General features: G+C 34.6%; 3 protein-coding genes, 1 long non-coding RNA gene, 1 other non-coding gene and 1 pseudogene across 8 annotated transcripts; 2 read left to right on the top strand and 4 right to left on the bottom strand.

The window, feature by feature from the left end:
- Positions 1-24243: 24243 nt before the first annotated feature.
- Positions 24244-27399, bottom strand: LOC112127343. Its single transcript, XR_002910520.1, has 3 exons — positions 27312-27399; positions 27080-27134; positions 24244-24342 (listed from the first exon to the last, which is right to left on the bottom strand). It is a non-coding gene; the product is annotated as an uncharacterized LOC112127343 (long non-coding RNA).
- Positions 27197-27283, bottom strand: LOC112127345. Its single transcript, XR_002910521.1, has one exon. It is a non-coding gene; the product is annotated as a small nucleolar RNA snR60/Z15/Z230/Z193/J17 (small nucleolar RNA).
- A 2960-nt stretch (positions 27400-30359) lies between the features above and the next one.
- LOC106667664 lies at positions 30360-31337 on the bottom strand (annotated as a pseudogene).
- Positions 31338-35434: 4097 nt separating this feature from the next.
- On the top strand, positions 35435-50877 carry LOC106667707 (death-associated protein kinase 1-like). 4 transcript variants are annotated; one of them, XM_014395823.2, is made up of 22 exons: positions 35435-35959; positions 39829-40041; positions 40104-40242; positions 40302-40504; positions 40562-40717; positions 40829-40880; positions 43349-43465; positions 43522-43719; positions 43778-43975; positions 44030-44184; positions 44590-44710; positions 44780-44984; positions 45043-45158; positions 45216-45689; positions 45763-45864; positions 46417-46605; positions 46667-46867; positions 46942-47118; positions 47175-47399; positions 47459-47671; positions 47730-47964; positions 50602-50877. In XM_014395823.2, the coding sequence occupies exons 1-22, from the start codon at positions 35871-35873 to the stop codon at positions 50742-50744; spliced, it is 3921 nt and encodes a 1306-aa protein (XP_014251309.1). In that variant the 5' UTR covers positions 35435-35870; the 3' UTR covers positions 50745-50877. The 4 variants fall into 4 exon arrangements, with proteins under 4 accessions (XP_014251309.1, XP_014251310.1, XP_024083909.1 ...); XM_014395824.2 differs by lacking the exon at positions 45763-45864 and having other exon boundaries at positions 35443-35959; positions 50602-50744; XM_024228141.1 differs by lacking the exons at positions 35435-35959; positions 39829-40041; positions 40104-40242; ... (1 more) ...; positions 40562-40717; positions 40829-40880 and adding an exon at positions 41177-41330.
- Positions 50878-52396: 1519 nt separating this feature from the next.
- On the bottom strand, positions 52397-52907 carry LOC106667709. The gene is made up of 3 exons (XM_014395826.2): positions 52800-52907; positions 52616-52742; positions 52397-52558 (listed from the first exon to the last, which is right to left on the bottom strand). The coding sequence occupies exons 1-3, from the start codon at positions 52874-52876 to the stop codon at positions 52457-52459; spliced, it is 306 nt and encodes a 101-aa protein (XP_014251312.1). The 5' UTR covers positions 52877-52907; the 3' UTR covers positions 52397-52456.
- Positions 52761-53681, top strand: LOC106667708. Its single transcript, XM_014395825.1, has 3 exons — positions 52761-53178; positions 53235-53410; positions 53468-53681. The coding sequence occupies exons 1-3, from the start codon at positions 53034-53036 to the stop codon at positions 53621-53623; spliced, it is 477 nt and encodes a 158-aa protein (XP_014251311.1). The 5' UTR covers positions 52761-53033; the 3' UTR covers positions 53624-53681.
- The last annotated feature ends 18408 nt before the right edge of the window (positions 53682-72089 follow it).

Below are 72089 nucleotides of genomic sequence, written 5' to 3'. Positions count from 1 at the left end.
GCAGTATTTACGGATTCCTGAAAACGAGTAAAACGATGAGTAAAACCGTTGAAGTAGACGAAATCCTGGCGGTCTAAATATGTTAAATGTTTAAGATTCACATGCCCCAACAGTTTAACCATTTATATTATGGCAATCAATATCATTTTTTGTTGTCTTGCAACTGCTCTAATTTGACGAAACACGAACATGCAAAATTGTTTTAATTTAAAAGAACTGAAAACTTTGTCGTCTTGAATTGAAATATTTCTTTTTTAACTAAACCCAAATGGACAATCAAATGTTCACACAATCGATAAGAGATTTTTATTTAATTTTTAATTTATTCGATGCAGTTACAGTATATTGTAGGTTAGTTTTGCGTTGTGGTTTTGTTGTGTGGCCTGTAGATAACGACGGGTCTAATTAGGGTAATCTTTGAACCCAAGGCGCACTATCTTGCAGTTCCAAACTCATATGTTTTGTACGTAACGGCAGCTAGTAGCGTTCGAATCATAGTTTTTTTAAGTTTAAAAAATTCAAAACTAAGTTGATTGAATTTTTCTTTGAATTGTTCAGTTGGTTAATATGACAAATCCATTACAGTTCGTGTTCCGATTGATTAATTAACATTTTTCAATTAATTACATACAAGGTATTGGTCGAGATAAAAAAGTCAGTGTCACGAGCGGGATTCGAACCCTCAATGTTCGGCTATACGCCGCTGCTCTACCACTTGAGCTATCGTGACTTCGATCCGCTCGGACACTAACGTCCCATCTCAATCCATTGAAAAATGGCAAAAAGGAAGGAAAATTCAAACATGGGGTTGAGATGGGAATTAGTGTCCGAGTGGATCGAGGTCACGATAGCTCAAGTGGTAGAGCATCGGCATATCTAGCCGAAGGTCGTGAGTTCGAATCCCGCTCGTGACACTGACTTTTTTATCTCAACTAAAAACCTTAATTAATTGAAAGATATTAATTGGTCAAGCGGACCCAGAAAACTAGTGAATTGCAATTAAAATTCAAACATACAACATTTCTAAAATAAACACTGTGAAACTATAATTTAATAATTGCATTATTTTATGTTCAAATTATACGATATTTGTTTGTAAAACATAAACAGTCTGTTGATATATAGTAGATTTTAAAGATGAAATTAGTAGTGGTACATTAACCATGGAGAGTTTGTTTTTGTGTTGTGCGTCACCTTGGTTGACAATATGATGAACATGGGTTTTCGTGAATGCATGCCTGAAGTATTTGTGATGAAATGATCGTTGTTATTGCCTGTAAACAAATAGTGATGTAATATATGGGCATAAGAATATTTTTATGTGGGTTTATTTAAGCGCATGAAGGACCTCAGGATTTTTTTTTTAATAAATAAATTATCCTACACACCGTTGTAATTAACTCATTGTTCCATTCATCCCATTTTACCATACCATTTATTTTATTTTTTATCTGTGATATTAAATAGTTAATTAGTTGTGAAACAAGATAAAATGATTGACCAAATGGATTTGTTCAACGTGAACGCAATTTGTTATTTAAAGGTGTTCAACTCAAGGAAGGAAATGATCGGGAGATTTACATTGTTGAATTCTGCAGACTGTTGCTGTCTGTGGAACTCGATCCAAATAACATCCACGCTTACCGCATTGGGAGTCGAACCAAGGAAGGTCCTCTTTTAGTGACTTTTGACCGATCTAAGGAAAAAATAAAAGTTTTGAAAAATTCAATGGCCCTCAAGGGAACAGGTTTCTACATACAACAAGACCTCCCATTCAATATGAGGCGGAACAGAGCAAAACTCCTCGCCCTCAGGAAGGCTATCATCAAGGTGTACAGTAGCGGCGTAACAAGCCGAGGGTCGTGGGTTCGAATCCCGCTCGTGACACTGACTTTTTTATCTCAACTAAAAAACTTAATTAACTGAATAATGTGTAAATATTGACTGAAAATCTGTAAGTTTTAAAAATAACTTGTTTGTTGCAAAGCTGAGTAACTAAAACAATTATGTATTTGTATATCCGTTGAAAAATGAAACATGGAAAGCTGGGCAGAGTTTCAATACACAACATTCATTGGTCCACATACCCAATCACACCATTATTGATAATATATTCCTTTGCTCTGTACAATAGATTAATTCCCTTAATACAAGATTTTATTTCATGTTCTCAGTAGGGAACTGCATATTTATAAAAATTAATTAAGCCTTTTTTTCCTTAGCCGTTAAATAAATAGCTATGGTCTATATGTATGTTTTTGCATATCACTTTTTGTATGTCGCCCACAGCTGAGGACAAGAATCCATACAATCCGCAAAGAATCAAGCCCATGTAATGAAACTAATAGTTCCCACAATGTTTCACTACCTACTTATTCTTGAAGAAAAGACCAATGTTTAAAATGTGCCATTATTAATGAAGGAAACACTACATACTTGCACAGCTCGATACTAGGTTTGTTACTTCAGAATTAATATATTTTCCTTGTTAGAAAAAGAAAAGGAATATGAATGATGCATGATATGCCCCTTTAAAAGTTTACATCTGGCTTTGTGACACACGGCTTAGCTGGAAAATTTAACTTCTGTTGTCGACTTACGTTAAATCACCCATCAGATAATGTAACTCAAGGCTCTTATTTCAGCATCTATTTAACAAATATGAATTCTAGTTCCTTTATTAATACAATTATTTTGACAAGAAAAATATTTTATGAACTTGGTAAACTTCTGGTACATTACACTAGTTGGTGGTTATTATTTATTTACTCAGTATTTGGGAGAAACCGTTTGGATGGAAGAGGACCAGAATCTTGAGTAATTACTTCATCTTCTCTCTATGTTACTTACCAAATTTCTAGGCGAATCCATCCAATTATCATTTATGTGCTCTCTCTTTTCTTGGTAGAACTACAATCGGCAGCGTAACTCTTTTTACCGTACATCCTTTTACCATATATCTATTTCAAATTTTTTTTGGATACCTCACGAATGGAATGGTACCTCGAAACAATTCAAAAGTATTATTATTTAATTATTGAACCCAGATGCTAGTAATGCATTGGTCGTTTTTCTATATCTCTAGTTTTGACAATATTTTTATTTCACCAAATGTTTGAACGTGAGATAAAGAAAATTGCAGGCAATTTCTCAATTATTATTTTCTGAAAATGGCTAATTCGCGAATAATGTTATTTAACTTTTACCTTGTTCTGTGTTTATATTTCGTTTCCGTGTGTTTCTCTTACCAGAGTAATAATGTTACATAATTCTGATAATATTAATTTCCGAGGATTGTGCCTTTATGAAATGTGTAGATCAAATATACGGCCATCTGCTATTGTAATTATTAAAATAAAATATTTTCAATTAATTAACCTTTATATAAGGTGTGGTGATTAGTGACCTATGATTATTCGTAAATCATGAGATGCGGTCTGGTGTGATGTAGGTTTCAGAAAAATATTTTCTTTATCGTGCCAACGTTTCGAACTTTATTGAGATCACCTTCAGGACGTAGGATTTACAAACATTGTTTAAATTTAACAAATACATGTAGGATATGGAAAAAAGTGAATTTATACAATGCAAAAAAAATATTTTTATATTCACTCAAAGTATTTCTACTCACTCAAAGTGTTTGGTTTATGCGTAATTGTGCCATTCTTGCGTCGTGTTGAGAGTACCAGTGAGATATTGCTGTTTTTTGTTTATGTACGTTGGATTTTGAAGGGGAGGGGAAGGAAGTCAGGATATAAAGACATTTAAATTTGAGGAGTCGGTTTCTTTGAGGTGAAAAGAGCCGACTCTGGAAAAAAAAAACATGGGTAATGGGTTGGTCAGATTTTCCTTTCAGGAATATATGGATGGGGATAATTAGGAAAAGGAAAGGCACGATAAAGAAAATGTCTCTCTGAAACCTACGTCACACCAGACGGCATATCACGATTTCCGAATAATATATTTATATAAGGTATTGGTTGAAATGAACACGTTAGGGTCACAAGCGGGTTTCGAACCCACGACCTTCGGCTAAATACGCCGCTGCTCTACCACTTGAGCTATCGTGATTTCCAAGTTGGCGCCATGTCAGAAGTTGGTGTCCGAGTAGATCGAAGTCACGATAGCGCAAGTGGTAGAGCAGCGGTATTTGGCCGAAAGTCGTGGTTCGAATCCCGCTCGTGACACTAACTTTTTCATTTCGACCAATACCTTATAAAGATTAATTAATTGAAAGAAGTTATTTGTTCAATCGGAACATGAAATCTAATGGATTTAACAAGTAAGAATGAAGTATACCTTCACTAAAGCTCTCCGTGGCCATTTCATTTTTCGCCGAGAATCGAATAGATTACACGACATTTGGAAAATGGCAAAAAAGAAGGTGTTGGTGGATGTTGGTGTCCAAGTGGATCGAAGTCGCGATAGCTCATGTGGTAGAGCAGCGGCGTATTTAGCCGAAGGTAGTGGGTTCGAATCTTGCTCGTGATACTAACTTTTTCATTTCAACCTACACCTTACATAAATATTAATTAATTGAAAATCGATTTAATAAATTATTTTGCTCATATTGCTGCCTGGAAAAAATTTATAAATCCTCTGATACAAATTCTTATAATATTTTGTACATTGTAACGAAATTCTCGTTTAAATTGTTGTTTGTTCTAGCAGGAGGTGACATTTTCAGAATGTTTCACAGATTGCTCTGGTACAAAAATAATCATCTTATAAGAAAGCCCAAATTTATTTGAGCTAATCCAATTTGTACTAGAAAGTAGCTGCTGTAGTATTTTTTGTGTGTTTATGCCGGATTGTAAGAATCGCAAGGGGTGGCGGCCGGCGGTAATAAGCCACCCTTCAGTTTACCGCTTAAGTGATTTATTAGAATCTTACGTCTCACTTAGAGAAGCGAAGCAGGGGGTCGGGAAGGACTAGTAAAGTTTGCAATAGCAGATAACTGCCGAGGGTTAAACAAAAGTGTAGCCCCACCCAACTTAATTGCACACCATCCCATCAAAATATTAACCACTCAAAAAGTGGATTAAACTTTGAGGTAATTTACACAGCGCTCTTCCTCTCCATTTTGTAAAATGTTGGGAGGCGGCGGAGCGAAAGATCTTAAAATAAGTTTTTTATTCAGTCCCTCGGAGGGAGGCGACTCTACTCTTGTTTTATTATTACTATAAAAACCTACCTTACACTTATCTACAAATAACTTTCCAACAAAGAGGTGGATAAAATTGATTGAAATTGTTTCGCAAAGGCGAATGAAAACTTTTATCCTTCAAATGAAATAATTTTATCAGCGAATCATTTCCATAACCCAAATGAAGGATAAAATTAAAAACTTTTGTTTTGTATTTGCATAATGTTAAATTGATGTGGGAAACATTTTACCCATACGTTTGAATTTCGACAGTTATAAATTTTCTAAGAATTATTATTTGTATTAAAAACATTTATTCTATATGAATTTCTACCAGCCCAATTTACCCATGGAAAAATAGATATACTGATATTTTTGAGTGTATTATTTTGTGTAGTTGGATCTTTCATAACTCTAGAGTTGTCTTGGTGATTGCAACATCTAGACTATAATGAAACAAATTTTATCGGAGCCATTTGTGTTGCAACAAGTAAATGAAAGAAATTCAAAAGATGTTATCTTCGACGAGAGGAGGCTAACACTACGTCAACAACAGGTTCGCAACAGCAGAGGTCATATACACTCAGGGCGCCGGTGTTTTTGAAAAAAAAAAACAATTGTAAGTATGTCGGGTTCGAAAGCAGGGCCGCTTGGATTCGATCCCGGGACCTTCACCTTACAGTGATGAGCGCCATGTCAACGCCTAACCGTTGCGGCCACCGACGCCCCCAATGGGCCCATCTACACTCGCTGGTTTTAGTGTGGCTCAAATGCATTTCTCATTTGCGCCATCCTCAGTAAGCAACCTCTCCTCGACTAAACAGTTCACTAGAGATGACCGAAAGCCGAAACGCTTTTGAATGACCCCCACGAGTATAATCGTGCCCAATAAGTGACCCATTACCAGTTCAACAAGAATAATAATTAGTTAGGATTGGACTGGATTTATAAAATCTCAAATCTGTACGTTTTTGTTATAATAAACTTTTTAAAAAAACTTTAAAAACATTGGCATGTATTGAGAGCATCAAAAGATCTTCAATTCAAAGTCATTTCTTTCAATTTTTAGATGTTAAGTTGGTGAACTTTTCTTTCGATATTTCTTTATAAATTTAGATATATATTAATTTAGAAAAAGTATTAGGGTGCGGTATGACACCGAAGTGATGCTTCACTCTCCCAAATTGCAAAAATTACTTGACTGTACTAACGCAATTTATTTTGTATGCAAAATATTTCTTTATCGGATTTCTTTTAACATGAAATGCTTTACTTCTTTTTGCGTTTATTGGTCAGTTGAGTTTATGAGTAATATTGAAAAAAATAAACATTTTTTACATTTTTCAATTAATTAATATTTATGAAAGGTATTGGTCAGTGTCACGAGCGGGATTCGAACCCACATCCGTTACTCTACCACTTGAGCTATCGTGACGTCGATCCGCTCGGACACCAACTTCCCATCTCAACCTCACCTCTCGAATTTTCCCTCCATTTTGCCATTTTTCAAAAAAAATTTACTATCTCATCTTATCTAAAAGTTACCGTTTCTAAATTATCTAACATATTGGCATTAACGCCATAATAATTACTGGAACTATAAATTTTTTAAATTACACTGACAGGCAAAAAATTCTCTGCATTGAAATTCCCACCCACACCATCATTGAGCTATATTGAAAAGGTTGGCTCTGGAAAAAATTACAGTCTTCGTACCTTTCATTTCGCCTTCTCCACAATCTTTCACGCCTATCTGGAGATCGTGGAGCAAATCTACTCTCATCTGTTACATTTAATCTTCTTCGAGCAGTGCGTTCAGAAATTTAGACACCTCGTACTTCCTGGAGCTGACGAATCGCTTGAACAACAGTAAGGTGGCGGTTTCGCAAAATTTTCAAAATCAAAAGACGGTCATCCTGCGGTTCTGATACCCTAGGGCCTTCTATGGTACGACCCAGTTTCTCGAGAACGTCTAAAGGCGCAATAGCCGCATTCCTGATGGAACGTCCATCATTAATAAGAGCCACACCACTCGCAACATCCTCAGCACTACGTGGCATTTTTAAGTTTAAAAATTGAAATTAAGAAAACAAAGATGAAAGCTAAACAGTTAATTGCTTCAGAATTCAAATGAGATTGAATATTTTAAATTCCGTAAAAATTAAACATTGAAAAATACTTTAACCTTTTATTGGATTAAGGATGAAATGGGTTTACGACTTATTGATATTCTCAATTAATTTTCTTTTATCGATACAATGCAAAAAAATCAGGTGGGTGTAATTTTTTGTCTGGCGGTGTATTTTCTGTACAAAATTTATGCATTTAACAATGTGGATTGTTGGTTGATTGGTTCAGGGTTGTGTTAGGAGGTCACAGGTCTGTCTTACGCGGCATGGAGGATTGTTAGGGTGGGATGTTGAATAGAGGGACTTATGCGTCTTTGGTGAGGAAGGAGAGCTTGGAGTGGATTTTTCAGCTTGTAGTCGTTTTATCGTCTCGATCTATTACTGACTCTCTGCTTTTATATGAAAACTAAGTCGATATCCTAAAATGCTAGCTAGACTATCATTTGTACCCATCCACCCTCTGAGTTGTAGCCCACTTGATGTGGAACTACAACGACGACAGGTGGTACAATGTGGTTAAGGCTCGGGGCCAAGAAAGTCACACATCGTGTCCTCATCCACGTCCCTCTCTCAATCCAGGTTCCTTCATTGTTTCCTGTGACCGCTCCCAACCTTTGGTTACAAAATAATGGTGAAGCCCTAATGGCTTGGCAACCTCCCTAAAGCACAAGCTGTACTCGTGTCGGCCTCGGATCGGCATGGGGCGGCGGGTGCCTTATCAGAGGTACACGAAGGTTAGGGTACCACATCCTATCTGCATAGACGGGGGAGGATGCATAACCATCTGTACTAGAAGTAGTACAGAAATGTTCCAAAGTCCAGCCCCTGTTACACTGGGAATGGATTCGTAGTGGTTCGTGGTGACGCCTCTGGCGGGAACTTAGAGGAGAGGCTGTCTTCTATCTGTGACCTTCGCACGACACTTGCGTATGGCCATCGTTATACACCCAGTCTCACGGGATACGAAGAATCGGAACATCGAAGTGTATAGCGGTGAGGACGATCAGACTTCGCTGACAGGGTCCCTCGAATGCGTGAGTAGTGCGGATGGGAATGGGTATTGAATCGGTTCCTCCTTTTCGAGTATGCTTTGCACGGAGGTGTAGGCTGAGCTCGATTGGCGGCTTTTACCGTAGACAGTCTCTTCTAGAGGGTGGTTAGCAATTCCACTTTAAACAAAACCGCGGCCGGAGCGGATCCGGTAGTTTCTACGCTGGGCAAGCCCCAATATTCTGGGAGATAGAGTGGCTTTCTCTATCTAGAGAGTGCGCGGGAAACCAGGCCGATATATTTCGGCTTAGGTAGCCCTTTGCGCGCGGAATACGTTCGATGCGGACGCGACCACTTGGAATGGGCAAGCGGAGAGCGGGGTTGTCTTGGCCCCTCGGGGCTGAGCTGCCTCTCCACCAAAGCTGCGCCAGTAGCACACTTCTGTCGTATGCAGAGGTGTGTCAGCTCTCATCTTGAGAAGCAAAACGTCATAAGGCCAGAAGGCTGATACCATATTTTATTGGGAAATAATAATTTATGTCCATGAGTGCGCGGGCTCGAGCTCCTGATAGAGGGTGTATGCGCGTGGAGTGAGTGCACAAATAAGAACGTTGTGTGACACCTGGTCGAAACGATATTAAATGTATTTAATTAAATGGAAGAGTTTGGAGTCATTGCAACGTCGTGCAGTTTCAGTTTTATTGAGGATGCAACGGAACTCATTTAATGAGCCTTTACCTGCAAGAAATTCACCCGCCTCAGGGTAATAGTTAAATTCTTAAATTAATATAGTACTCATTTCACCCCTCTCAGCAATGAGCCGAGCCAACTTTTCCAGTGGGAAAAAATGCTTGTTAACGTTTAGATAGGATTAACCGCGCCCTCTCTAAGAGTAGCAATTAATAAAAAAAAATATCAAGGGGAATAAAAATAATGATAACCACCCTGACCAGCTATAAAATGAAATTATCGTGTAATTTTTGGACCTACTAAATTTACTAAATACTTATGCTATTTTCTTGATGGTTGTTTTTATTTAAGGAAATTTATAATTTTTCTGTAAAGTGTGGTGGAGATAAAAAATTAGGACTCAAACCCACGATCTCCGGCTACATCACAACCAAATTTATATGAAAAATCAAAAATCAATTTAAATAATTACTTTGGCTAAAAAAAGACCAACCAAAATACATATCATTTATATTTAATATTGTTTCAATATTATCCAAATTACATGTGTTTATTTTTAGCCTAGTTTTGTTCATATTTCTGTATTATATATAATGAATAATCCAATCTATGTGGTTTTTTCATTATATATATTGAAAAGTCCAAGCAATGTTTATAGATATTGGATAAGCCGTAGCTAATTGCAGTTAAATTATAAAATAAATTATTCAGAAATCGTGAGATGCGGTCTGGTGTGATGTAGGTTTCAGAAAAACATTTTCTTTATCGTGCCAACGTTTCGATCTTTATTGAGATCATCTTCAGGGCTCAAAGTGTTTGTCTTCTGTGTAATTGTGCCATTCTTGCGTGACGTGTATAGAGTGCCATTCAGTGTATTTCTGATCCACTTGTGTATAAACATTATATAAAATTAGTAAATTTTAATACTCATAGTTCGAATAAAAATCTGGTTATGTTCTTGGCATTTTTGGGGAACTGCAACAATTTTGTAATATAATTGTGCTAACTGAAACATGGAACGTAAATTATCTCAATTTTGAAATTGGCGGCTACAAAATACATGTCCTCTAGAAATAATGTTAATAAAGCTGAGGGAATTTCAATTCAGTAATTGAGAGTCACGATTATGTCATGACTGACATGTGAAATAGAATCCTGTTAAAGTTTATGTTTAAAGGTAACATTATCACTCTTACTGGCATTTATAGTTCGTGTGATAGATATGTAAATGAATTCTTACACGTTTTTGAAAAATATTTAGAAGAAACAAAGGAATCAAATATGCATATTAAAATTAATTTAAACGAATACATGCCCCATCATGGTTATAATTGTGCTATAAATAAACATACTAGAGTCTGAGGTTTGTCGCAAAGTACCATTGATGATATATTTTTGAAAGACTTCAATATTTGATAATAAAAAGATTTATAATTCATATTGGCATTACTGACCATTTTCTTGTAATTGTTACAATTAATTTAATAAGTAAAATGAAGTACACCTTCAGTAAAGCTCTCCGTGGCCATTCCATTTGTCGCCGAGAATCAAATATACTACACGACATTTGAAAAATGGCAAAAAGGAGGGAAAATTCAAAAGGTGGGGTTGAGATGGGATGTTTCCGAGTGGAACGAAGTCACGATAGCTCAAGTGGTGGAGCAGCAGCAGAGTTGGGCAAAATCTAACTAATTCAATCCTGATTAAGAATTTTGATTGAAGTTTAATCATGATTGAATTAATCATGAGTAAATTAATCCTTGTATGATTTAGTCATCCCTCATGATTGAATTAATCATGACTAAATCATACAATGATTAATTTACTCATGATTAATTCAATCATGATTTAACTTCAATCAAAATTCTTAATCATGATTGAATTAGCTAGATTTTGCCCAACTCTGGCTACAATGACCAATTTACTAAAATCCAATAGACTCCGAATAAAAATTTTGAAATGAGAGTCGTGCTCAAGGCCAACCTTAAAAATGTGTTATCATAAACGAAAACCAAAGTTACATAATTATTCTACATATCTATTTTGTTACAATTACAATTACAAGACCCCTAGATGGTATATTTTCCAGATAATATAGAAATCTCTCCTTTCAAGCGGAATAAATTTTAATTCAAAGAAATATTTTTGTCCATTGATCGGATATGTAAACATATTTACTTTTAAAATTTACTTTTCAAAGAGTAGCTTGTTCTAGGATTATTTTATTTTATTATTATTATCATTATTTTTTGGCTTTTCATAACGACATAGTTTTACTTATAATTCGAAGATTGGTTTTTGTTAAATAAGGTGTTGAAAGATGTTCGTTTTGATGAAATAAATTTCTGTTAGAAATTTTTATAAAAGTGATGAAGTTGTGTATTTTTCATTTTTTGAGCACCCATTTGAACATGATTTATAGAAATTTAGTCATGACTAACTACATTGTGACTAATGACTAAATTAGTCACTTATACCAATCATGATTAACGGTCTGAGTGATCAATCATTAATCATTAGACATGACTAACTTTTGCCCAACACTGAGCAGCGGCATATCTACCCGAAGATCGAGGGTTCGAATCCCGCTCGTGACACTGACTTTTTTATTTTAACTAAAAACCTTAATTAATTCTAAAAATTACATTTTAGTTGTAGTGTAAAATTATATTGTCATACAAATATATTTATTTATTTATTTATTTATTTATTGTTATAAAAAGCTTAAATTGTAGTCTGAGATATAAAAAGTACCAACTGAATCCTAGACGTGATCGCCAAAGTAGGCCGGAAAACGGAAATATTGTGGCGTTCTGTTTACAATCAGAGCAAATGAACTACGGAAGCCAGTACACGATTGAAAATATCTCCGGTAATTTTTGTTAAATTGTTGTATTACATTAGAATGTATTCTTGGATGCCGTCTCCGCGGGGGGGGGGGCGAACCATTCATCATTGTGTCGGATCAATTCAATCACCGCCGCTCCCCATACCCAGCCTCAATTGATTAATCACTCATTGAATTCTCGCATAGAAAATTTAGTTTGTCCCTTGTTATCTACTCTCAATACAGAGGAAAAAGGATCGTCAAACAAGTTGGATTCGATGCGGAAAAGAAATGATTTTTGATTGTCCTTTCTATCTTTTTTTCGAAGCGGGACAGTTTAGAACAAGCGCAACCCAACAATGGGTGTCCCATAAAACCTCCATATAATTCCGCTTTCCGTTATCATATTTTTGCCTTTTCACGTCTATATCTCAACACTTTTATTTGTAAACAAAATAGAAATAATGTCTTTTGCAATTTCCCACCTGATTGCATGTATAGGTAACAATAGTTGTTGTCTATATATTACTTTATCAGTGAACAAAAAAAAGCGCATACAATTTTTAATAGCATTTATTTTAAACAGATATATTTGTGTTTATAAAAAACGAAACAGTTAATAACGAAAATAAATTTTAACCACACAAAATCTTTTTGCTAAAAAATATCATTATTTTAAGAACGCACACATACACACGTGTGCGTATAATTTTTTTCATAAAAAAGGTTGTATAAAAAACTTCAAAAACAAACTTATGATCAATTAATTAAGGTTTTCAGTTGAGATAAAAAGTCAGTGTCACAAGCTGGATTCGAACCCACGACCTTCGTCTAGATACGCCGCTGCTCTACCACTTGAGCTATCGTGACTTCGAATTTTCCTTATGATCAATATTGTGCCTTAGGCCCCAGCTCTTGTTTAGCGTTTATTAATTTATTTTTCATTTTAAATATTATGCAAAGTATGGTTGAGTTGAAAAATTTAGTTTCACGAGCAGGAATCGAACCAACCTCTTCCGGATCAGAGTACGGTGAGAGGGGTTCGAAGGCGGTGGGTTTGCGGACTGCTCGTCACACCATTTTTTTTTTTTTTCTTTTCAGTTCAACCGTACTTTGCATAATAATTAAACTCATTACGTTCGTTAATTGAACCCCAAATAATAGATTATTTTTCATTGCTGTCTGCGCTTAACTATTTGTTTTGACTGCTTAATCCTTTTGTTCTCCTCTTGTAATACTTCGATTTCCTTTTTCTCGACTCGTTACAAAAGGTGAACCTAGATGTTTGGAAAAGCCAGTAAATTTAAAAATTTTTCTCCATTTGTCAAGCCATCGTCGGTGAGCAAAGCTTACACCTTCTCTGCAGCCAATTTTCTCAAGAAAATGTATGCCTACATTTTATGTCCATGTTCCTCAGAATTCCGATGAGTGACACCGTAGCTGGTGTTTATCATTTGAATGCCCCAGCGAATAATTTTTATTTTTTCATCTTTCAATACATCTCGGTTACACTCATTTAATTTTCTAAAGACTCACAGTTAAATAAATTTTCAACACGCTTGTTTGAGCTAAATATTGTTGAACTAAATATAATTTAAAAGTTTATGGTTTTTAAGGCTGCAATGAACGTAAGTACAGTTCTTCTTTTACAACGTTTGTTTCATTGTGGCTTCTTCCGTAAACGTATAAAAACAATCGGTATGAAAATATAATCCAGGTTGAAATCATCCTTCCAAGTGGGTTAACAAAACAATCAGGGTCAAAACAAATATCATGCTATTTGCGGGTGGAATTGTGATTAACCTGGGGACAAATAACAATGTATAATTCGGTTTACTTAATGAGGTAGGAAGTGGGTCGGCTTGGCTGCAATTCGTCGCGTTACAATCAATTGCTGTTGAAGGGTATTTACTCAAGTAGGTGAGTTGACACAAACCTAACTAATATTTGGCCGCTTTTGTTTGTGTCCACTGCAATTTGACAATGGAAAGAGAATAAAAGGCATACTCTTCCATCTTTCAAATCTACCCTAACTTAACAATTATATATTTTATGGATAATAACTGCCTGGCTATATTAGATCATGATTTTTTAAATATTCTTTAAAACAGGCCAAGAATCAATTGCTACTGGCAGATGTGGAAGAGATTTTTAACGTTTGAAGTTACGGATTGTATTCCCACAGACATATCCACAAAGTATACCGACTCGAATAAAACCGAAGAGACTCAAAAATACCTTAGTGACCTATATGCGAGATTTCCAGACGGCCATCTAATATACACCGACGGGTCACTCCTAAATGGACGAGTAGGGTGTGTATTTTACGATCCCGTGCAGAATTACAGCGAAAAGTTTTCACTCCCAAAGAACCTATCCAAATATAGTGCAGAATTGATTGCTATAAGGGAAGCTATGAAGTATGCGAATGACAAGCAATTCCCAAATTCGTCATACGTACAGATTGTCATAGCTTTCAAAATCTTCGTAATGACAAAAAGTTGTTTATAGTTGACTACATTATCATCGAGATCCTTGAACTTTCAGCAATGATCAGGTCTAAAGGGCATAAAGTAGTAATCACCTGGATCAAAGGCCATACAGGGTTCATGCACAGTGATGTCTTAGATCGGCTAGCCAAAGATGCCACCACAACGGACCACAATCTAAATGTAGCTGTACCCAGAAAAGATCTGCTTGCTATATTAAGTTGCAGCAGGGGGGCCGCGGTAGCCGAGCGTTTAAGGCGTCAGATTCTCGGCTAGTAGATCTGCGGTCGTGGGTTCGATCCCCACCGCCGCCTCTGGACTTTTTCTGACGCCTATGGGGACCGGTGGCCGCAATTGAAGGAAATTGACACGGCACTCATCAATGGAAGGGGCGGGATCGGATCTCAGTGACCCTGAATTTGGTCCCAACCCCCTTCAAAAATGAGTTTCTTCGATGGAAGAACACCGGTACAACGGGGGCTCAAGTTCACATTTGTGATGTGAGCCCTCCCCCCAAAATATGGAGCAAGGGATAAAGTACAATAAGCTGTACAGCTCAGCTGCAGTGCTCAGGAGGGAACTCCTCCACAGTCCAGTTTGGCAAACCAAATACCTTTCAAACAATAAAGGTATATTCTACAAAAATATGTTTCCGTTAGTAGGACAAGAGCCTTGCTTCAGCAAACAAACAAATATAAACAACGCCTTTTGCAAAACGATGGTAAGGTTACGATCCAATCACGGACTCTGCAAGGGATACCTCAACAGACTGAATATAATTCCATCACCGTACTGTGAAGACTGGAACATACGAGGATCTGTGCTCTCAGTTATCGGGTTCGTGGTCCCCCACCCGATAACTGAGAGCATTGAAGTAGCTGGTCGATAAACTACATCGCTGAATACGAAGATCTTGAACACATTATCATGCACTGCAGGAAACACGGGAATGTATGCAGAAATATGTTCGATAGACTTTTTCATGCCAAAAAAATAAATCTACAACCGCCTTATTTATACGGTACTTTGTTATCGTCAACCGAATTGGCTGTATATCGTGAGTTGTACTGTTTCCTTAGAAATAGTAATGGTACTGTGTGATTGTATAAAAGTGTATAAAAATATCTTAATATCTCGTTCTCAATAATAATAATAATAATATGTTAGGGCGTGAAATGACCTTAGCCGTTAAAACGCCCTTAAAAATTCATAATAATAATGCAATAATGTAAAAATATGGCTGTATAAAAATTTTGGAGTCAAATAAATAAATTTAAAGAAAAGGTAAGAATTCCGGTAGAGCCTGTATTACATATTCTATTATGGCTAAGGGTTAATTTTTGTACATGAGAGAGATATAATTAATAATTTGTTATTTCAATAAACAAATTAAATATTTTCTACAACCAAAATACATTTCGCTAAGAAAATAAATTGAATTTCATTTTAAAAATTAAATCCTTAATTTACTAATTTCGTGGTCCGCTTGACCAATTAATATAAGACAATTAATTAAGGTTTTTAGTTGAGATGAAAAAAAGCTAATGGCACGAGAGGGATTCGAACCCACAACCTTCGGCTAGATACGCTGCTGCTCTACCACCTGAGCTATCGTGACCTCGATCCACTCGGACATCAACTCCCCATCTCAACCCCACCTTATGAGTTTTCCCTCCTTTCGCCATTTTTCAAATGTCGTGTAATCGGTTTGGATTCTCGACGACAATTGAAATGGCGACGGAGAGCTTTAGTGAAGTGTACTTCATTTTTAGATCATTAATTCACTAATTTCGTGGTCCGCTTGACCAATTAATATAAGACAATTAATTAAGGTTTTTAGTTGAGATGAAAAATGGCGAAAGGAGGGAAAACTCATAAGGTGGGGTTGAGATGGGGAGTTGATGTCCGAGTGGATCGAGGTCACGATAGCTCAGGTGGGAGAGCAGCAGCTTATCTAGCCGAAGGTCGTGGGTTCGAATCCCTCTCGTGCCATTAGCTTTTTTTCATCTCAACTAAAAACATTAATTAATTGTCTTAAAAATTAAAGTGTGAAATAAGAAAAACAAACAATGTTATTGTAAAACTAAAGATTTACTCAATACCTAATATTATGTTGATAGCCAATAATACTATAATGAATATGGTTTATATCAAAGCAACTTTAAGAAAGTATGAAGTACTCTTGCAGAAGAGCTAAGGTAACACAATATGGATATTCACGATGTTCCTAAGATGTTAACTCATGTTAACTCGAATAGAGAAATGTCCAGTAAGAACGTGAATGCCTACTTCGTTTCTTAGCATGTCAAACGTTAATTTTTCTGCAATAAAGCTCTAACAGTTCTTGAAGGCTTGTTGTGTTTGTTTTGGATTTCTTTTGTGTTAAATTGGAGGTGCCAGAAGTTAATAAAAAAGGAAAATTAATCAACTTTCAACTCTTTCATTCAAAACGTTATCTATGCACTCGAAAGTACTAACAAATGACACTCAATTCAATTCGTGCCGACATACCTAACCTATCCTAACGTCTAACAACCTATAACTTTATAGGATAGGGGATCTATTATGAATGAGAGTATAAGGACAGGTCAGAATTAATAAAAGAAATGTATTGGTCTGATTTATTTAATGCTTATTTAAGAATAAAAATACTGTAAACAAAAAAACAGCTGTTAAATTCATGGCTACCATGTTGGTTACCTACGCCCTAACGGATAGAAATGTGACTACATTTTCGATCTCACACCTAACCTTGGCTCTGGCCAGGATCGAGCAATGTTAACTAGCCGATTCTTACAAATCTACGTCATCATTTTTCTCGTTCTAACAGGACCTAACAGACTTAACAGGATTAATACAAAGATCGTGAATACCCCTATTCATGTCTATAGTTATAGACATAGAAAAAGGGTAGAAATAAATGAGTATAGAATATCATGTCAGATAGTCAAGCAACCATCAAAGCACTATGTTCAAACAACACTAGCTCAACGGTTGTGCTGAAATACAAAACAAAACTGGCATTAGGTATCCAAAATAAAGACACCTCTGTTGGTCCCAAAACACGTTGGGGTAGGGGTCAACGAGGGAGCGGACAGTTTTGCATATTCCGCTGAAAGGTCCTCAGGCCTTCTGTTACATAGGGATTCGCGCTATGAATGAGTATCTTAGAAAAAATGAAACTACGAACCAGTGGAATTCACTCATCCACTAAACAATTCAAGAGCCTACTAGCAAGTTTCAGAAGGAAAGCGACAACAGAGTGTATCAAAGGAAGCAGGACAATACTTCAAATCCTTACAGTATTTTTTTACAGACGTCTGCAGAGTGAATGGGCACCTGAACAAGATTGATATAACCTAACACGGCACATGTAAGGTCTATAAACAATGTAACCGCAGAAGAAATTCAACCACTGAAACCTGTCCTACTAGCCAAGTAATTTGATGAACTAGGACTCAACGTTGTGCCAAAGGTAAAGAACAGGAGATACAACAAACCTCAAAGGTCGAGTATATAACGAAAATTACATCTTACATTAATGGATATTTCTTGTTGCTAATTATTGTGTCTTAATTTGTGCTTCAAATGTCTAATGTTGAAAACACTTTAGAGTTAGGTTCATATCGCTGGCAAGGTTGCTTTAATTATACGAGTTCGAGTGTATAATGCTTTTTATACAGTCGTATTAGTATAAACACAAGTTACTGAATTGCATCGAAACAAATTTAGTTGAGAAAAGTTGGATTGAATACCCGGAGCCAAAATGACCTGACGCCTTAACTTTTCAGTTCTAATGAAATGTTACGAGTAACGTTTCGTAAATTGAACAATGTTTGTCAAAATAATTTCTTTATTGTTCAATTTAAGAATTAAATAGTTCGTTTTGCGTAAATTAATAAACGGGATATTAACAGTTTATGTTACGATAGTTAAGTTTTGCAAAATTATTAATTATTCATTTATATCCTGGATGAAAAAACAAACAAAAAACATGGACCTTTATTCAATCCCCCTTCAAATTTCCAGTAATTTCAAATAATTCCTATTAAGATTTGATTTTCGGTAAACATTCGACCGAATTTCACATTTGAGAATTAATTGTATCTGCTTACATTTCCCTATGTTTTCGTTAAACGGTTCCGTCTGCTAGGTCGATTTTCGAACAGTATTTATCTCATGTTTAATCTCTGTTTCACCTCCTGGGACTGTTTTATCCCTGGCTCAAGGTAATCCTGATTTAAGGGGGTGGTTTTCAAGTAGGGTGGGGCCGAGCAATAAACCCGATCGTTTGTCAACCGCCCGCTTCACAATTAACAGCGTAAATTCACCCTTGCATCAACAAGACGTGGTTGGAGTTTATATTTAAATGAAGAGCCCCCCCCCCCCAACGGCGGCTAATTAAAAAAGCTTGCTGTGATTTCTTTATTTCTCGGGTTATTAGGGCCCTTTCTTTTGTTTTTAACTGGATTGCCTTTTTATCTAAATGGCACTGGACAAATATAGAGATCAATTTTCTTCTATGAAACTGCGCTATGCAAAATACATTAATTAATTTCATCTTTACTTAATCTGATAAGCAAATTTTCCTTATTTTTTTTACCATTACCTTCTACATCCTGTAACCAAATTTTATCAAATTTTGTATACTTTTATAAATGTAAAATGTGTAATGTAAATGGTGGTGATTATGATGTAATTCAAAAAATATTTCTTATAAATTCACTAGTTTTCGTGTTCGCTTGACCAATTAATATCTTTCAATTAATTAAGATTTTTAGTTGAGATAAAAAAGTCAGTGTCACGAGCGGGATTCGAACCCACGATCTTCGGCTAGATACGCCGCTGCTCTACCACTTGAGCTATGTGACCTCAATTCAATCAGACACTAACTTCCCATCTCAACCCCAACATTTGAATTGTCCCTCCTTTTTGCCATTTTTCAAATGTCGTGTAATCTATTTGATTCTCGGCGATAAATGAAATGGCCACGGAGAGCTTTAGTGAAGGTATACTTCATTTTAAACTTATTAAATTCACTAGTTTTCGTGGTCCGCTTGACCAATTAATATCTTTCAATTAATTAAGGTTTTTAGTTGAGATAAAAATATCTATATAAATATAGATAGAATATCTATTGAAATAGTGGTGTGTACGTGACGACCTGCTAGTGGCAGAATAGAATGAATAGATCCCGGTGATTTTCCGTGAACCGTGTTCAGTTTGCAGAAGGCTTTCATTTATGAATTGAGCCAAGGGATATGTTGTCGCTAATTGGTTTTGAAAGGATACGCGAAGTAAAACCGCTGTTTAAGCTGTATTAGGCTAGATAATTGAGGCTTTTGCATGTGCCACAAGTAGAGCTATAGAATTAGCTCTAATTACGATCAACCTTCACTAAACAGCGCAACAAAATGTTTAGAAATAATCAAAATTTTAATAAAACTAACGTGAACGCACTGCATCTTTTCACACAAAGCCTTGTGTCAATGAAGCTGAAGTATACAATTCTTCGGTAAACATTTACTACTTTCCGATACCGATGATCCTGTACCCACAAAGCTTCCCACAAAACATCAGCATTAAAACTAATTACATGTAAAACTGGATTCATCGTCAAAACTTTCGTTGTACAAAACGTTTTACTAACACGTAATCCAGGTACGTCACACAACTTTAGAAGAAACTTTCAATTAATTAAGGTTTTTAGTTGAGATAAAAAAACCATTGTCACGAGCGGGATTCGAACCCACGATTTTCGGCTAGATACGCCGCTACTCTACCACTTGAGCTATCGTGACCTCGACCCACTCGGACACTAACTTCCCTTTTTTATCTCAACTAAAACCTTAATTAATTGAAAGATATTAAATGGTCAATCGGACCATGAAAACTGTGAATTTAATCATTTTAAATGAAGTATACCTTCACTAAAGCTCTCCGTGGCCATTTCATTTGTCGCCGAGAATCAAATATACTAAACGACATTTGAAAATGGCAAAAAGGATGGAAAATTCAAAAGGTGGGGTTGAGATGGGAAGTTAGTGTCCGAGTGGATCGAGGTCACGATAGCTCAAGTGGTAGGGCAGCGGCGTATCTAGCCGAAGATCGTGGGTTCGAATCCCGCTCGTGCCATTGACTTTTTTATCTCAATTAAAAACCTTAATTAATTGAAAAATATTAATTGGTCAAGCAGAACACGAAAACTAGTGATTTTAGAAGAAACATTTTTTGCTGAATTACATCTCAACTGAAAACCTTAATTAATTGATAGACAGTAATAATTATTTTAATTAAATGTATTTTTTATCTGAGAACTTGCTTGAACGGAAAAAGCGGGATTTGAAACCAAGACCGTAGGCTCAATAGGCCGCTGCTCTAACCATTTGTATACAATTTATATACTCCTACCATACTGATTTCATCAATAATGATAACTTAAAAATATTTAAAGAGAGTACGATATTGTTCAGCTACAACTAAAGGTAAAGAAAGTAATCTTGAAAGAGATATTTTCAAGCTGCTTTTCCTGACGACGCACACGTTATATAGGCGTTACAATACGTCAGTGTACCGTTTGTAAATTTCCTTGAGAAGATGAATCACAAATATCTTGTCAATACCGACCTTGAATTATTAATCAAATGCGTCAATAGAACTTTCTGTTTTTCATTTCCTGAGACATATTATAATTCCGTTAATGTATAATATGCGAATCGTTTCGATGTATGTCAACAGTTTAGTACTACTCCCTAGTGTACACCGTTTATTCGGAGTCGGAGCGGTGGTGGATGCAGTTGTCGGCGCCTGGGTAGAGTAACGATCCCTTTTTAGTCACACTGAATGATTTTACTCTACTGAATAAAATTATCTAAACGTAAGGAAATTTCAGGCTAGTAGATCCCGCGGTCGTGGGTTTGGTCCCCATCGACGCCTCTGAACTTTTTTCCGACGCACGGGGTGGCCGCAATTGAAAGAAATTGATCTGGCACTCATCAATGGAAGGAGCGTGATCAGATCACAGTGACCCTCAATTTGGTCCCAACTCTCTTCAAACATGAGTTTCTTCGATGGAAAAACACCGGCACGCCGGGGGCTCAAATTCACACTCGGGCGAGCCCCCAAAAATGGAACAAGTACAATAGCTGAACAGCTGCATTACTCAGGGGAAACTCTTCCAATTCCTGGTATCCATTGTTTAGGGAAAAAAATTCACTTCAACACTCCTTTTTTTATTTGGTGGAAGAAACCGTTTTGAATATAGCAAAAGTTACGAAAGATCGAATTAAGGGACAAAATTCCAACTCCGCTTTCCGCTAGAGCCTCCTGGTAAACGCTGGTCCTTGACGCCAATGGGAAGTTTGACCAAAGACCGAATGGATCAGTAGGTTAAAGGGGCTGTGGTATTACAAAAACCTGGGTGTAAAGTAAAATTTTTGCATTTTTGCGAAAAAAAGAACGATTTTTACTTATTTTTTCCTTGTCCATCGTTATACCCTCTTTGTTATATGAATTAATGTACCTTTCTTTACTTAAATCATCATCTGATACATCGGCAGGATATCCTGATGCTTCTTGTTTCATCTGAAGAAATTTATTAACAAATTTTGAAAAAAAGGCCATCTTTCTTATCTTTATCATATTTTAACGTTTTGTATCTCCAAATTTCATGTATTTTTACAATCTTGTATCAAAATTTTACAACCTCTTTTAATTCATCTGATACCCATGTACCATACACACTTCGTTGTTCGTCCGTGTACAATAATTTGTTGTCAGTTCTTCTGCACACTTATTAAATTATATAAACGTAAGTTTTCCATGTCTTTTGGTAGGTAATACAGAGTGGGAGGAAGAACTATGCATTTAACAAACCCATCTATTTAATTTAAATCATAATCATTTCCGGTTATACGGCGACACTCGTTTTCTCCAATAAATACTTCCGGGTGCCCAATTGGATATTTCCATATTTACATCTTACGTTATTACATTTACGTTTGTACGGATAGAGGGAACAGACATCGACGTAATTAATCTTTTCACCTGGTAAGGCCCTGTAATTTGGTGTTACCTGTTCTGCCACCGTAAAATCCATCTCTGGGGTTCAAGGGTTCAAAATCAAAAAATGAATCATTTAAAAAAAAATTCGTTCGGGTACCGTCGCTCGTTAGGGCGTTCCGAGGGGGCAGCGAGCTACTCCACTCTAAGCCCGTCAAGCCTTTTTGGGGTAAGATGTGTCAGGTTGCCCGGGCTCGACGGGTGAACACCCTTTTCTTATTTGCTGCTAGTTCAGGCCAAGGAGGTTTGGAGAAAAGACACAAGAATTCGGACCAAACAATCAAGTTCCTTTATTGTTGTGACTAACAATTCCCAATATGTACAAATAAAAAGTGTATAATTCAGAGACAACCCTATTACTGGACAATTATTTCTAGATACTTATAACTAGTGATCTTATTTTCTATGACTCTTACTACTAGGGGCTTAATTACTGGGATAGCCGTATTAAAAGTAGCCGAAACCGCCCAACTGTTCTCAAAATCTCCCGCCAACCAATTGACAAAAGTTGTACTTACAGGGCTGAGAGACGAGCATTGATTCCGTTGGTTCAGGGATGCGGATTCGGTGAACTGCGGTGTCTATTCTGCTGCTCCAGTTCACCCTCTGACTCCGTTTCTGCAGCCTCACTCGTCGTTTCCACGGGATACTCTGTCTAACTCAATTGCGGACTCCCGGACTACCGACTCTACCCGTGCTCTCTCGGACTCAACCCGAATTCTCTTTTTTTTTCTCCTCCAGGCGTCTCTCTCTTGACGTTCCTCTGGGCATCTCTCTCGACGTTCCTCCCAGCGTCTCTCTCGACGCTATTCTCTGGGCGTCTCTCCCGACGTTCCTCCGGGCGTCTCTCCCGACGTTCCTCCCAGCGTCTCTCTCGACGCTATTCTCCGGGCGTCTCTCCCGACGTTCCTGGGCGTCTCTCCCGACGTTCCTCCGGGCGTCTCTCCCGACGTTCCTACGGTCCGCCGGGGCCGCCCTGACCGAGGCGGCCCGACCGTGACAGCACTCCGCTTACCGCCTCTCTCTTCAATTCCTGGCCGTCTCCATGGAATTCTCTACTCTCTACTTCTCTCTAATACTCTCCTCTCTCTACTCTCCACTACTCACTAATTCTCTACTGATCGTCCCTCTTTTATCAATCCGTCCAGGGAGAAGGTGGGGAACAGTTGTATTTCGAAAACACTGCTATGCTTCCGGGTGACCCGACTGCCCTTGTCCTCTCAGGTCATTGAGCTATTCCGGATGAGTCCGGGCATTAGCTAACCCTGAGGGTTGAGCAGTAAAGCACACTCGTCAGCACGACAGCCAATTTTTCTAGGGCGATTGCCCCGGGATCGGCCCACATTTCTTAATCGAAACATCCAGCTGTTATTATTTGGCCAGCTTTGTTTAGCTGCGTCTGGAATTTTCGAGAAAGACGGGGTCGGTTCCCGCGATTCTAGGCCACTTCCGGCTACTCAATACGCTTTCCCAATAATTAGCTAACATATTTCTTACGTATAACCTTATTTTTTATTTTTTTTTAACATATTTTTTTTTATATATTTTTATATTTTATATATATTTTATAACATTTTTTTTAACATATTTCTTACGTATAACCTTATTTTTTATTTNGGCGACGGTGGGGATCGAACCCACGACCGCGGGATCTACTAGCCGAGAGTCTGACGCCTTAACCACTCGGCTACCGCGGCCCCCAACCTTATATTTACAATATACTTAATTTCTATAAAACTCTGTTTAAGATTCCCAACATGGAATCTTCACATTATAGATTACAAATAAAATTATTGCTTTTCATTTAAGCATTTGGAATTTTTATTTTTAAATAATTGATGAGATAATAAAATTGTTAACTGTAATATTTTTACAAGGAACAATATATTAATTAACAAAACAGGTCCTTTTTATAAACTCATTTTTAATCAACTAATTTTTGTAATATAATCTTGAAAAAAAAATAGTTGGTCCAGAAAGAAGTTTTCATCGGCTACCTTGGTCCTGTTTCTAGAAACAAATACCGGCGGCTCCAATTATTCAATGTTTACGAGACGGTAGCAAAACAAGGAGTAAATTGAATATGTCTTGCCCCGCGGTATCTATTAACGGTTGAACCATTCCCAATTTAACTTCAGAACTAGTTAATATCGGTAAACATAGGTTAATTAATACAGTTCATAGCATGCCGATCCGCGGAATTAGGAAAGTGCGAGAAGATATTTCGGAATAACTTACGACTTTACGATTTCAATATATGTAATAATTAAAATGGAGTGATATTTTAAACGTGGTTTTTTTGTTTTTCTTGAAAAAACCGTAAAAAACGTGTCCAACGAACCGTTTACATCGAAAAAGACAATTTTTTTTTCGATTTTTTGCATATTTCTTGAAAAAAAAAACGTGTCCTACGAGCCTTTTACATCGAAAAAGACAATAAAATTTTTTCGATTTTATTTTGTCGGGATTTTTCTTGAAAAAAAACGTGTCCTACGAGCCTTTTACATCGAAAAAGACAATAAATTTTTTTTACAAGTTTAAAAGACAATAAAATTTTTTCGATTTTATTTTGTCGGGATTTTTCTTGAAAAAAAACGTGTCCTACGAGCCTTTTACATCGAAAAAGACAATAAATTTTTTTTACAAGTTTTTGGGTTTTTTTGCGTTTTTCTTCAAAAAAACTTAAAACGATGTGTCCTACAGGCCTTTTACATCGAAAAAGACAATAAAATTTTTTTCGATTTTTTGCATTTTTCTTGAAAAAAAAAAAAACGTAAAACAACGTCCTACGAGCCTTTTACATCAAAAAAGAAAATGCACATTTTTTCGATTTTTTGGGGTTTTTCTTGAAAAAAAAAAATGTAAAAAAACGTACCCTACGAGCATTTTACATTGAAAAAAGAATAAAAATTTTTTCGATTTTTTGCGTTTTTCTTGAAAAAAAAAACAAAAAACGTGTCCTACGAGCCTTTTACATAGAAAAAGACAATACAATTTTTTTTGAATTTTTTTTGCCTTTTTCTTGGAAAAAAACGTAATCCGAGACTATAACATTACACTTATACATTTAATTTTTCAGAAATCGTGAGATGTATGTATGTGAGATACGACATATACTTCTGCAATTCATATCGAGAGACGTGTTTGTGTAAACCCTTCAACCTGACGAAGAGCTAAAGGGCTCGAAATCCGGATTCTTCCGAAACAACTTAATGTGAGTAGGAACCACCTTTTTTAAAAAGGATCGTTAGATGCGGTCTGATGTGATGTAGGTTTCAGAAAAACATTTTCTTTATCGTGCCAACGTTTCGATCTTTATTGAGATCATCTTCAGGGCCTGGGATTTACAAACATTGTTTACATTTAACCAATACACTTAGGATGTGAAAAAGTGAATTTATACAATGCAAAATATATTTTTTTTTAATTTATTTTTATATTCAAAGTGTTTGTCGAAAAGGAAAGCTAAATTTAAATTGTTGGACAATTAGACTATGTGAAAAATATTTGATGTGTGGAATGTAATGTGATGATATAACTATATTGAATTTGATTAATGATATTGGCGTAGCTGCTTCTGAGTTTACATGTGTCTGTTCTGTAATTGATGCTGTCTTTATCTCTGTTCATGTAAACCATTTCTAAAAAGTTACGTTTACGTTTGTTTTGTTCTGTGTGTAATATTTTTGGATTGTTAAAATCGAAATTGTGTTGTGTTCAAAATGGTGGGTAGAGAGTGCTGTAGGATTTTGCTTGGTTTTTTTGCAATCATAGATATGTTGCTTTACTCTCTTATCCAGATATTGCGATGTAAGACCGATGTAAGTTGCCGGACAGTGTTTAAACAGTTGATTTTGTATATTACATCAGATTTATTTGTTATTGGTGTGGGATCTTTCATTTTGGAAAAAAGTGTTTGAATTGTTTTATAATTTGTGAAAGCTATTTTGAAGTTATCGGACGAGAGAAATGTGTTTAATTTATGTGATAGGCCTTGAATAAATGGCATGGAAATGTATGCCGGTTTGTTTGTATTTGATAGACTTAATGTAGTATTACACTGAAGTCGTAGTTGTTGATTATTCTGTTAATTATGTGATTAGGGTAGAGATTGTTATGGAGGATCTGTTTGTATATCTTTGTGTTCTTGTGGTGAAATGATTCAAAGCTTAGGGTAATCATTCTGTGAAGTAACCCTTGGGCCGTTTTTAATGTTGAATGAAGAGGATGGTGTGATGTAGAGTTCAGGTAGCAATCTGTGTTTCTTGGGTTTTGATACCAATCTGTGATTAATGTGCCATCTGGTTGTTTTATTATGAGTGTATCTAAAATGGTATTTTTTTGTTGTTTCAATTTCATGTGTAAATTGTAGGCGTGGGTGAAAGCTATTAAATGTATCTAATGTATTTTGAATTTGATCTGTGGGAACTGTTGTCAATATATCATCTACGTATTTAGTGATGAAGGGTAATGTGGAAGAAAGTTGTGGTATGACTGTATTTAATAGATGGGTCATGATTATGTCTGCCAGTATCGGGCCTAGGTTGCTACCCATGGCTATGCCAAATAGTTGTTTGTAAAATTCATTGTTATATGTAAAATATCCGTTAATACAGCAGTGTCGGATCATTGTAACGAACGTGTGTTCTTTGATAGAGTTGTGTGTGGTATTATGTTGGGGCATTTAAATGAACTATGAAATCATCATTAAATAATGGAAATATTTTTAAAATTAAAATATACATACCATCATCATCATGATTTTGCCAACCAGCATGGCATCTCTAGAAAAGAAGTTGCACCTAGAAAAAAAGCATAATTATAATAAAACGTTCATGATGTTTTACAATATTGAAAGCTATATTTTTGTTTTCAGTTAGGGGCGAAAGACATTTGCCTGTAATTTAATCACATTTGATCATATGAACTATGAAATCATCATTAAATAATGGAAATATTTTTAAAATTAAAACACATACCATCGTCATCAAAACAATTTAAATACAAAGTGAACAATATTTTAAGCTTTGTGTTTATTACAATGATAATTTTAACAAACGTTTTAGTGAGATATCTTTCTGCATTTCATTTGTGAACGTGTTGAAACAGAAATTAAATAATAATTCGTACTGTTGTAGAGCATGAGCACGTGGCCGACAAATAAGGTTATTACCAACAGTGGACACTACCGAGTAGTGAGTACCGAGTACCGACAGATTACCTTCTGGCTTCTAGGCTTATAGTCTTATAGTTGATTACTTGCTCATTTGTATGTTGTTGAGTGTCTTTTCTCAAGGCTGAAAGAAATAGTAGTTTTTTCTCTACAAATACTACTAATTGAAATAAAATATTCGAAATTATTTATTTTTTATTTATATGATATATTGGTTGTAATATTTTTATAATTGTCCTCATACAAATACTATTTGTATGTCTTGGTCAAAAACGTACATCAAAACAAGAAAAAACCTGTAGAAAATATTAATTAAAATGAGATATATAACAAAAATAATATTATGTCATAATATGTAAAACATGAAACATTTTTACTGTTCAAAATTAGTTATCTAGTATTCTTGGTTATCATGACAAATTTTTTAAGAAACAGAAATTGGTCAGGATTTTTTTTTTTTTTAATAAATATCAATTTCAAATTCTTATACTTTCTTATAAACTTCAGTTTGTTATATTTCCTTTAGAAATAGTAAGATCTTTTTTTCTATGTTTTTACAATAACAATTGTTTTACACAGAAAAACATCAAAATGATTTTTTTTTTTTTTTTTTTTTTAAGGCAAAAAACCAGCAAGAGCTATCATTGCCTTTATGTAGCTATGTGTGCTTATTTGTACAATGGTGTGTGAGTGTGTGTATGTGGATTCGTATGTGTGTCAGTTCTGGGAAGCGTGTACAGCCAGCTGAATTTTGTTGCTTATGTTATTCGTGTGTTAATGTAATGTTCTTGTTATATATAGTTGTATAGTTTTATTTTTTTAAGATACCCGATGACTTTGTCAACCATTTGCTGCTTATCCTGTAGGAGTTGTTTAAGTGGGAGGTGTAAGGAAGATGTGTAAAACCGTTGGCAGTTCCTTGTGGGGCACAAGATGTGTTCGATGGTTAGGCGTTCACCACATAGGCAGACAGGAGGGTCAGTACCTTCCATCAAGAACCCGTGTGTTATTCTTGTGTGTCCAATTCTGAGTCGGCAGATGATATCCTCTTCCCTCCTATTCGTTTGATAGGAAGTTTCCCGGGGCGAATGCTGTCTTTTATCTTTTTTAGTTTATCTCCAATATTCATCCATTCGGATTCCCATTTTTTTAATATCTCTCTTCTGAAGGTTGAAACGAGATCCTTTGCACACGCGGGCTTCAGATCCAGGTAAGCGCAGGGCTGTTTTAGCGGCAACGTCTGCCCGTTCGTTGTTTTTTATTCCTATGTGACTTGGAATCCATACAAAGGAATTGGAAATTCCCCTTAAGTATAGTTCATACACTGTCTCCCACACCCTGTTAACTAGGGGGTTTTCGACATTATAACTTTTAATGGTTTACAGGGCACTGTAGCAGTCACAAAAAAGAACAACTGTATTATGGTTCAATTGGACATCTGTAAGCGCTCTGGATATGGCCATAAGTTCGGCATTGAATATACTGTACATCGAGGGTAGTGTCAGGCTATATTGTCGGTTTCCGACAACAAATCCACATCCTACTTTATTGGCCATCTTCGACCCGTCTGTATAAATCTTAAGCGAGTCCCTATTTTTAGCCACTATTTCTAGGTATCTTTGTTTTAGTTCACATTTGCTGGTCGATTTTTTTGGATATTTGGATAAGGTAAAGTCAAATTTTATGTATTTTGTAAAGGGGTTATTGTTTAAGAATATGAAATTATTAGTTATACCATTTGTTTTTGTTTATCTTGCCAGTTAAAAAATATATATATTAAGTTTATTGTTTAGATCATAATATGTGTAAATAAGTATATTTTAAACAATCTGATCTGGAATGTCTGTTCTACAGAGCACAAACATAGCCACTGACAAAACAACTTTTTAAAAGACTGGAGACCACTTAATGATCTATGATGGAGCATGACAAGAATAAAGTGGAAATGGACTGGTCACTGAATGAGAGACATTGACAAACGGACAAAAAAGAGCCACCAATTGGAAACTGCTTCTATATTGAAGGACTAGAGGACATACCAGGAAGCAGTGGGATGCTGATATTGCAGACTTAGTGGAAGGAACTACTTGGAGCAAAAGAAGTTTTTGAAAAATATAGGAGAGGCCTTCACCTAACATCAGGGCCTCATTTCAAAAAGACAATCGTCTTAATTGTTTAAATTCATTTTCAATGCGCACTCTTAATTCTTAAAGTAAAGTAATAATAATTGGAAAATAATAAATGGCTGTTATTATTATCGCAATGTATGTATGTACCAATGTGCAGATTTGAGCTCTGAATCCAAAATCCAAACATGATTTATTAACATGTCAAGCTGATTTTAAAAAATTAAATCTTGCATAAATGGGTTTGGCTATTTTTACAAATAGAACCCATCACTCATGGAAACTTAAACTATACTTCATAAGAATAAGACAAATGAAATAAACATGTGATTATGTTATAGAAAAATATTTTATTTCTTGTATAAAACCTCAAACAGTATATTTATGGCTATGAGTTTTGTTTGATCTTCATCGCTTTGTTTTATTCAGCCAACTGAGAAAAAATAACACCCAAATGTTTGTTTGCACTTTAATTTTTCATCATAAGCCGTAGCTTAAGTATAAGACAAGTAGGTTTTCTCCCCATAACATTCAAATGTCTTTAAAAATAGTACATTTCAGTTGTGATGTCCCAGTTCTTTTGTGTTATCAAGAAAACTTCTTTTCTTTTAATATCAATGAAAAGGGAATTTATGATTTTACCTTGTTGTGTAGTAATTTCGGTATCATTTATCACATTTCGCCATCAACTTTTTTGTTTGTAGCAATACTCTAAATCGTTTTAGGATTTATTGTGGTACTTTAAATGGTAGAGGAAACAAAATGGTCATTTGATGAGAAGAACTGATTTCTGTTAGAGTCTGAAGGTATCGAAGGTGCATAGCAGTTTTGTTGGAGGTGAAGAGTTTTGAAGCTTCTTTCAGAGCTTTGGAAGCCTTCAATTCTCCCTGTGCCCCAATCACCTTTGCCTTCGCCTCTCTTGTCGATTGTGCTTCAATCGCCATAGAGGCCTGCAGATCAGAAGGAAGACTTATATCTTTCAGCAGGATAGATATGATGCTTATGCCCCAGTTACTCGAAACTGTCTTCAGCATTAGTTCAATCTCATGGCACAATTTCTCCCTTTGCAATAGAATTTCAGACAGGTCTTTGTCGCTGAGGATGGTCCTCATCGTAGTGGCCGATAACTGGACTGTGGCTGAAATGTAATTGTCCACCTTGACGACTGCCTTGAAAGCATCGACAACTCTGAAAAATGCAACCCCATCAATATTGACGGTACAAGAATCTTTTGTGATGACATCTTGCGATGGAATATCATAGGAAACCGTTCTCAAATCGACAACTACAAAGTCGTCGATAAAAGGCAGCACTATGAATGCCCCTGGCCCTTTTGTCTTGTGCCCCTTGACTTTTCCCAATCTAAACAAAATCCCTCTTTCGAATTCATTCACAATCTTTATCACAACAATTATCGAAAGCGGTAACGTTACTATAACAAGAATCGAAATTGCCACTATAATCAACAGTTCTGTAACAGTTTTCTTCTCATCATTAAATCTCTTAGGAGTATTAGACGTTTCAGGCAACTCATCAAATGGCTGTAGATTTTGGAACTCAAATATTTCCTCTTCTAATCTTTGTTGAACTGTTTCGTTCAATTCCTCTTGTTCATTTTCAGGGTTTAAAACCTTAGAATTGGTTTGTCGTAGTCCTGTTTGACGTTCAATTTGTGCTGGATAAACTCTATATAGGTAGCTTCCCATTGTAACTATAAAGAAAACTAACTCTTTAATATTGTTATACAGATAGCAGTACAATGGCTTCATTGATTTTCATTTTTAATTGATGTGAAATTCTAATTTTTCCCTTTTTTTCTTGAATGTCCATTTTCTTCTCTGTGAAGACCACTTTTTTAAACATACCATCCATATTTTGTTGCAATTAAATTTAATTGTACAGTTTAAAAAAAATAATAATCAGAATAAAAAATTATAAAACCAGTTACAAAGTAACACTAAAAAAAGGTAAATATAAAATATATGTATGGAATTGTAAACATTAATTGTTACCCAAACTGAAACATAAGATGTTATTCCAATTGTTCAAAATTTTTAAAAGAAAATTTTGGAATTATTAGAAACAGTTAAACACTAAAAAGCGTATTATGTTTACTTTTTTTGGTTTTAAATCAGTTGAAAATAAATAAATTTAAAAAATTTGTAGTTTCAATTTTTAACTATTTATTTTGTAAAAAATATGGTTTGATCTATTGAGTGACATTGTAATTTTTTACCATATGTTTCAAATAATACAGCTTAAAAATTATTATTTAATCTTTGTTCTAACTAACATAAATATACTTTTATTATGATAATAGATGTTTAATTAAATAAAGTGTAGAAATTTTATCCATATAAACTATTGTCAAACAAACTTAGTTTTGTGAGATATTATTTTGAAGTACAACGCAATCCTGAAGTTTGATAATTTAAAATCATTCTAATCTACCTCTTTCTGCTTCAATTTAGCAGACCTGTATGTAAAATGAAAATAACATTTATAATTATACATTGATATGTTCATTACATTCAAGAACTCGTAACAGATTTAGTTTTTTAAATGTATTTATGGATGATCTGAAAGTCCCTAACCCTTCATGAGCAATTCAATCGTTGATCTTGTAATAGAAATTTTCCTGAGTCTATTTATCAGCTCTCCGTGATCATCTTGGTCAGCTTATCTAATAAATTCAGATAATTATTAATATTAACTGAAGGAGCTTTGTATCATTAACATGGTGCTCATCACTTAACACAATTTATTTTGTATTTATTTAAAGGGCAGCAAGCCCTTTTATATTATAAATAATAAGATCACTTTATTAGATTCAGGGGTTTTATTCTTATAAGAAGAAGAACTCTTATTGTTATATTTGTTTGGAATGGCCTGTCAAAATTTTCTCTTAATTTAATTTTTGTAGCCGCCTTATTTATTTTTCTCCTTTTTATGATTTTATGACGTCTTTCTCTAAGGTCAGGTTTTATTTGAATTCGCCCTAAGAGTCTGTTCGCACATTTGTATGCCATCCTCTGGATATACTGAAACAGTGGCAATCCCAGCCCATTTGCATAGTTGAAATTGGGCAAGTATGCATTGTTCCTGTAAAATAAAGAGATGATTTTTTTTTGGATTTTTTTAAAACTGATTTTGTGCCTTCTTTTACAAGGATTTCGGCCACCATAAAACGGTTCTATATGTGACCAGAGGTCTAACAATTGCTGTATACAGCCAGAAGGCTATTTTTGGATTATATCTATTTTTTATTACAAACTCTTTGGGTCACACTTTCTATGATCTTCACTTGATGTTATTCTACTAGAGTTACTCTGAGATACTTTGTTCCCCTAGAGAGTAACATTTTTATTTTTTAGAGAGGTTGGTTTTAGATTAAGCTTCCTTCTCTTTATGGAAAGTTTGCATTTGCTATTAAAAAAACAAACAAAAAATCATTTTATTTGCACTTTATTATTACTACTAGGTCATCAACATAAACAATGGTAGATAGTATCCCTTATCATTGTAAACAATTATTAATTTAAACTATGATGTTCATCAAACTAGAGGCAGCAATTATCTCAGTTATTGAACATTAATCAACAGTAATTCAGACATTCAGACTAATAGAAAGAAATTTTGTCAGTTATGAGACTGTGCATGTTTGTGAGCAGTCAGATTATCGTTGACATATTGTACAAATAATTCAAACAGTAAGCATATTTTTTATCTTGTGAATGTTTGGAATTTTGACAATGATATGACCATCCCTGATTTGAATGTGGCCAGCCTGATTTGATAATTCAGCAAACATATAGGTAGCAATTTTTCATCATCGATAGTAATCTGTTCATGACAGATTTAAGAAATCAGACAGCAGTTATAAATTGAGATTTTTCAATAAAGTAACAAAAAGAAATTTTAGCAGTTGTTGTTTGCTAGTTTGGTATTATCTGGGCATTGTCGGCAATTTCTGGTTTTCTCGCTGATTTTCTCAGATACTATAAGAAGCTAGAAAATTTAGTTTTTCCAGATATTAGTAGTTTGTGAGACTATGCATGTATGTGAGCAATCTGATTATTTTTGACAATATTGTATAAACAACTCATACAGTAGATATATATATTTTTAGCTTGTCCATACTTAGGAATTTGACAATAATCTGATCATCCCTGATGACGGTGGGCAGCTTGATTTGATAATTCAGCAAACATAGATGGCAATTTTTTTTTCTACGGTTAATAATTAATAGAAATCTCATTCAAATTCAAATTTCAAAACAAAATGAGTTTGTTGGTTGTCTAGTTCCTGCAAAGAAACTCAATAAATACCAATCTGTTGATGATAGATTTAAGAAATCAGGGAGCAGTTATAAATTGTGATTTTTTTCAACAAACTAACAGAAAGAAATTTTGTCAGTTGTGGTTTGCTGGTTCTCAGCAAGTTCTAGTCTGCATTTTTTTGTTGATTTTCTCAGATGCTCGGGGAAGCTAGAAAATTTAGTTTTTGCAGGTATTAGTAGTTTATGAGACTATGCATGTTTGTGCTCAATCAGATTATTATTGACAATATTGTATAGATATTGTTCAATTAATTAAGGTTTTTAGTTGAGATAAAAAAGGCAGTTCACGAGCGGGATTCGAACCCACAATCTTCAGCTAGTTACGCCGCTATTCTACCACTGAGAACTCAGTGGTAGAGTGGCAGCATATCAAGCAGAAGGTCGTGGGTTCGAATCCCACTAGTGAGACTGACTTTTTTATCTCAACTAAAAACCTTAATTAATTGAATGATATTAATTGTTCAAGCGGACCACGAAAAATAGTGAATTGTATAAATAACTCATACATAGACATATAATTTTAGTGTGTCAATATTTGGGAATTTGACAATAATCTGATCATCCCTGATGATGGTGGGCAGCCTGATTTGATAATTCAGCAAACATAGAGGGAAATTTTTTTTTCTCTACCGTTAATAATTAATACAAATCTCATTTAAATTCAAGATTCAAAAGAAAATGAGTTTGTTGATTGTCATGAGTTTGTCTTGTTGCAAAGAAACTCAAGAAATACCAATCTGTTGATGATAGATTTAAGAAATCAGAGAGCAATTATAAATTGTGATTTTTTTTTGACAAACTAACAGAAAGAAATCTTGGCAGTTGTGGTTTGCTAGTTTGGAATTGTATGGACATTCTCAGCAATTTCTAGTCTGCATTTTCTCGTTGGTTTTCTCAGATGCTCGGGGAGCTAGAAAATTTAGTTTTTGCCAGATATTAGTAGTTTATGAGACTATCCATGTTTGTGCACAATCAGATTATTCTTGACAATATTGTATAAATAACTCATACAGTAGACATATATTTTTAGTTTGTCAATATTTGGAAATTCGACAATAATCTGATCATCTGCGATCATTGTGGTCAACCTGATTTGATAATTCAGCAATTATAGTGGCAGCAATTTTTTCGATCCTTGATCTTTAATCAGCAGTAATTCAGACAGCAGTTATAATTTGAGATGATTTCAATAAACTAATAGGAAGAAATTTTGTCAGTTGTAGTTTGCTGGTTTGATTTATTTGGACACTTATCAACAATTTCTGGTCCGCATTTTCTCGCTGATTTTCACAGATGCGTTTCTCCATTTTCTTAAAGTTAACAAGCGAGACTATGCGGACCAGTAAATTGCTGAAAGTTGATTATACGACCAAATCCAAAATTTTAGGTGTACATCTCTCTGTTCACACGATATCCAATTTTAATTTTAAACGTTTGCCTGCATAGATTTTTATGCAATGGAACTCATTAACTTATTAGTAATACATTTCGCACTTAAAAATCTACCAGATTTGAATGCGAAAAATCTCGGAAAAAATGTTTTGACAGTTTAAAAAAAAAATCAGTTGAAGCGGTTTTGATGAAATTGAAAGGAAAAGTTCGAAAGCGACACAATTTTCCGAGACAATGTCCGAGGGGTCCACGGTGGTCCGGGTCGTCTCGCTTTGCGTCCATTTGATCCGAGGGAAAATAATTTCTTTTCTGAATTTTCGCACCGCGATCTGAATCACTAAAATTTTCTAGGAATCAATATGAAAACATTGACGTCATTAACAGTTCCTGGGTGTTCCGTTATTTAACAACAGCAACCGTTTATCACTTGGTTATCCTGCTATCCGATCCTGTCGGAGATGAAATCGTAACAAGTACTATCAACAAACAAACTTTCCGGCCGAACTCCATGGTAAAAGAGAACTCAAATTATTTAGAGATGAATTTCAAGAAAGAACCTTTCCTCGACCACTACGACGTTTTCGAAGTAATCGGAAAGTGAGTCTTTGCTTATTAATTGCTTTCTTAATTGTCATCCTGGGCAAAGTCAATTATGATTTTTCAGCAACCCTAAACTGCGTAGGGTCAATTGACCTCTTCCATAAACTGCCCTGCACATACTGAAATTGATAAAACCAAAATCACCTGACTTTCTTCTTGTCATACTTACCTTGTTTGTGCTATTTTGAAACTAACTAAAGTTGAAAATTAAAATATTCTTAGATTCAATTCTTAGATTGTTGAGTATAGAATCAAGAATTTGCGTTTTACTGGGGTATCTCTAGAACTACCCATTATTTTGGATCCCTGAATGTATAATAAATTTATAAATGTCCAAATTTGTATCATAAATATTGAAAATTATAATAATTTTTCTGGTCAGAGTAAATTCCAGCTTTGCAGCAGCCCTAAACTGACTGCCTACGATCAATTGACCTCTTCCATAAATTGCCCTGCAAAATGACAAAACCCAAATCTGACTTTCTTCTTGTCATACTTACCTTGTTTTTGCTATTTTGAAACCACCTCAGGTTGAAAATTAAATTATTCTTGGATCATTTCAATTTTTAGATTGTTGAGTATAAAATCAAGACTTTGTGTTTTATTGGGGTATCTCCAAAATTACCCATTATTTTGGTTTCCTGAATGTATAATCAATTTTTAAAGGTCAATTTATTTATATCATAAATATTGAAAATTATAATAATTTTGCTGGTCAGAGTAAATTCTAGCTTTGCAGCAGCCCTAAACTGACTGCCTATGTTCAATTGACCTCTTCCATAAACTGCCCTGCAAAATGACAAAACCCAAATCTGACTTTCTTCTTGTCATACTTACCTTGTTTTTGCTATTTTGAAACCAACTCAGGTTGAAAATTAAATTATTCTTGGATCATTTCAATTCTTATTGTTGAGAATAAAATGAAGAATTGGTGTTTTACTGGGGTATCTCTGAAATTACCCATTATTTTGGTTTCCTGACTGTATATTGTATAAATGACCATTTATTTGTGGTGTAAATCTGATTGATCCAAAATCGCATCAATTCCTCCATGGAAAAATGTTATAATTCTTTTCTTCTACCCAATTTAAGAAAAAAAAATTGAGCCAATGCTAAACATTTCATTCAGACTAAAAACGACTCTTGGCTCAGGGAGAGACAAGTAATTGGAACTGTCATTTAATTGAAAAACCTTATAGTTTATTGCCCCCTTTGAGATATCTGTTATATGATATATAGAAGAAAGATAGAGATTAAAAAAAATCTTGAAAATTGTACAAGGTCTTGATAATCTTTATAATATCTGACTTTGACCAATCACCTGACTTTCTTCTTGTCATACTTACCTTCTTTGTGCTATTTTGAAACTAACTACAGTTGAAAATTAAAATATACTTAGATTCAATTCTTAGATTGTTGAGTATAAAATCAAGAATTTGTGTTTTACTGGGGTAACTCTAAAATTACCCATTATTTTTGTTTCCTGACTGTATATTGTATGAATGACCATTTATTTGTGGTGAAAATCTGATTGATCCAAAATCGCATCAATTCCTTCATGGAAAAATGTTATAATTCTTTTCTTCTATCCAATTAAAAAAAAAAAAAAAAAAAAAAAAAAAAAAAAAAAAAATTGAGCCAATGCTAAACATTTAATTCAAACTCACGATTTTTCCTTCTTGAAGGTGGGATAATAGGTCATCTCAAAAAAGCAACAACCAGTTTTTCTTTCAATCCACAACGTTTCGGATTTATTTTAATCCTTCCTCAGGTGAGTTAACGCAGTGGTTAAAACAGTTGTCAGTCATTAATATTTTCTAACAGTTTATTTAAAAAAAGAGCCAATTTCAAGTGTTTCAAGCCAAGTTCAAGAGGTCAAAATATTAAAACGTTTGTTCGGAGTCTGAAAGACTTAAATATGTACCAAACTGGCTCTTTTTTAAAATAAACTGTTACAAAATATTAATGACTGACAACCACTGTTTTAACCACTGCGTTAATTCACCTAAGGAAGGATTAAAATAAAAGCTAAACGTTGTGGATTGAAAGAAAAACTGGTTGTTGTTTTTTGAGATGACCTATTATCCCACTTTCGAGAAGGAAAAATCATGTTAAACTGTTGAGTTCGAAATATAAGAAAACATCATTAATTCAATTCAAACTAAAAACGACTCCTGGCTCAGGGGGAGACAAGTAATTGGAACAGTCATTTAATTGTAAACCTTATAGTGTATTGCCCCTTTGAGATATCTGTATATATAGAAGAAAGATAGAGATAAACACTCTTGAAAATTGTACAAGGTCTTGATAATCTTTATAATATCTGACTTTGACCATGGCTATACATTTGAAATGATTTTTTGTATACTTCTAACTAATAAATATGTTATTATCCTCCTTACTCTTACAGTTCGTATGTTATTACTATTAAGACTTTGCTAGATATAATAAATGTATTATTTAACACCAAAGTATACATTTTGAATATAAAATAAGTTTTTTCCCCTCTTTTTTCTAAATAATTGTGGTTTGTCTGGCCTAAGTCAATTTTGGTTTTACAGTAACCATTGACTGTCAGATGTCAATTGATCACCTACATCTACTTTTCTTGTACACACTGATACATTCACAATATCCTGAGTGCTTTTTATGCTCAAATATCCTTTTTGTAGTTTGGTCTTCACCGATCAATTTGATCTGCCTATTCTTCCTAAAGTGGTCAGTCAGATGCGTTCTGGCATTTAGCCATCTTCAATGTGATAGTGTGAAGTGAACTTACATTTTTGTGTGCTAATTTAGAGCATAACGTGGTGTAAATTTAAAATTTTGTTTTATATGTCAATCCTAGTTATTTGGGTGTGAAGAAATTTAATAAATATTTGAATGAGACTAAGTAATCAATTTTCATGTTTATGATGGTTTTCTGTTTATGCATTTTAGTTGAAATGCAAAACACTAAAATGTAAAACAAATATCGGACAGAAGAAATATTAAAATATAGTATATGGTAGGTTAGATGAGGAGTTGATGTCTGAGGGGATCGAAGTCATGATAGCTCAAGTGGTTAGAACAGCGGTGTATTGAGCTGAAGGTCATGGCTTTTAATCCTGCTCGTGACACTAATTTTTCATCTCAGCCAAAAACCTTTGATAAAAAAAATAATGAATTGGAATAATTAATGTGGTCAATTGACTGTATCATTCAATACAGTTATATATTATTCAATGTATTTGTTTAATGGTACCACTAAACAAATTTGTATTAATTTAATAATAATTATTTTTCAATTATAACAATTTTTTTTTTTTCATGGTATGTCATTTGCCAAGGTAAAACAACTTTTCATTAATACATTGTGAGATTTTCTCCTGTGGTCTGTGGGGTGTTGACTCTTGAATCTTATCAATTTGCCTATCCTCACTGGGCTGGACTGTCAGAAGTGGTTTTGTATTTTGCCACCTTTATTGTGTTTTCTTTATTATATTAATAAAAATTAGGTCAGCGCAACCAGTCATTTCCAATTGACAGAATGTTAAATTTTATCAGTAGTGATACGAATCAAATTGACTTGTTTATACTGTAAACCTGATAGCAACATCACCCTTTGTGTTCAAATTGGCGTTATTTTAAATATTACAATCTATGAACTAATTTTTTCATAAAATTTCTGATGTTCTTTTCTTATAATTGCTTTCTTATTCATCATCCAGATCTGAGTCAATTCCAAGATTTTGCAGCAATCCTGCAAAAGTATACTTTAAAAATCAATTTCCCAGATAATATTTTTTAATTGCATACATATTTAACCTCATTTTCTCATTTAGGATTTTTAAAAAGTTTTAACGCATTTTTCCCTTTTCTTTCAGAGGTCATTTTGCTGTAGTTAAGAGGTGTGTAAATAAAGCCACCGGCAGCGAATATGCTGGAAAGTTTATTAGAAAAAAACGGGTCTGTCGTGGTGTACCTCCTGAGGATATCGAGAGGGAAGTGGAGACGCTTTCAAGACTGGAACACCCCGGTATCATTCAGTTCCATGACGTTTATGACACTGGACAGTTTGTTGTGCTCCTCTTTGAACTGTAAGTATTTTTTAAATTATTTTTTATTGAAACATGACATCCTCTAATGTATTTTGTGGCAGAGTGACAGGAGGAGAATTATTTGAATTTATTTCACTAAGAAAAAATTTAACAGAGGAGCAGAGTATTCACATAGTAAGGCAGATTATAGAAGCCGTCAGCCATATGCACTCTTTAAACATAGCCCATTTAGATCTTAAGGTATTTATTCATTAATTAAAACATTATTTATGATAGTCTAGTATTGACAATTATTTCAGCCTGAGAACGTTTTACTTGTTGAAAAAGTCGACCTTCCCACTGTCAAGGTAATTGATTTTGGACTGTCCCTCCGACTCGACACGGTAGTGGAGGTCAAAGCGATGTTCGGCACGCCAGAGTTCATGGCGCCGGAAATTGTCAATTTTGAAAATCTAACTTTGGCCACGGACATGTGGGCCATAGGCGTCATAACTTACATCTTGTAAGTTGATAATTTTAACGTAAAATATGCCCGACTAACTACTTTGCACTCGTTCAGGTTGAGCGGCGGCGCTTCACCTTTTCTCGGTGATACTGTACAGGACACCTACACCAACATATCAAGTGCTACTTTTAAATTTGACAACGATTATTTTGAATCAGTATCCGAGGCTGCAAAGGATTTTATTATTAAATTACTTCAGAAAGATCCAAAGTATGTTTTCACTTATTTATTAAAAGATAAGATTCTTTTCTTTACATTTAATTTATATTTTTTGAATTTGATAAAAAAATTTGCTAATTATTATTAATTAATTAATTTTAGGAAAAGAAACAGTGTGTTTGACTGCCAGAAACACCCATGGTTGCAAAACAAAGTAACTAGTAATGTTATTATTATATATTTTCTTTAACTAATAAAAAGTAATCCATTATCAAATTATTGAGCCGTTCAAAAGGAAATTTGTTAAATTTGCATTCATGGCTTCAATATCTTGTGTGGGTCTTGCATGGCAAAGTGGGCGATGGTGGCTATGGATTTATTGATTTTTTAAGCTTTTCGCTCTTTTTTACCTCTAGTGCCTTACTTACATCTTGTTTGTTCATACCCCCTTTAGACATTGCCTACAGTGAAGCATTTTAAAAAGGTTGTTTTCCTTCGAAAACCGGTAAAATGAAAGAATTCTTGAGAAAGCAAGAAGTGCTATAGAGCCTGAGTGTTGACAGTTTTGTTTTGGAGATTTTCAAGAAGTAAATCAGTAAACGAAAACATGAAATCCACGTATGAAAAGAAAATGGACGAGCAACCAGTATCGTTAGATATGATCGTGAGTTGATGTTTCTTAATATGTAGTAAATAAATTAATTACTAAATCGTAAGTAATTTGTTAATATCACACACTTCCAGCTGATATTTATCACGCCAACAGACTGTCGATAAATAGCTTAAATTATTAAGAAACTGTTTTGATATCAATTTATTAACAGTAGGGTAAAATAGAATATTTTATTAATAAAAAAGAAAAAAAAACTTCGTAACAATTGTAAATCATAACTAGCCCTTCCACTGTGTGAGTCGTAGTGTTGAAAATATCAAAAATTTTACTAGGAAAGATTTTTTTTCTCTAAAGCAATTCTTAAGATAATTATTATTTATCATTTTAATAATATTAATTTTGAAATCAATTGAAGATATAATTTACGACCATGTACAGATGTGAATACACTTCTTCAGTGCTTTCTCAATTGTCTTCTAAGTCTTTCTAGTCTGTACCAAAAAAAAAAAAAAAAAAAAAAAATATGATTGAATATATATGAAATTCTCAAACAAAACAATTAAGTATTGAAATTTGGTCGTTACCGATCATTTTAGTCTGCTTATTATCACTGGGTTTGGTCTGTCAGCACAATTCTCAGATTTGATAACATTCCTGCATGCTCTCTGTATGAAGCCAAAGAATTGCACTCTTCACCAGGTGGGACACATTGAGCAACCTTTCTCTGCATGCCTGACACATACGAAGGCTTTAGCCCAAAAGTGTCAACCTCTTACGGCCTATTCTTAATCGGGTGAGGATGACTCTTCTTTTATGAGTCAGCTCATCAGAGGGCTATCCATCGACAGTGCTCTTGGTATATGAGAGTCCATAGAATTTGATTACATATTTGTATATTCTACATAAAATGACAATAATTGTTGAACTGTGACTGATTGTCTGAGAAAGAAATGCTGCAGAAAAATCCGTAAGATTTTAATTAGTATGTCACTGGTAAGACCACCACTACCGTCCCATCCATGACTTGGTAAAAAAAAATATATAGTTTAGAGATTTTAGCCTTTTGATTAATTTAAAAAAGTATATTTGTAGATAAATTAAGTAGTAAATTAATGCACCCTTTCCAGTATTTTGATCATTGATGGATCTCATTTATGGTCATTCTCTTTATATATAATGATTTTATCACCAATGATCAATATTATAAAACCACAGCATTCTAAATGATCATAAATTTTTAATTTGGCGTTGATTAAATTTTTCTGAATTTGTGATGTTTCTCATTTCTGCATGTTTGCACCTTTGGTATGAAAGAAATTCTCTTGCAGCTTTTTTTTTTTTTATATAATAAAAATATCCTTTTAAAATTTTGTTCTGGCCACCAGTTAGATGAATCAATTTTGCACCCTCGGGGTAAAACTGGATTAAGTCCAAAAATCCAACGTTTCAGGATTGTTTAGACCTTTGTTACAAATTAATTTTTTTTTATATATTTTATTTCCCTTTTTCCTAGTCAACTTTATCCGTTGTGTAGTCTATCAGGCCTAAATACACTTGACTATGCACTTATATTGTTTTACCAAAATTTGACTTATTCAGTTTTCTACTGAGAGTGCAGAATTATAAAAAGCTTTTTCACTGTAATCATACGTTTTAAGAAAAATCGATGTCTTCCTTTCTTTTCCCTTTTAGTAACACCTCAACACCAATGCCTACGTTGAGGATACTTAAATTTGTTTTCTATAAGCACATATATTTTGTTATAACCAGATGTTAAAACATTGAAATGTATGAATAAAATAAAACAAATTGTCTTTACAGAATTAAATATAATTTGACAAGACATTTTTATTTTATGTTTATATTCATCACCAATAAGAAAACAAAGGTTTACATTATTTTCCTGGACGTCTGGTTGCAGCAGCCATGGAAGTAGGCTCTAAACTGTTTTATTTGTAAATAAATTTTTAAGTTGTAGTTATGTGATGGTTTATTCTTTAGCCTTCTTGAAATTCTTTTTTCTTCAAATCATACTCTTTACAAAATTGTTCTTAAATTAATGTTTTTAGGTAACTGAAATATTCACACCCCCTATTTCATTATTAAGTGCCATTAACGAGGGCAATCTGAACGAGTTTGAGGATATATTGAACTCCGGAAACATCGACGTCAATCAAACAAATAAAGTCAGTGATTTTTAAATCTCGACGTTATGGGTTTTAATGAATAATTTCTTTGTTAGAATGGGGCGACAGGTCTACATCTTGCTGCCGCTACGGGCCAGACAGAAATGGCCAGACTTCTACTCATGTGCGGTGCGAATGTTTCAATCTCAGACTGGCAGGGTGACACCCCTTTGATCCATGCTTCACGCCATGCCAGTACAGATATTCTAGGCATGCTTATTAAAGCAGGAGCCTGTATTTCTGTACAAAACCATGTAAATAATTTTATTTAAAAAAACTTTATAGAAAATATATGTTTTTATTTTATAATAGGAAGGTGACACGGCTCTTCATGTAGCAGCAGCCTGGGGGGAGTTGGAAGTCACAAAGATTTTAATAGAAAACGGCGCATTGCTACATATACCAAACCACCTCGGCCAGTTGCCGATTCACATCGCAATTCACAGGAGGCATACAAACGTGGCTTTATTCTTGTTAAACAGCGGTTCAGAATTTGATATTCATGATTGTGTAAGAAAAAATCAATACCATTACTGTCTCGATTGATCAAAAATTTCTTTTCAGGAAGGAAATGCTCCGATTCACTTGGCAGTCCGTGAAGGCTTATTATCTGTTGTCAACGCTTTATGCTCTATGGGCTGCAACATCGATGCAGCTAACAACCAAGGCCTTTGCCCCATTCACATCGCAGCCAGGCTCGGCCATATTGATGTCGTAAGGTAAATATCATTTGTAAAATAAGTCTGTAGCATTTTTCAATAATTCATTTTTCTCTTGTGTTTTGAAGCAATTTTTATTTAAACATTATTGCTTATACACTCTGAAAATTAGTTAAGGTGGTTTTATTTGTCAGTTTTGTCTGAGATCTCGTTTTACAGGGTGTTTTGCTGATTTAATATAGAGGAAAATTGCATTTTCAACATTTAATTTTTTTTTAAATTGCAAAGAGAAAACTGACAATTGCTAGGAAAATTTGTGATGTGTATGGTGCTAAGTTTTTTTTTTTTTTTACCATAATGCATACCATTTATTGTAATGTAAACAAACAAATCTACAAAATAATAACATGACAAAATTAATGTTATTAATGGGCAGAATTTTCTGATGCTTTTATTTAAAATTAGATGCCTGTGTTTAATGGGTTGCAACACAGAAATTAAGAACAGCGATGGCATCAAGGCAGAGATTACAGCCCTTAAATACGGTTTCAATGATATTAGCGATCTTCTCAATAAAATAAAATCAGTGAGTTCATAATTTTGCCTTTTATTGATAATTTTATGCATTAAATAAACGTTTAAATTTTGTTTTTAGAATTATGTCAGAGATGTGTACATTCGTCAGTTGATACCGACAGGACAGCCGTTGCCCCGTTTCAACATCCAAGTTTTCGGCCACTCCGCTGTAGGAAAATCGACCCTGCTTGATACTATGAGAACCGGATATTTCAGCGGTTTCTTTAAAAGGACAAAAACCAATCATTTCAATACCAAATATGCACCTCTTTTAGGGACTTTATGTATGTTTTTATTTATTTTTCTATTTAACAAAAAATCTATATTTAATTTGCTTTTTAGCTCAGCCCAATTCTCCAACTCGAACCCACATAGAGCTGGATTCGACTTCTAGGCAGAATTCTTTAAATTTCGATACTTACAATCATCATTCAACTCATGGAATTGATGTCCAACAAGTATGATTTAGTGTTCAATGTTTTTATAATTTAATGTTACTAATTAATTATTTTCAGGCTTGGATATCTGGTGTGGGTTATGTGACATTGTGGGACTTCTCAGGGCAAGATACATACTTCTGTTTTTATCATCACATGATCACAACTTCAGCTAGCCATGCCGTTATAGTCTTAGTGTTTAGTTTAAACGATTCCCCGACCATCCAGTACAAACAGTGTTCTTTCTGGTTGTCTTTCCTGCAGGCCAGGATCCCGCCGACAGAGCCCATTGGGAGCTGCGGGAAGACCAATAATATGCCAAAAATTATACTAGTCGCAACCCACGCCGATGTCGTAAGAGCGCCAAAATTAACGAATGGAGATTTCAACAGCCCTCAGGCACAAGATTTGACGAAAAGACTAAGAGCAGAATTTTCATCGCATTTTGATATTCACCCGACTCCGATTGTTGTCGATGCGCATATTCCAAATTCTTACGGTGTCAAATTATTAAAGAGTACACTTTCAGAGCTGAAAACGTCAATGTGGCAGGTGTGTTTTTAATACTTTCACCCGATTTTAATTCTAATTTTTTTTTTATATTGTTACCAAAAAAATTGTTAAGGGATTGCCTAATAAACAAGGAAGTAGTTCTCAAGCGTCTTCAATATTTGGTCGAAAGGGCTACAACCTCCTTTTGGAAACTCCACTTCAAGAAACCGGGCAGTTAAGTCCTGAGTTTTGTACAAATCACTCTTTCCACACAAAGAACCGTTTGTTTATTTGTCCTCCACACCGGCACCTAGAAAACGATGGAAAGAACTTCACCCGCTCACACTCTGGACCCCACAACTTCACAGAAGATTGTTGCATTTGTGAAAAAGTTTGGAACACCCTCTCCCACAGAAAGACATTTTTTGCATCCAAAACTATCAATTAAGCATTGAAGAGAAATCCGTTGAAATGTTCTGCACCCCATTTCCTTCACTATGAATTTTATTTATTTCTAATTGATTTTTATCATATAATTAAAGCTAAAATGGCAAAATTATCTTGCCACTAACCAAATATATAAGAAAAAAAATTATAAGGTAACCCCTGTCCTCCGTCCAGCAGATGTACTGTATGAAGTTAATCGCACAAAGTTCATGTCCAAAGAATCAAATGTTTGTGTTTCCTGTGAAGTTTATGTTGTTTTTTAATTAAAACAAATACAGTGAATGTTTTGTTAAATGGTGGATAGAATATTTTAATAATTTTTTTTAATTTTAAATAACAGGGGCTAAGATCAATGAATGGGTTCACTGAAGCCATAGTCTCTTGGCTTCCGATGCTTAGGAAGTCTGCCGAATCTATACCTGTTATGACCTGGGAGGCATTTATAGCCGAAGCGAGGAATCAGGTCAATCCATTGGCGAGCAACGATCACTTTAGCATCCTTTTCTCGCACTTGGAACAAATGGGAGAAGTCAGTTGTCGATCTCGAATGCTTTAACACTTTATTTCGTGCATCTTTTATTTGATTACAGGTTATAATCGTGGGAGATTTGATTATCTTAAGCCCGAGCTGGTTGTGCGGCCAGGTATTAGGCCAAATCCTCTCGATCGATTTTATAACGCACGCTCGAATCACCGGCTGCTATACCGTCGAAGATTTTCAAGTTGCTTTTCCCGAAGCTGATTCAATGGCGATGCTGGAAGTTTTGGAAGCATTACAACTATGTATTCAGGTAGTCTAAATATTTTGATTAAAAAAATTAAAGGATAAATCAATTGAATAAATAATGTTTATAATTATAATTAGTGTGATAATGATGGGGAGTTGGAATACGAGTTTCCATGTTATAATCTAGTAGAAAGGATAGAAGGATTGTGGGAATGCTCGGATTGTAGATACAAAGATGGGGCTTACGGCGGGGTGAGGCTTAAAACACCTGAGAACACTACACACCTAATACACTGTATTTTTCCTCGTCTTCAGGTAATTACAATTTTTTTTAAAACCGAAAACAAACTTTTATCATTGTAAAATTGAAGGTTGAGCTGAGAAAAACAGTTTTGTGTTATTACGACTGGCAAAGTGATTTATACCAATGGATGGGGGGTTCAAAACTTTGCTTCGGCGCAATCGAGAGTATTATAACGTTTGAAACTGAACCAGATTCAGGCGATGAGTGTATTGAGATTAAAGTGAGAGGGCCGGCCGGATCTGGGAAAAATTGCTTTTTATTTATGGAAGAACTTTTAGGAATTATTGACATGGTTAGTTTATTTTTTAAGTCGCTAAGGAATTCTTTATTAATAATTTGTATTTTTTTAAGGTGCTACTGGATATTGTGCCTGGTCTTCTTATGGAGAAGCATACATTAAGTGCATACGATTTACGAACTCACGCATCTCCTGTGTATTGCTACGCCCCTGACGTACTCATGAAAGCATCACTCGAAAGTAAAGGATTTGAGACGATGGTGACCAACCCTCTTGCAAACACGTCCGAGACGATTCTCGAACTGATATCGTTCGGAATGGAAGAGGTATGGAAAAATTGTAAAAGATTCGCTTTTCCAATCGAAAATTATTCCAAATTTGCAGGAGGTGCAGAAACTCGTTTGCAACGCTTATGAAATAAACGTGGACATGTTAAGCACTCTGTGCATGCAACAGGTCTGTGCAATGTTGGATCCTCCAGACCCTCATGGGAGGGACTGGTGCCTCCTCGCTGTCCAGTTGGGCCTTACGAACAAATTATCAGTGATCGAAAATACATCTCACAGTAGGACGGCGTCAACACTCCATCAGCTTGCGTGCCAAGTAGACAATAGCATAGGTAAAAAAATAAATAAATAAAATAATAATAAAAAAAAAAAAAAAAAACGCATTGACATAGCACTCATCTTTGCAAGTAAAGGTCCTGGGTTGAATTCAGTGGCCCTGCATTTAAGCCCGACAACTTACAAATGGATTTTTTTTTTTTTTTTCAAAAACACCGGCACTCCAAGGTTTCATATAATCTTCCAGTTCAAATACCGTCATTTATTAAAAAAAAAGAAAATAAATAAATAAAAACTCATTAAATTCACTAATTTCATGGTCCGCTTGACCAATTAATAATATATTACAATTAAGGTTTTTAGTTGAGATAAAAAAGTCAATGGCACGAGCGGGATTCGAACCCAAGATCTTCGGCTAGATACACCGCTGCTCTACCACTTGAGCTATCGTGACCTCGATCCATTCGGACACTGACTTCCCATCTCAACCCCACCTTTTGTATTTTCCCTCCTTTTTGCCATTTTTCAAATTTCAAAATGGGAAGTTAGTGTCTGAGTGGATCGAGGTCACGATAGCTCAAGTAGTAGAGCAGCGGCGTATCTAGCCGAAGATCTTGGGTTCGAATCCCGCTCGTGCCATTGACTTTTTTATCTCAACCCACCACCTTTTTTGTATTTTCCCTCCTTTTTGCCATTTTTCAAATGTCGTGTAATCGGATTGGATTCTTGACGGCAAATGAAATGGCCATGGAGAGCTTTAGTGTGTAGGTCACGATAGCTCAAGTGGTAGAGCTGCGGCGTATCAAGCCGAAGATCGTGGGTTCGAATCCCGCTCGTACCTTAATTAATTGTAATAAATAAAAACATAAAAAATAATTTACAAAAATAAATAAAAAATAAATATAAAAAATAGTTAAGATATTTTAACTCCTCAAACAATTCTGCCTAAGTGAAAATTTTCTTCTACAATTAAATATTAATTTTAACTCTTTAATGTGTTTTTTTAAAGTTTCAATCAAGTTTAATCAACGTTTTAATTGCCAATAAAGTTTGATCCAGGCTATCAAGCAAAGTTTTTCAAGTCTTGAGTCATTCCTTTCGAGTAGCAAGCAATGCTAGTAGCATCTTTCACACATAAGCATTACTTCCTTTGGAATCACGGACTTATACATTCCCCCAATTTAAAAAAAAATTATTGGATCGTTTTTGGGAAAAACTTTGCTTATGGACACGACCCCTCAGGATTCGCTTTAGTGAGGCCTTAAGGAGGGCTGGACTGGCACTGGGGACAATGCTTTGGCTGGGCGACTGGTCCCCGCCCGCTTATTGCTGTGAATTCACGTTGCCTGCAATTCTTCGCCCCACATCATTTTGCTGTTCACAGGTCAGATCTTTCCTTTCGTGAAATTTGAATTGTTTGTTTTCTTAATTGTTAACTACAGTGAAAAACAAAAAAACAAAAAAGATGAGCGGGCGAAGAGAAAACAAACAATTTCATATTCCGGCGGTGTACTCATAAATTGTAACTTCGATTACAAATCAAGATAAAAAAAAAAACGCATTTGTCCACTCTCAAATACCAAGACCTTTTTTTTTTTTTGTCTCCATAGATATTTGAACAAATAAACAAAATTAAAAAATGAATAATATAATATGAATAATAAAATCCACTGTTCGAATGTGGCCTTCCTCATCTAGAGTTAGAAGAAAAGAAGAAGCGATCCTAACTAGGCTGAGAATCGGCACTTGAGCCACCGAGGGATACTTGATGGCTCGTCAGCCACCACCGATCTGTCATTTATGCAATGAGACTGTGACTATAAAACATATGCTTATATCATGTTACCTATATGACAGTATCAGAAATAAGTACGCTTTACCAAATACACTACCTGAACTTTTAGGGGATGATCAAGATACACTTACAAAGCTGTTTCACTTTTTAAATGAAGCTAATGTACTCAACAAAATATAAACGAGCAATGTGTAACATGGGACTCCTTGTGGCTGGGCGCGGGTCATGGGGTTGGGCATGCTGGGGGGTTGTTGTGTGGGTGCGCCCTTCTGGTGTGTGCTGGTTCCTTGATCTTCTTCCCGCAGGGAAAAAAAAAATTCTCTCCAGCATAAACACAAGGCATGCTGCATGCGATTTGGCACGCTCTCGAGGTGATTCAGACCAAGGAGGGCTCAGCCTTCCTTGAATGTACCGACTCGCTAAGTACTGTCTGGAATATACAAGACAGGTTCTCTGTGCACCCTCTTGTCGTGATCTTGTTAGAGAAATACACTAAGCTGGAGGGCCTTTGAAAACGGCGGTTGTTGCCTGGGTTCCCAGACACATCGGCCTGGAGGGTAATGAACATGTATATAACTTCTCAATATAAATATACAAATCCCAGGCTCTGAATATGATCTAAATTAAGATCAAAATATTGGCACAATAAAGAAAATGTTTTTCTAAACCTATATACATTACACAAGACCGCATCTCACGATCTCCAAATAATCATTAATTAACTGTTCCTAAATACTACATCCTTAGTATATAACTTTTCAATATAAATATACATTTGGGGGTGTCGGTGGCCGCAGTGGTCCCGGGTTCGAATCTTTACTTACAAATGGGCTTTTTTTTCACAAACCCTCGTGTTTACATAACGTCATAGTTAAAATACCTTCGTTTCTTGTTGCAGGTTTTCTCATAAATAAACTAAAAGGGTTGGGAAGAGAAGACGTTGCCAAATTTCTAATGAAATATGCCCCTCTTTACAAGGTGAACGGCGAGGAGATTCAGGTGCAAGCGCAGCAGTTGGCCGACAATTCGAGGAATCTTTAATCTGTATTTAATGACCCTAAGGGCAATCTTAACTTAGTCGGTCTTCATCCTATAGACTATATTTGTACATTATATCATTTGTTATCCTTTTTATAAGATTTGCCATATCAAAAAATATTTATTTTATTAGTTGTATTTTGATTTGTGACTCAGTGATATTACACATTAAGAAGACATATGTTGAATATAGCTCAGACCGAAATATTTGGGACCATCGTTTTAATAAATTTTTGAAATTAAATTTTTTTTTTGAAGATATGGAATATTTTAAACGATTCAAAGCAGAATTGATTATAAATGTGTAAACATTTCATGTTATGTTATAATTGTCAAGGCTGTAACAATGGACATATCTTTAACAGTGTGAACTATTTATTGCTTTCTCTATTATTTATTTTATTATTCACATCTGTTTAGAATATAAGTCTGATTAGTGTTCAAACTCAGTGTGCAAAATGTGTAAATAATCATTGTCATTGAAAGTTTGTTCGTATGCGTGTACATGTGTATTTTTGTGACAGCTTAAAGATATGCGATGTGCAGTATATTTTTTTTTACAAGATTTTGTGCTTGTGTCGCTGATGACAGGAAATCAAAAGATTCCCCGATATGGTTTTGGTATACAAAGCAAGGGGATTCATAATTAGACTGAACAGTTTACATCCACACTTTGAATATAAGCAAATAGAATAATCAATGTATAAATGAAATGTTTCAATGATTTCAATGAAACAAGTACCTGATGAGGTTGCGTGTTTAAATTATTTATTGTATAACGTAATAAATGTGAATCATAAAAATTTGAATATCAAATACAAATTTTAAAATGTGGCCTAAAGTATTGATTCATTTTATCAATCAACCGGATGGGAAATTGAGAAAAAATTGTAACAATAAGTCGAGTGAGATATTTTTCTTAATATGTTCGAACAAAACGTGAATTTTTTGTACACGCATACGTGAGAAAGGGTAAATTGAAAGACAGAAACCCTTCGCAAGTAAGCCATACAATCGAATTTGAAGACTGTACATTATATTCTCATTAAGTTTTTATTATTAAAAATATTTATTTGTTTAATATTTGTTAAGTAACGACGTGTTTGATTGTAAATTAAAAAAAAAAAAAAAAAATAGCGATGAAACAAAACTTAACGCTTGTGATTAAAAACTTTTTCCCTTAAAATTCAGAATTTCATAGAAGGCCTTATAGATAGAAATCGTGTTTTTGAAAAAAAAGCAACTGCTTTTTCACTTGAAATAGTGTAGGCGTGCAAACCTATTAGTGCTTCCGGAACATTCACCATATTGTTTTTCTGCAAAACACAATGTTTGAAATTTAAATCTATTGCCATAAGGTTAGTGCTAAAATTAAAAATTTGTTAATTAAAAAAAAATTAATGTTAAAGCATGTTTAATAAAGAAATAAAATAATGTTTTAGATTTTAATTTTTTTATAAAGCAGAACTGCCCCAGTTTAGAAATAAATGAGCCAAATGATAAAAATGGAAAGAGAAAATTTGTCTTGTTAAAATTTAACAATATGAACAATGTTTTTTTTCTACTTTGTATTGCTGAATAAGAAATATTAAAAAGTACACCCATTTGTTGAAAATTATTAACAAAAGTTATTGAATTATAAGATTAAATGCAAGTTTTAGCTATATACAAATTTTGTTTATTAAACAATCCGAGAGAATTTTCTTTTACAATTTTTAAGGATGAGTTGGTACGAATCCCATCCCAATCCTTAAAAGAGATCCTTGAATTTCCTCTTGATCGTCTTGAATAAGGCGCTTTAAGGCTGCTCTTCTTACCTGATGAAACACATTTAGTAAATAAAAAAATAAAAAAGTTCTAGATGTTTTCTTTACAGCTAAATTTTCGGCCTTAGCCACTTTTGCTTCTTCTCGCAGAGTTAGCAACAAAGGTTTCATCTGGTGGTGTTTAGTCGGGTCATTTTCGATTCTGACATCTTCCATTTCATTAATTCTTCTGACTCTAATATAATAAGAAAAATAAAAATTGTGGAAAAATTTACAAAAAATTACATCTTACATGCTACTACAGAAATCCATTAAACATGGGTTATTTTCGACTGCATATTCCTTTCTGAATCTTTCATTTACGTCCATTTTGTTAAAATGCTAACAGTATAAACTAAACAATAATAAAAATAAAATTTAAAAACCAAAATGACTGATGTATGAACATCTGGTCAATAAGGTGCCTTAGCAACGGTTGTTTACTAGATTTTTATCCGTGTAGTGCTAAATTGGAGATTCTTTCATAATGAACCCTCCTGGGCTATCTTGTCCTCATACATCGAAGACTAGCTCCATGAATATTCTCAGGGACGATAGCAATTATGAAACGGACTATACTACGACGACAAAAGAACACTTTGGGCCTCCAGTTTTTCCAAACGTACCACGAGGTGAGCCGAATACATCCAATCGATTATTCTTATGTAAATAAAATTTAAATTGGCAGCGAGGAGAAGGGAGATTCTCCGTGATTTCTTCATGCGCGAAGTTGCCGAGCAAGTTTTCAACGAAGTCGAAAAAGAGGAGGAATCGTCAATGGCGGCTTGCAAATCTGACTACAAAGATGAGTACACCGTTGAAGGGTTTGTTATAAAAAACCCTTTGGACATGGTGGACACTGAAGTAAGAAACTGATACACAATTGAAATGTGTACGTTTATAAAATTGAATATTTTACAGATGTTTGTTAAGTATCCGCTTTATTCTGACATGGCTCAGACCATTTACTGGAGCAGGCTGGACCGAATAAAAGGCAAGGCAGTCAGCTCAAACCCAATGGCTGCTTTTAGAAAGACGTCTCATTTCGCAAAACAATGGTATGACGAATTGGAATAAACATCTCAAATTAAATACAAATAAAAATACAAATGGTTATTTAATTTAAAATTCTTAACATGTTTCCCATTAATTCACTAAAATAGATTTTTAAAAATAAAATAACAAAAAGGGACTTAACAAAAGATCACAGTTGCTGTATTGAGGATTAAAAATGTTAAAATAAGAAGAAGAACATATGCTTTACAATGAAGCTTCATCAATAAAATCCTAAATCTTTACAGATTTTTCTCATCACCATAAGATCTTTAGTATATTATTTATTTAGAGTTTTTCAAAATGAAATTGAATCATAAATCTGTAATTTGGACATTACCGATCATTTCCGCCTGCCTTTCCACACTGTATTTGTCTATGAGATAAGTTTCTGCATTTCACAATCTTCAGTAGTCTGTGTGATTTCTATGGAGTCAAGTCTGTTTTATAAGGTGGCGGTGTTTGGACAATAAAAATAAATATTTCTGACAAATTCTGCAAGGATAGGATGAGATGATCAAGCTAGATCAGTGCATTGTAAGATTTCTGGTTGAATGAATGCGAGGGGATAAATTTATAATTTTTCTGATCAACCCAGCCCTCTAATTTTCTGATATGTTTTAGTAATTTTTTGTGATCTGTCACAAGATACAATTTCAGTTAATGGCAGTTATGGCAGTAATTACTCTTTATATTAACACCAATACACCTGTGTTTGTTCATCTTGACTAAATATTTATACTTGCTTTTGTCTATAGAAATTGAATTTATATTGTGTATATAATGAGATTTTGTTCATATTCACACTATTTACATGTGTTATATTTAGTTTGTACAACTGCATATTTTTTTATACTGCTTTTAGAATCTAGTTTATTAAAAACATTTCCAATTTGATAACAATCTGGGTTAATAAAGGACGATATTCTTTCCTGCGAGTACAATCTTACTCTAACATGATGATTTCTTTTATCATAAATTTGTAAAAACGATGTTATATATAGTAAAGAGTTAATAAGAAAAAAGTTAATAAGAAAATGAAGCTATAACTTCAAAAATGTACAAAGTCAGCAGGGGTAATTAAGATACCAAAATCAGTAAGACAAAACCATTGGGCAGGTATGTAAGTGTCTTTCAAGTGAAAGCTCATGAAAGTGAGATACACTTCAATCTGAACAGAATGTATCAAATATTGCCAAATACTATCAAGCACCAAAGACTCATGCTAGATAAGATCACTACTAGTTAATTTTTAATTTTATGTTTTATAAATTATGTAAATATTTTGTCATTTTTATGATGTTTATGGTATAACAAAACTTTTATAGCAATATGTTCATTAAGAAAGGAGTGAATAGCTCAAAATCTGCTTAAAGTGACAAGAGGTGACATCTCCACCCTATTTATTCTTTTTCCATTCACTATAATGTTTGCATAACATATAATAATATAAATATGTATTTTATAATTTTTATGATAAGTAGGTTATTTATGACATAAAAAATAATTTTGAAGCAATATATTTTGTTAACGAAAGAGAGAACTAACCAATTATGTGAAAAGTGACTGACCAGAAATGGCAATTTCTGCTCGATTTCTTAGTAAATTATAATGATGCATTTTATAGTTGCTATGATACTTATTCATTAGTTTTTGTGATCCGCTTGACCAATTAATATCATTCAATTAATTAAGGTTTTTAGTTGAGATAAAAGTCAGTGACACGAGCGGGATTCGAGAGGTAGAGCAGCGGCGAATCTAGCTTAAGGTCATGGGTTCGAATCTTGCTCGTGACACTGACTTTTTTATTGCAACTGAAAACCTTAATTAATTGAATGATATTTATGTTAATTTTTGTTATAAATAATTGTATAAAAATGTAGAAACAGTTTAAACGTGGTCATTGTAACATTTATGATGTAACAATTCCGCCCAATCTGTAATTTTCAATTTTTTGAAAAGATTTTAAAGTGTTTATGACATTTATGTAAATAAATTGTAGCTATACAGTTTATTATAGTTAGAAAGAAGAGAGCAATCCAAGTATGCTTAAAAAGACTGACCAGAAGTGGCGATTTTCAGCCTATTTGCTCTTTTTTCCATTATTACTGATATATTTTGTAATTACTATGATATGCTGATTGTAGCCAAATAATGGATCATAACAAAAAATTGTATGAAAACAAGGAATTCATTTAAACTTGATTTTGGTAAACATGCATGAAGTGACAGTTTCACCCCATTTGAAATTTTCAATTTTTATGTAAATATGAATTTTATTATTTTTATAATATGTAGGTTATTTATGACAAACATCATTTTGAAGCAATACAATTAATTAAGAAAAGACAGAACTTCCCAAATATGTAAAAAGTGACTGACCAGAAACAGCAATTTCTGCCCCATTTGTAATTGTAACTTATAATGATACATTTTATAGTCCCTACAATATTTATGTTAAAATAAATAATTGGTTGTAACAGTAAAATTGGATAAAACTTGGAAACAGTTTAAACATAGTTATTGTAATATCAGTGAACTGATAGTTTCATCCCATTTTATAGGAAAAAATTATAGCTATACCGTTCATTCACAAAGGAGAGGACAGTCCAAGTATGCTCAAAGTAACTGACCAAAAGTGGTGATTTTCAGCCTATTTGCTCATTCTTCCATTATTACTGATATAATTTATAATCAGTACTGTGATATTTATGTTGATTGTAGTCAAATATTGGATTGAGATAAACAATTGTATGAAAAAAAGGAAATCATTTAAACTTGATTGTGGTAAACATGCCTGAAGTGGCAGATTCACTCCATTTGAAATTTTCAATTTTTATGTAAATATGAATTTTATAATTTTTATGATATGTAGGTTATTTATGACAAAAATCATTTTGAAGCCATACAATTAATTAAGGAAAGAGAGAACTACCCAAAAATGTAAAAAGTGACTGACTGAAACAGCAATTTCTGCCCTATTTGTAATTTTAACTTATGATACATTTTATAATCACTACGATATTTATGTTATTTTTATAATAAATAATTGGTTGTAACAATAAAATTGGATAAAACTTGGAAGCAGTTTAAACATGGTCATTGTAATATCAGTGAAGTGACAGTTTCATCATTTTATGGTAAAAAATTATAGCTATACCATTCAATAAAGGAGAGGACAGTCCAAGTATGCTCAAATCAACTGACCAGAAGTGGCGATTTTCAGGCTACTTGCTCTTTTTTCCATTATTACTGATATATTTTATAATAAGTACTGTGATATTTATGTTGACTGTAGCCAAATAATGGATTGTAATAAACAATTGTATGAAAACAAGGAAATAATTTAAACTTGATTGTGGTAACCATGCCTGAAGTGACATTTTCACCCCGTTTGTAATTTTCATTTTGTATGTAAATATTTTATCATTTCTATGATTTTTATATTATGTATGGCAAAATAAAACATTTTGTAACAATGCAGTTCATTAACAAAGGAGAGACCGGTTTAAAAGTGCACAAAGTGAATGACCAGAAGTGGCGATTTCCACCTTATTTGATCTTTACCTATTGCAACTGATATTTTTCATAGTTTCTATGATATTTATGTTATTTATAGAATAAATAATTGGGTTTAGCAATAAAATTGGATGAACAATAAGAAACTGTTTAAAATTGACGATAATGTCAGAAGTTACAGTTTCAACACTCCCTAATTTTTTTTTATGTATACATTTTATAATTATTATGATTCCTGTTATTGTATATACAGTGGTAATTTATGATTTGAACAATCCGTTGACAATGAGAAGAACGGTAAAATTTTAGACATAGTTGAATAAAAGTTCAAGTAGGTTAATGGTGACATCAGGTGTTGCAATTTCCCTTATTTGTTTGATTTAAATTTTTATGATTGGTATGGCGTATTTATGTGTGTGTTAAAGCATGCAGGACGGCGCCTGGCCAGCGGTTAGCCGTTCCTTCGCAGGAGACGGCCCAGGGTTTGATTGGAAGCCAGGTGTGGCGGCGGCCACCTGCCCTCCTGGCCACCTGCCACCAGACCATCTTGCTTCTTCTGACGTCAATTTACGCCTTTTCTTCGTTTTATGCCTTTTTTCGAAATCTCCGTCTGAGAAAACGGTGTAAGATCGTGTGGAAACATAACGGGGATAAGGGATTTTCTTCTTCCCTATTGTGTGGGGGAGGAGAGATGACCCGGTTGACACAAGATCGATTGTTCCGGATGTCAGAAAAAACGTCTTAAGCATTGAACTGGGGCAAATACAAGTAAACATATAAAAAACAAAAGAAAACGCAAACGAACAATAAAAAAAACGGACTTACATAAGCAAATTTTATAAAACAAACAACTATCTCGTACAAGAACCAACAATCAAAGCACAAAAGAGCATAAACCAACAAATGGTAGAAAACTATCAAAACACTACAGAAAGACTCTAATAAACTAAAACCGAGGAAACAAAAACAGTTTTCAGTTGAAATATTTATTGTTTTTTGAAATTTTAAATGATACAATAAATAAGCTGGGTGAGTTAAGCCTTTCCTCAGCCTGATGCTAGCAGAAGAGGATTTTCTGTTATCGATCGTATCTTTCAAGGAACTAAAAGTGCCAACTTAGCCCACCATCAGCTTTGATAAGAGGTATCTAAACGGCTAAATGTTCAAACATTTATTGCTCTGCCTGCATTGATGAATGTTGTTATACTATAATAACTGGATATAATAATTCACGGTCACGATAGCTCAAGTGGAAGAGGAGCGGCGTATTGAGCCGAAGGTCGTGGGTTCGAATCCAGCTCGTGACACTGACTTTTTATCTCAACCAATACCTTACATTAAGATTAATTAATTGAAAGATGTTTTTTAGTCAGTCGGACCACGAAATCTAATGGATTTTAAAAACACTTATCACGAGTATTTTTTAATGTGTGGTGATTCCACATCCTACATGTATTTGTTAAATTTAAACAATGTTTATTCAGAAATCGTGAGATGCGGTCTGGTGTGATGTAGGTTTCAGAAAAACATTTTCTTTATCGTGCCAACGTTCGATCTTTATTGAGATCATCTTCAGGGCTCAAAGTGTTTGTCTTCTGTGTATTATGCTATTCTTGCGTGTCGTGTTGAGAGTGCCCACTCTGAGCCCTGAAGATGATCTCAATAAAGATCGAAACGTTGGCACGATAAAGAAAATTCACTAATTTCGTGGTTCGCATGACCAATTAATATATTACAATTAATTGAGGTTTTGGAGGTCACGATAGCTCAAGTGGTTAGAGCAGCGGCGTATTTAGCTGAAGGTCGTGGGTTCGAATCCCGCTCGTGCCATTGACTTTTTTATCTCAACCAAAAAACCTTAATTAATTGTGATAAAGAAAATGTTTTTCTGAAACCTACATCTCACTAGACCGCATCTCACGATTTCTGAATAATTATCGATTAACGGCCACTAATCACCACACATTTAAACAATGTTTGTAAATCCCAGGCCCTGAAGATGATCTCAATAAAGATCGAAACGTGGGTACGATAAAGAAAATGTTTTTCTGAAACCTACTTCACACCAGACCGCATCTCACAGTATTTTTTTAACTTAAAAACATCGTAGACGGTTTTCCTTTGTTCTAACTCATCTGAATAAGTTTAAATTAAAAGGAAATAGGTGCAGAAAAATGGCAGATTTTATTTTTAAGTAAAACAATTTTTGTCAATATCTTGGTCTGTTAAGAGCTTATACAATAAAATTCCGTTCAACTACTTACTACACAGAACTTAAAAAGAATCGTCTAAGAAAAGTAAAAGTAAACGATTCTACCTGCTTCTTTCAATAAGTGCAGAAAGGGGTGCAATATGAAGCCATCGACCCCGATTTGTAGCAGTACTCTGTAGTTCAGATTGAGTAGGTCAAATTTTCAAATATTCTTAAGGCTTAAATCTAGAAAGGCTAACATCATTTAGAAATTGCCAATTAAAACACCATGTAAAAGAATTTAAAAACAACCACAACGAAAGAATACAAGAACAATCAGCATGACTAGGGACAGATAAAAGATAGATAAAAAAGACTCCTAGAATGACAGTAAAAATGGCAGATAATAAGGAACGCATCACTGAATCACCCCGAGATCACTAAAGTAAAAAATGCAAAGAACTGAACACAGCTACAGAAGGATAAAAAAATGATACATAATAAAAAAAGAAATACATCTACAAAAACAAAGAAATAAGTTACTCAAAATATTATAAAAGGCGAAAAATGGACTTACAATTCAAACCGTAGAACATTACAGTGAAAAGAAAACACAACTAACCAAATAATAAACGAAGGTGGAAGCAAAGAATCTAATTCAGCAATAAAAAGATAAATAAAAAGATACATGCAGAAAAAAAAGAGATATATCTTACAACAAACATACAAATTATACTTTCTCAAAAAACATGGAAAATACTAACTAATACAAAAGTACTACAAAACGAAGCATGCACAGTAAAGAAAAGAACTGAATGAAGAAATAAAAATAATACTTCAAGAAAAGAAGACAAATTGACAATGAACAATACAAAACATTGCGGAAAACGGCTAATGACTAACATGAAATTACAGATTACGTCAAGAAAAATAATTAAAAAGGCAAGTTTGAGTCTGTCTAGATCGATGACGCAAGAAAAATATAAATTAAATCCAAATAAAAACACGTTATAACGAAATACTAAACATCACAATAGAGGAAGACATCAGTGAATGTGTTAAGACGAGTTGGAGCTGGGGATGCAAGAAAAAAATAAATTAAGTTCAAATAGTAAACAATAAGTAAATACTAAACACCACACCAGAGGAAGAAATAAGTAAAGTAGAAAATAGTCAAACAAATAATTGAACACTTCAACCGATAGTTAAAATGATACATTAAAAACAAACATGCCTTACAACAAACAGACAATTTTGACTCAGAGAGCATGGAAACATCAAACAGACAAGTTAGAGTACATGGAATACTCAAAAAAATATATTGCAAAACATAGTACATAACAACGGCCAAAACACGAACATAAAGCCAAAATTTAAGCACTACGATATATTAAGGCATAAGTCGATTCCTAGTGATACACTTAGGAGAGAAAGTACACACTTAGTAATACATATAATTATATTATACATGTAACTAAATAACCACTGTAGTAAAAAAAGGAATAAAAGGACAAGTTGGAGTCTGTGGATACCATGTTGTCAAGCTGTCAAAACTGTCAGCGAAACAATCCAAATCATCGCGCTTAACAGCTTAATGAGGAACATGATTGACAAATTGCAAGAGATACAAGAAAGCAAAACCTTAACACAACAGCAGAATAAGTAATAAAAAGCAGGTTGGGATCCTCAGTAGTTGAAGTCCACGAAGTCCATGCCGCAAGGAAATGAAATAATTAACTTCAAATAAAAAATATAAACAAGAAAATACGAAAAATTGACAGAACAATCCAGAACATGGTGTATAATAGCTAAAAGACGGAATTGATTAACAAATTACGCTAAGAAAGCCACAATAAATCAGAAAATTAAACACAACAGCAGAATAAGAAATAAAAAGACAAATTGGTATCTATCAGGAGTGGACTTGATTCATAAAGGAAAAGAAAACCTAAAAAATAAAGAAAAACTAAACATCACAACAGAACAAGAAATATGGATGGTGGATGTTGCTAACCGGTGAAGGCATGTTGAAATCGGTACTGGGTCACTTACTGAGTCTGTTTACACTCACTGAAGACGGCGCATATACAAAACGAGTTGAAGTGATATCGAAACCTCTGAGGGTAGACGTACTCTGTAAATGGCCTCCTTCAATAAAGTGCTGACAAGTTGGAGCTTGATCTCAAGTAAAGACGAAAAATTGACAGTAGCATTACAAAACATGGCGCATAATGGCTTAATGAGGACTATGAGTAACAAATTACGCCAAGAAAGTCACAATAGAGCTAAAATCTAAACGCTACAGCGAAAAGAACATTAATGAACCACAGTTAAAATATATCAATAAAATAACAAATTACTCAGATCGACAAGACTTAAAAACTAGGAAATGTGAATAAACTACAAAAAAATATAAAAAAATTACATAGAAACAGATAAAAGTAAAAAATTAAATAATTTACGGGTAGTGACAGTAATACGAAATACGAATACAATGCATATTACACATTATAAGCACGAAGAAGTAGTAGACAGATGAAAAAGCTGCCCATAGCCGAAGGACGTAGAAAAATATTCAATTTTAATTTTCAGATCAGAATAAAAGGATAGTCGCCTCTGCAGAACGCGCATACTCAATCACTGAAATGTGGAAACGTATTGGACAGCGAGAATAGACGGACCAGAATGACGGTCATGATCACATTGCAGATAAGTATGCTTATATAAAAAAAGGTCAATGTCAATTCTATTGGGTTGAATTTTAGTTCAGAGTTAGTTGACAACTTAATTTTATACCGTCATAAAATAGCCTATACCATAATTTTACATTACAAAATTGTGTTCGCTGACAGTGGTTGACCCTCAGAACTTAATTTTCAATCAGAAGTTATGAAATTGTTAATGACCATAGAGTCAGGTGGTGAAGATCTCAAATCACAATTTCGAAGAGATTTAAAGGGGTCGAACCCGTTATGTAAGGACAGATGGTGGAGGCACCTGCGCCAGGATCACCTGCTAAGCCCACAGCACGTTCCAGCTGCCCGTAGCAACACTGACTCCAGTCGTACATCTTACGATTTGTGGTCAAATAGCACATTTGCGAGTCGTTTATCTAAAAACGGCCCGAACTTTATTTCTCAAACGGCCGATTAAAAAATTCACCATGGATCGACTAATCAGAGCGAAAATTCAATTAGCCAGAGCCGAAATTGACTATTTGTAATTCTTTCCCTGAGATTTTCAGCCAGGTGCTTTTTCGACGGGGTTTGCCCATATTTAGACTATATGATATAACTTAATAAGTTAATTAACGAGAAAAATACGACCGACTTACAAAACCACAAACGTTTGGATAAGTTCCAATAAAAATTGGCACTAAAAAAAATACAGGAAGGAGTTTTAGATTTTCCAAAATGTACGGCGACGAAGGTCCGGAACAACCGGGTTTTAGACCACATTACTCAACAATAGAGCAACCATCAATCCCTGGAAAAAGGCCAAGAATATAACGAAGAAATATGCTTAGGACTATAGTAGAGCCTTCGATGTCTTTTTCTCGAAAATCTATGGGAAACTCTCGTAAAGCCAGATTCAATGAAGGATTTATCGAAAAAAGTAAGGTTTTAACATAAAACACACAAAGTTGGTAAAAGAAAAACTCTAGCTAAATAACATTTAAATGCAAATATAACCATTCCTAAAGTGGTTTTAAATTGCTTTAAAAAGTCATAAAACATTAGTAAATAGTAACATGTAAATATTTTGCTTTAAATAAATGTTTAAACACTTAAAAATCCGTTCCCTAGTAATCACTCTTTTATAAAAGTTCAAATCCGCATCTGCATATATACGAACATGCACACAGCACAGAATCAAGCTTATCATTTCTCGCAGCTCGCCAGCAGATCCAGCTTTTGTGAAATTTATAATAAATTACCTGCAGGCCTCGAGGATCACCCACTTCAGGATCATAACTCGGTTCCGTCCAGCAACCGAGATTGGGCTTGTCAACAGGTAGGTCAATTCAGCACCGAACGAAATCGGCTCTTAAATCCAAAACTCATTCATACTCTCACTTTTTTCCTATTTATATACCATTTACTCAGCTAGAGGTTTACCTTCATATTCTTCGATTATCCTCTACTCATATTGTATAACTAGTCTAATGGAGGAATCTCTCACATTACACATTCACGCCAATAAATAATCACTCCTAACACACTCTAGGGTCACAAAACTATCAATATACAATAAAACATCCTTTTTGCCTCCAAGACTCGGAACAGCGGACCCACATACTCGCTGGCGTGCTTAAGCACAATTTTCACATCGGGTGGATTCCTGCGCGCTCTCTATATGGAGCCAAGGAATTTACCCTTCAATTAGGTGGGACACATCCTGCATCCTTTCTCTTCATGCCGCGGGTTTGGGCCAAAAAGTAAGTGACCGAGTGTCAACCTCGCATGGAAGATCTTTAATCGGATGACCCTACTTCTACGAGTGAGGTCCTCCAAGGGCACGTATCAGCAGTGGTCTTGATACGCGAGAGCTTCTCTGCCGATCCGGTCCACCTACGCTGCCACTTTCCTCCAACTTTTCCTGATATATGAACCAAAAACATGAATCATGACTAAGGTCATAGAGAGGAAATTATTAGTGTTTAAGAGAAGAATGGTGAGGAAGCTACATTACCTTATGTAGAGAGGTGGTCGTCAAGAACATTCGATCAAGGCTAAGATGGGCGGATACGTCTTACAGATGGATGAAAATTCAGTCCCGAAGAAAATATCCAGTGTTGAACCAGCAGGAAGGAGGAAAGCTAAGGTGGATAGATTGTGTAGTTATGCCAGAACTCTATGCATTCGAAACTGATGGACAGTCGCTCGAGACAGAGAGCAATGGAGGAAGATTCTTGAGAAAGCAATTGTAGCGCAGGGATGATGATGATACTTCGAAACCATTGTGTTTTTAATCACAAAATGCCTTCGTACCCCTCACTTTCCTCTCTTATGAAAGTATTCCGTAGTCATTCTCATTCCTAGAGCTCAGACACCTCCCACACACAAATTTTCCTACAGATTATCAGTCTTTCCTGTGGTGTTCAAAATACAAGAAAGACTCCTTTTAAAACGACTTACGTCTTCAATTGGTCACGATCCAGGAAGGTTGCTTTTGACGGGTCTGGCACCTAGGCATCCTTTGAATTTAAACACTTCTTACCCCTTATTACCTTATCATGGAATTCAATTTAACTGACCGCCGTTCAGAATGTGGTGCAGCAACGAATAATATACTCAGTCGAATACTCAGACATCAGACCGTTTCAAGCCGGCGTCCCACAAGGGTGTATTCTTGGTCCCATCCTGTTTACTATTTAAACCGCTGACTTTCCTATACATCCCAACTCCATCATTATTATCTAGGATGACACCAAAATTCTGGCTTCTAACCCGAATCTTATCCAAGCAACATCGAAAGATGGTTTTGATGAGGCCGAGGGCCAGTAGCATTTCGATCAAGGTTGTAACTTGAAACATAAAAGTGCATGTTCTTTTGTACTCGAATTAAGTTAATTTTATGTTAACGCAAGCTAAGGTGTTACAAACAAGATATAATGATGATAGGCGGACCATAAGTGACCAAAATACTACATTAGCATAAAATGAATATTCGGACTATTAACCGATGCAGTCTAATTTTCATGTTCTTCTGTGTTTTAGAATCTATCTAGTCCTTTTATGTATAAAAACTGAAATATTAGTGGCCGTAAAATGTGCTGTAAAGTTCAAGAACAACTCAACTATGGTCGATTTGACATTTTTAACTTATGAATGTGGCTCTTCCTCATTTCCAAATTTTTTTTTTAGTGCATAATGATCATTGTTAAAAAAAGATACAGATGCAATATTTATCTAAACGGATTTATTTATGAACAGTCCAGAGTGTATGTGCTTACACGGGCTTATTGACTTTTTCCTTCCGTCCAGATGGAGTAAGACCGACTGTTTACATATTTAGGGAGATTATGATCCGGCTGCGGATTATTTATTTGGAGGCCAATAAAAGCAAACGGGTCCTGGGATGTCATCTTGATGTTTTCGATTGATAACGACACCGGTTTGCATTGTCGTACTTGGTTGTTGACTAACGCTGGCCATTGATAGTCACCTGCCGTTTATCCACTTCCGCTCCAACTGGCTACATACGCTGGCCAACCTTATGGCCATTTCCTCCCGTCGGTATGGAATAACTTAAAAAACCTTTATTAGTTATTAATTTTGATCATTTGATCCCAAAATTGCTCGGATTAAAGATCAGCGTTCCAGTGGGTCGATGTACACTGTTGATAAGTGGTAATCGCAGTTAACTGCTGCTGTTGGTCAGGGCTATATTTAAATTTCCGTATTATAGATGCTAGGAATTTTTTACACCATTGAATATATGCTGTATAATATATGCTTTATAGAAGGACAATATAATTAAGGAGATTTGTTAGTCTGCTTTCTAGTCTAAATATTTATTTTATACATATATATTCTCTGTAACCTTCTCATCTCATCTCCCTCTCTCATTCACTCCAACAATTTGATGTATTTATCGTTCTTTCTTTTTTCACGTTTTTTAAACTTTTCCTTCATTTCTTTCTTTTTCGCTCCTCCTTTCTTACTGCTTCTCTAACTTTGGTATTCTCTCTCCTTCTCTCTCTCTCTCTCTTTCTCTCTTTCAATGCATCAATTTGATGTATTTCTCGTTCTTTCTTGTTTTCATGTTTTTATATCTTTCCCTGCTGGTACTCTCTCTTCCCCACTTTCTTACTTCTTCGATATCATTGGTTCTCTCTCTCTCTCTATCTCTCTCTCTTTCAATTCATCAATTTGATGTCTTTCTCGTTCTTTCTTTGTCTCACGCTTTCTCTATCTTTCCCTACTGGTACGGTCTCTCGCTTCCTCGCTCGCGCTTTCTCTCTCTCTCTCTCTCCCCTCTATTTTGCTTCTTCTCTATATTTTTTACTCTCTCTCTCTCATTTCTCCTACATTGCTTCTTATCAATGTTTTATACTCTCTCTCATTCTTCCTCACTCTCTCTCTTTCTCTCTCTCACTCTCTCCATCAATTTAATGTATTCGGTCTTTCTTTTTTGCCACGTTTTCTTATCTTTCCTTCCTTGTACTCATTCTCTCTCTCGCTACCCCTATCTTACTTCTTCTCTGACTTGCGTACTCTCTCTCTCTCTCTTTCTCTCTCTTTATCACTCCATTAATTTGATGTTCTTCTCGTTTTTCTTTTTCTAACGTTTTCTTTATCTTTCCAACTGCTACGGTCACTCACTCACTATCTCTCTCGCTCCCCCTTTCTTGCTTCTTCTCTTTCTCTTCTTAAAAATATGTGATTTTTTTTTATCTCCTCGAGTTTCTCTCTTTATTGCGCAATAAGAATAACCCGTCATTAGTCCATTAACTTAGTTTTTGTTTTTTGCAACGGTTGTCCAACACAGGCACACTCATTTGAAAATGTTTTACATTACCGTAATAAAAACCAATGGCTCGGCTAATTGTATTTAAATTGATCTATAAAGTGAGGAAGTTAGGTTTTTATTTAATAGACTAAATGCTAAACGGTGAAATTAATTGCGTCAGAGGACATTTACAAAATTACTGTTAATTTCATTTCGCCTTGTTTTATTGTTTGGCCGATTGTCTAGTCGAGAAGGAGAGAGATAATGGGAGAGCATCGCAAACGGTGCAATAAAATTGCACTGAACGCATTTAAAGTAATGTTCACTTGGATTCAAGGATGACTGGATTATCAGGAATAATTTTTCGACAGAAAAAAGACATTTGGTATTGATATATCGGCCATTATTCCATCGATCGCCGAAAAATAAGTATAGATTGCACTTAACTATTATCTTTTACATGCAGGATTAATATGAAAACAGGAAAAAACCTACAAGAACTGAGTCATTATATATTGTAAATTCAACATTATTTAATAGAAAACGTTTATTATTATAAAATAATTCACATTGAATGTTTATGGAGTATGCCCAAGGATTTGAATAGAAAAGATCCACCAGAACGATAAAATTGAAAACTTTTCGGCCCACCCAATCTTGCTTTGTTTTGGAGGTGCTCAAAATTGTAACACGTATCACAAGCTTCGATAGAAATATTAAATCTGTTGTTCTTTTTGGAGGAAGTATAGTACCTACGTACTTTAAGGAAGTGTACGTTCTTGGAGGAACTTTGTATCTTTTTGGAGGACGTGTTGTACATTCTTGGTTGATTTGTTCACTGTTAGCAGATGATGTATGGCAGGTTCTTGGCGGAAGTATTGTTATTGCTATTAGAATATGTATATTTTTGGAGGACGTACTGTACGTTGTTGAATATGGATTAAACATATAGTACTAGGAAGACAGCCTTTCGACTGTTGCTTCCAGAGTTGTCCCCGCCTCAGAGCTGACGGCAGGTATGAAGGAGATAAGGGGACTTCAGCGACTGTTGAGCAATACAGATAATTTCACACATGTATTTCAAATTCCCTTATGGTATTTTTGGAGAAGTGCTGTACGTTCTTTGTGTATTGTTATTTATCGAAATATATATTGAACAATTAATTAAGGTTTTTTAGTTGAGATAAAAAAGTCAATGGCACGAGTGGTGAAGTATACTTCACTAAAGCTCTCCGTGGCCATTTCATTTGTCATCGAGAATCCATTCCGATTACACGACATTTGAAAAATGGCAAAAAGGAGGGAAAATTCAAAAGGTGGGGTTGAGATGAGAAGTTAGTGTCCGAGTGGATCGAGGTCACGATAGCTCAAGTGGTAGAGCAGCGGCGTATCTAGCCGAAGATCGTGGGTTCGAATCCCGCTCGTGCCATTCACTTTTTATCTTAACTAAAAAACTTTAATTAAATGAAATATATTAATTGGTCAAGCGGATCACGAAATTAGTGAATTTAAAATACGTTGAACGTTTTTTTGTAGATCAATTGGTTTTTGAGGACGTTGTAGGTAATTGGAGTATACAAAGTATTATTTGTTGTCAAAATAAAACAAAACAAATCAAGGTCCTTGCTTGGAAAAGGTTGTTGTTAATTATTGTTCGGTTTGGATGAAGTATTGATATTTATTGGATTACGTATTCACAGTTTTAGAGGACGCATTGGACTTTCTTAAGCGACTATTGTGTGTTCTTGGAGAAAGAATTCGTTGTTTTTCAGATAAATGTACGTTATTTCAGACGTATTTTTGCCCACAAAGGAAGTTTTGCGTGTTATTGAAAACTTATTGTACATTCTGGGTTTAATGTTGTACTGTTTTGGCAGTACAAACGTAAGTAATGTACATTTTTGGAGTACGTATCGCACGTTCTTGAGAATTATTATTAGTTTTTTGGTGAAGTGTGACATGTTCTTGGCGGAAGTGTTTTAAATTCAGTGGGGGTGTTTTGACCATTTTGAATGATGTACTCTACGTTCTTTAATGCTTTAATGTTGTATTGGTATTGGAATGCGTATTGTATATGTTTGCTGGATGTATCTTATGTTTTGAACTTTTTTTATATATTAATGTTTATGGAAGGTATTGGTTAAGATAAAAAAGTCAGTGTCACGACCGGGATTTGAACCCACGACCTTCGGCTCAATACGCCGCTGCTTTAACCTGAGCTATAGCTAAAGTGATCACTTTTTTCATCTCCACAAAACTGTCGATAAAAAGTATACTTAATTTAAATAATTAAATAGGTCAATTAAGACCGCTAAACATATACGGAGTAATATGTTCAATTCATGATAATTTATCATACTTGCTCAAAAATGTTCGATATGTTTACGTTCTTTGGTGATGTGTGGCACGTTGCTGTCGGAAGTATTCTAAATTCATTAAGGGAGATATTTGCTTTATTAGAAGATGTGGTGTAATTTTTTTTTCAAGATTTATTGCACGTTCTTCGAGGATGCGTGGTAACCTTTTAGGTAGGTACATGCTTGGAGGAACTGTTTTAAATTCTAAGAGGAGATTTAGTATATTATTGTTTCTTTGGTCAATGCAGCGGTTCCCAAACAAAAAGTTGGGCAAATGTGTTTTAAATTTTTTGAGAATTTCTTCTAACCCTTGAAGGATGTGCGTACACATTGTTTGATGACGTACTTATTTATTGGAATGACTGCACGTTTTTGAAGGCCATATCGAATATTTTTCACCATGTATGAAAAATGATCATGAATTGAACATATCACGTTCTTCGCGAAAGTATTTTAAGCATTTTTATAGGGTTTTTTAACTCATTGGAAATGTTTTCACGTTTTTGAAGACGAAGTATTGGGCTTTTGAGCATGAGTTATTGAAAAATGTATGGTACATTCTTGATGGTAGTATTGTACTTTCTTTGATGATGTGTGGCACGTTCTTGTCGGAAGTATTCTAAATTCATTAAGAGAGATATTTGCATTATTAGAAGATGTGCTGTTATTTTTTTTTTCAAGATTTATTGCACGTTCTTCGAGGATGCGTGTTAACCTTTTGGGAAGGTACATATTTGGAGGAAGTGTTTTAAATTCTATGAGGAGATTTAGTACATCATTGTTTCTTTGGTTGATGTATTGCCAGTGAATATGTATATTACGATCTTGAGGAAGTACTTCTATAATTAATGTTTAATTTATATTTATTTTGGGATATTGCAATTTTTTGCATTTTGGATAAACAGAACGTTGTAAATATTGGAAGTAAAGTGGAAATTAAACGCTTTAAAAACAGGGCGCCAAGATTGATTGCATGGGATGGCATTTAATCGATCACTGTTTGGATAAAACATCTTTTAATTTGTAGTTTGTTGTGTTTTATGTTCCTTACATCATAAACTGGAAGAATTATTAAGCAAAAATTTTTAATAGTTAGATGTTTCCCTCCCTCAGCAAAATATTCAAGGTGGAATATCTCATATCCGGCCAAAAGGAAATTCAGAACAGCCGATCCTGCAAATTTCCACCCAAAGGGCGGCCGTTTCTTGGCGTTTTCACTCCGAGTTCGCGTTTTATTATTCAACCGCGATCCGTATCTTCTTTGGGAGACCGTATGATGCAAGGAACGAGAGGAATGTCGGCTTGTATTTAACAACCTTTACGGTCAAACTCCTGCAGACAAGGTCATTCATTCTACCGGGGCAAGGCCAATACCACCTAGCCGGTCCCGGAGCAACAATCGTATTCTATCACGCACTCATCCCAGTGCTCACCCTCCCACGATTAGAACTCACTAAAATAAACCACGCAGCAGGAGGTGCATTCAATTTTACTATCAAAGTCCGAGATAATCTAGGGAATTACGTGATAGCGGGTCGTTTGCTTACTTAGAACAGAGCGATCTGCCAATGGGTTATCATTACTGCTTTTGTTTAATAGATATAATTAGGTAATAATTGCTAATAGAATGGAGTTGTTAAAGGGTTAAAAAGGAGACTTAATCTAGTATAAATAAGTATAACCACTTTACAACAATTAATCTTTACATTATTTACAAATATAATTTAAAAAAACATCTGAAATAAAGAAATTAAAGTAATTACAATGTTCTGGTGAATGTATCCTCTAGCGTGAATATTTTGGTTGATATCCGTGTATAATTTGCGACGCAATGAGTTTGTTGAGCCGCTACACCTTAAAAATGGCAAGGCCAAAATTTGCCTTTCACATCTGAAAACAAGGTCAAAACGCCGGCCAGTTGTTGTTTGATGGGTTTTCCGTAAGAATTGTTGGAGGGGAAAAAAGGCGTAGTGGGCTTACATTTTAAAACGGGCAGATGCGACACGGGGAAGAAATTAAGCCTAATGACAATGATTAAAGATTAATTTGAATAGGCGGGTAAGGAAAATTTCAGAAATCTGACCGCAAAAAAATAAATTCAGTCACGACAACCATAATAAATAAGAAGAATAAAAAATAAAATAAGCAATCATGGTTTGGACAACCATTACTCAGTCATCACATCTAAATTTAAATCGTTAGTCACTTTACAATCTAGAAGCACTTGGTTCATTGCAACCATCATCAGTCGTTATTTAGTTTTCCAAACTTATACAAAGTTACATCCATAATGAACACAACATATAAAACATTGAATAATTGAAAATGGTAACAAAACTAAACAGATCTGACAGACTAAATCAACAGATATCAACACGATCAAACAGCCAAACCTGATGCTCATCAACCTGCAGGCACGAACTGTTTTCACAGAAAATGAAAAAATCATTAAATATCTTTACCGTCCATCGTTTGTTAACGTATTACTAATTATTTCTTCAGCATGTTTACTTTTCTACAATTTGAATCAATTTTGAATACTTCATTGAGTTCGAATTGAAACATGAACGCACGCACACACAATTGCTTATGCTATATTATGCATCAGATAGTTTTTTAATTAACGTTTAATTGTATTTACTGACAATTGATTACTGATTACTGGTTTATATAAGTTCAAATCTGCACACGCACATATATACATGCGTTTACATTATTGATACTATGACTCCTCGCAATTACAGTCCAGCTGCGGAAGTTGGACTCCAGGGGCTATCAACAGCCAATTCATTCACACTAACTCACTCTTAAATACATTCTTTCTCATTCAGAAACCATTCAATCGGTTAAGGTAGTGAAGTACTCGACACTCCTCCATCATCCTTCACACCTATCATAACTAATCCAATTGAAGGTACTCACGCTACATACTCACGCCAATAAATTACATTCTCTCTTAACACAAAAA

The sequence above is a fragment of the Cimex lectularius genome, unplaced genomic scaffold, assembly GCF_000648675.2.
Source record: "Cimex lectularius strain Harlan isolate CLEC.00 unplaced genomic scaffold, Clec_2.1 scaffold101, whole genome shotgun sequence".
Lineage (NCBI taxonomy): Eukaryota > Metazoa > Arthropoda > Insecta > Hemiptera > Cimicidae > Cimex > Cimex lectularius.
Note: the sequence above shows the minus strand (reverse complement) of the source record. Positions and strands in the feature narration are given on the sequence as shown.

Coding starts and splice junctions, on each gene's coding strand:
- LOC106667709 (XM_014395826.2), bottom strand. CDS start 52,876: ATGGACGTAAATGAAAGATTCAGAAAGGAATATGCAGTCGAAAATAAC. Junction 52,743..52,799: donor ATGGATTTCTGTAGTAGCAT/GTAAGATGTAAT, acceptor TTATTATATTAG/AGTCAGAAGAATTAATGAAA. Junction 52,559..52,615: donor CTAAGGCCGAAAATTTAGCT/GTAAAGAAAACA, acceptor GTGTTTCATCAG/GTAAGAAGAGCAGCCTTAAA.
- LOC106667707 (XM_014395823.2), top strand. CDS start 35,871: ATGGTAAAAGAGAACTCAAATTATTTAGAGATGAATTTCAAGAAAGAA. Junction 35,960..39,828: donor GTTTTCGAAGTAATCGGAAA/GTGAGTCTTTGC, acceptor CTTTTCTTTCAG/AGGTCATTTTGCTGTAGTTA. Junction 47,672..47,729: donor TATCGTTCGGAATGGAAGAG/GTATGGAAAAAT, acceptor CCAAATTTGCAG/GAGGTGCAGAAACTCGTTTG.
- LOC106667708 (XM_014395825.1), top strand. CDS start 53,034: ATGAACCCTCCTGGGCTATCTTGTCCTCATACATCGAAGACTAGCTCC. Junction 53,179..53,234: donor TTTTCCAAACGTACCACGAG/GTGAGCCGAATA, acceptor TTAAATTGGCAG/CGAGGAGAAGGGAGATTCTC. Junction 53,411..53,467: donor TGGACATGGTGGACACTGAA/GTAAGAAACTGA, acceptor AATATTTTACAG/ATGTTTGTTAAGTATCCGCT.